General features: G+C 47.3%; 2 protein-coding genes across 2 annotated transcripts; one reads left to right on the forward strand and one right to left on the reverse strand.

The window, feature by feature from the left end:
• The first annotated feature begins 1,291 nt into the window (after positions 1-1,291).
• TMEM234 (transmembrane protein 234) lies at positions 1,292-27,589 on the forward strand. Its single transcript, XM_032981248.2, has 5 exons — positions 1,292-1,400; positions 11,551-11,702; positions 19,199-19,265; positions 19,555-19,647; positions 20,656-27,589. The coding sequence occupies exons 1-5, from the start codon at positions 1,388-1,390 to the stop codon at positions 20,787-20,789; spliced, it is 459 nt and encodes a 152-aa protein (XP_032837139.1). The 5' UTR covers positions 1,292-1,387; the 3' UTR covers positions 20,790-27,589.
• An 18,448-nt stretch (positions 27,590-46,037) lies between these two features.
• On the reverse strand, positions 46,038-56,997 carry NDUFA9 (NADH:ubiquinone oxidoreductase subunit A9). Its single transcript, XM_032981095.2, has 11 exons — positions 56,882-56,997; positions 55,132-55,344; positions 54,381-54,478; positions 53,264-53,355; positions 52,532-52,673; positions 51,360-51,462; positions 50,512-50,579; positions 50,177-50,253; positions 49,164-49,259; positions 48,519-48,585; positions 46,038-47,831 (listed from the first exon to the last, which is right to left on the reverse strand). The coding sequence occupies exons 1-11, from the start codon at positions 56,928-56,930 to the stop codon at positions 47,667-47,669; spliced, it is 1,170 nt and encodes a 389-aa protein (XP_032836986.1). The 5' UTR covers positions 56,931-56,997; the 3' UTR covers positions 46,038-47,666.
• Positions 56,998-60,047: the final 3,050 nt, after the last annotated feature.

The following is a 60,047-nucleotide window of genomic DNA, read 5'->3' on the forward strand; positions in this document are numbered from 1 at the left end:
AGTGATGATGCTGCTGCTGCTGCGTTGACAGCGGTGCACTGGCACAATTTACAACAAGCAAAAACTCAACACGTTTGTCCACAGCAGAGAACGAAGGGCCATTGTCCGAAACGTCGCCTATTTCATGTTTTTTTTCAGGCGGTTCTCTTTTATTGTTGCGCACCGTGGCACCCCAACGCGTTCCCGAGTAGAATGCCGATGTCGATGTCGGCCAGCCACGAGAGGGCTCCAGGAGAACGGAGTTCGTGTCATAAAGCCTCCTCCTCCTTCCTATTCCTCGGCCTCCTCCTCCTCCTCCGTTGAAGGGGCACAGAACCACCGCAGTGGTTTAACTGCATGGCCCCGTCGTTTTGGATGCGTGGCCACAATTGCACTACCGTGGCTGGGCTTTTTCAAGGCAATAATTGACGAAATATGGTGCATTGGTATAATCCACTTTATAATTTCTATTTATACTGGAGGAATCCGATGAGCTACAAAGCGCTTTATCATAGAGGTCGTAAATATAATTTTAATCACATTAAAACGTTGTATGATGTCCAGAAATCTTCTTGAGATCGGCTGTCATCATACACGGGGCACGGGGAGTGAACAAGGAGGACCTGAACGGTCCCCTCGTAGTGTCAACACACAGCAGGAGTTCAGAATCAACATTATCCATAATGCAGGTTTATTTTTTCGTGGTGTTAGATCGTGTAAATATAAAATGTGTCGTCAAACCCGCCACCACCGCCGCCGCCGACACAGCCAAAATTGGTGAGGTTTGTCGCGTCGACAGAAACGTGCCCCACACAATCTTCTCCGTGTTATAATCCAAGGTGGTAGCCATGAAGTCAATATTGGGGGGGACCAAATCTTCCAGGGGGTCTGGGGGTCCCCCCCCCCAGAAAAAAATCTAAATTTGAAAACGAATTTCCTGCCATTTCCTGTCTAAAATATACAAAAATTCACTAACGCATCGGATGGACTTTTTATTGATTTTTTACAATAATATCTAATAGTGTATTGTATTACATTGCTCTGTTTTTTTTCTTTTTTTACCTTTTCTTGTTTCATTGTATGTAATGGCAGAGATTAGGGATTAACAAAATACAACCACAATAATATAAACAGAAATCTATTTTATAGCAATATATTGGGGGGGGGGAACATTTTGAGCATATTTGAATATATATTATAATTACGGCCTTGTTATAATCCATCGGAGTGGCTGGAGCGCCTCTTCCCAACGTGAACAATGCACTTCTATATCTGGGCACACACACACACAGAGAGGCGTGGCCACGAGGCTGGCTGAGCGTCGTGTTGGGGGGGGGAGGGGGTTAAAGGCCGGAATGGCAGCAGGGTAAGCGCAGACCGGAATGAGACGTGCGTTGACTGATCACTCATGCCTGCGAAAGGTGAGGATTTGAACGTCGGCGGTGGGGTTGTTGTTGTTGCGGGGGGGAGGGGGGGGGGTGTTAAATCCCCCAGTCGAAAATGTTACGAGTCGTCGCCACGTGTACTGTAGAGTGTGTTGTGTGTGTGTGTGGTTAGCGCTACGAACCCGACGGTCACCCGGGTTCGATTCCCACCCCTTCGTGCGTTGTGCCGGCCTTCGTAGGTGCTCGCTAACAGCACTTGCCCCCGACACTCTGTTACAGGCTACACGGGGGATCTTTGTCTGTTGTGTATATGTAGGGGATCAGTGGCGCAGTGGTTAGCGCGCTGCGCTACGAACCCGCACGGCCACCGGCGATTGTCTGAACCGGTTCCGGGCGCTTCCCCCCTAGGTCGACTCGGCCTCAAATGAGTACCGGGTGCGGTGTGTAGTAAACGTCGCCACTGGGGAGACAAAGGCGGCGTGGCGTGGTGCTGGCCACCCACCCCCGTCTTGTGCCACAGTGCCGGTCTTAATAGGTGCTCGCTAACAGCACTTGCCCCAACAGACTGATAAGGCTATACGGGAGATCATCTTTGTGTATAACTATGTATATATCTATATGTGTATATGTATATATGTAGGGGAGCGGTATTCGCAGTGGTTAGCGCCGTCTCGTAGGCGACACCACGCGTGCGTCTTCTTTTGTTTGTCTGTGTGTGTCTGTGTGTGTGTCTATGTGTGTCTCTGTGTGTGTCTGTGTGTGTCTCTATGTGTGTGTCTGTGTGTCTCTATGTGTGTGTATGTGTCTGTGTGTCTCTATGTGTGTCTCTATGTGTATGTGTGTGTCTATGTGTATGTATGTGCACATAGCCTGGCACAAGCGTCGTGGTGACGTCACCGCCACTTAGTGGCGAATGGCGGTTGTTGTGTGTCTATGTGTGAAAGATCTGGGCACGGTCCCATCGGTGAGCTCCTCCGGCAGGCAAGGCTGCGTTGGCTGGGTTATGTAGCCCGCACGCCCAGCCACCGCATGCCGGAACAGCTTTTGTTCGGCCGGATCGAGGGGGCAAAGCGGGCGCGGCACGGGCTAGAGAAGAGATGGAGTGATGTGGTACAGGAGGACGTGGAGCTGAGTGGACTTGCCGATGACTGGTACCAGCGGTGTCAAGATCCGCCTCTGTGGAGGAGGCTCGTGAAGGACGCTACTGGGCAGTTGGAGGCAGTCGCCCTCCAACAACAGCGGAGGGCGGTGGAGCGACGCTCACAACAACGAGCGGAGCGCTGGGTGGCTAAAGCACAGCAGGTTGGCACCGTAGGGGGCACAGGTGCTGCATCAGCCAGTCATCTCAGTCAGTCGACCCGTGGCACCTGGGTCTGCCCCGTGACCTCCTGCCAGCGGGCGTTCGACACTCCACGTGGCCTCAAGGTGCACATGTCCTGGCACAAGCGTCGTGGTGACGTCACCACCACTTCGTGGCGAATGGCGGTTGTTGTCTGTATGGTCGCGGGTTGCTGAGGAGATGGAGTCTGCCTCAGTGGCCCGCGATCACAAATCTCTATTCAACTCCATCAAAAAAGTAACCTGCAGCGCCACACCTATTACCATCATTAGGGGAAAAAACGGTGATCCAATCTCTGACCCCCAGGAACAGGTTTGCAGATTTGCTGAGCATTTCTGTGAGGTCCTGGGGGAGGGGAAATCCCTCACGCAGGAAAACATCGTGGCACAAAGTGGGGATGACCCTGCTGAGGCTGCAGTGCCTCAAATATTGGAAGAAGTCACCCCTGTGAATGGCTGGCTGAGGTGCCATCTGTTGAGGAAGTACTGAAGGCGATCCGGAGTCTAAGACCAGGAAAGGCAGCGGGCAGAGATGATCTCCCAAGCGAAATGCTGAGGGAGGGTGGCGTTTGTGCACAGACTGCCCTATATGACATCATAACAACAGTCTGGACCACTGGACGGGTTCCGCAGGATTGGAAGGATGCCTTGGTGGTCCCCCTCTTTAAGAAGGGGGACCACACAGACTGTAACAACTACAGGGGCATCTCACTCCTCAGTGTGCCGGGAAAGGTCCTGGCAAGGATTATTCAACATCGCCTTGCCAGGCACGCTGAATAGAGGCTTGCGGAGCCCCAATGCAGTTTCAGAAAAGGGCGGTCCTGCACAGATGCCATATTTTCTGTCCATCTGCTACAGCAGAGGTGTAGGGAATTCCAACAAGACCTACATCTCTGCTTTATTGACCTGGTCATGGCCTATGATACCATGAGTAGGCCTGGGCTCTGGGTTGTTCTTCGTGCTTTTGGAGTCCCTGACCCTCTGCTCACGATCATTAAGGACCTTCATGATGGTGAGCGGGCCCGGGTACAACTACGTGGCCGGGAATCAGAGCCATTCCCTGTACACCTTGGGGTGCGACATGGGATGTCCTCTGGCTCCCACATTATTTAACATCTATTTTGACCATGTAGTTCGTGAAGCCTTCAATAGCGGTACCGGGGGAATCTCCATTTGGTACAGATATAATGGGAGGCTGATCGATCCCCGGGTGCGGTCAAGGGATGGCTCTCTATTGCTCAACCACGTTATGTATGCCGATGATTTGGTAATAGCTGCTCATTCAGAGGAGGAGTTGGAGACGCTGCTGTTGAGACTAGAGCATGCCACTAAGAGATGGGGCCTGACCATCAGCCCCACCAAAACTAAGCACCTGCCTGGGTATTTTGTACTATCGGACACTCCACCCCCACAACTCCCAATCGGTGATGGGGCAGTTGTGGAGAGAGTGGAGAGTTTCCCATACCTGGGCCTTGTGCTCATGACCAGCTCCAGTTTAACAGCAGAGGTCTCGCTTCGAATCAGTCGAGCGGCAATATCTTTTCATCGGTTGCGTAACGCTGTGTGGAAGCTACCTGGTCTGTCGCTCCGCACTAAGCTTCAGGTCTTCTCGGCCACGGTCATTCCCTCCCTTCTCTACGCTTGCGAAATGTGGACCCCCTTAATTGAACATCTTCGCCGGTTATAAATATTTAGGGTAGCCTGCCTACGATCCATCCTGGGTTTAACCAGGCTGGATTGTGTGAGGAGCTCACAAATCCTTGAAAGATCTGGGCAAGGTCCCATCGGTGAGCTCCTCCGGCAGGCAAGGCTGCGTTGGCTGGGTCATGTAGCCCGCATGCCCAGCCACCGCATGCCGAAACAGCTTTTGTTCGGCCGGATCGAGGGGGCTAAACGGGCGTGGCACGGGCTAGAGAAGAGATGGAGTGATGTGGTACAGGAGGACGTGGAGCTGAGTGGACTTGCCGATGACTGGTACCAGCGGTGTCAAGATCCGCCTCTGTGGAGGAGGCTCGTGAAGGATACTACTAGGCAGTTGGAGGCAGTCGCCCTCCAACAACAACGGAGGGCGGAAGAGCGACGCTCACAATAGCGAGCGGAGCGCCGTGTGGCTAAAGCACAGCAGGTTGGCACAGTAGGGGGCACAGGTGGTGCATCAGCCAGTCATCTCAGTCAGTCGACCCATGGCACCTGGGTCTGCCCCGTGACCTCCTGCCAGCGGGCGTTCGACACTTCACGTGGCCTCAAGGTGCACATGGCCTGGCACAAGCGTCGTGGTGATGTCACCGCCACTTAGTGGCGAATGGCGGTTGTTGTGTCTGTGTGTCTCTATGTGTGTGCCTGTGTATGTGTCTGTATGTCTGTGTGTGTGTCTTGTGTGTCTCTATGTGTGTGTCTGTGTGTCTCTGTGTGAGTATCTCTATGTGTGTGTCTCTCTGTGTGTGTGCATGTTTGTCTCTGTGTGCTCGCTAACAGCACTTGCCCCTACAGTCTGTTAAGGCTATACGGGGGATCTTTGTCTTTTTGTATGTGTATGTGTCTGTGTGTCTCTATGTATGTGTCTCTATGTATGTGTCTGTGTGTGGGGAGCGATAGTGTAGCAGTTAGCACGCTGCGCTATGAACCTAGCGACCCGGGTTCGATTCCCACTCACGGCCAACACCAGTGACGACTATCTGAACCGGTCCCGGGCCTCCCCTAGGTCGACTCAGCCTAAAATGAGTACCTAGTGCGGCGTGTAAAAACATCGTCTCTAGGGAGACAAATCTCGGCCGGGCGTGGTGCTGGCCACCCACCCCATCGTGTGACGTTCCAATCTTCAAAGGTGCTCGTGAACAGCACTTGCCCCAACGTCCTGTTAGGGCTATACCGGGAATATTTGTTTTTGTCTTGGTATATAGCCCGTCGTCAATCCACTGGTGGATGAGAGCCTTGCTCCCCCACAATGTGTGTGTGTGGGGCTCGGTAGGGTCTTTGTTGCCCATACTTCACCACGCTGGTCAGAGCGAGGTTGGGTGAAGGCGGGTTTGACAAAGACTCTGCTCGCACCAAAGTAGAGAACAACATTGGATTTGGCTGCACCACTGCATCTGCTGGGAATGTAGCCTCGCATTGTCCCATTACTACACCCATTCTATTCTTGAGTGCGTGGCAGGCAGACAGGATGTTCAGGAATAAAATTTCGACCAATGTCGAGGGTCTGCCAGCCACGACTAAAGAGGACTTCGGGAGAAGGGAGTTCGTGTCGTTTTGCTGCTCCTCCTCCGTTGAAGGAGCACGAGACTCATTCGGGTTTTTCTAATGACCCAGTTTCTAAATTGGAATATGAATAGTTTAAAGGGCCACGTGAATCGTAGCTATTTGGGTACAGTGACAAACAAACCCGTTACTACAAAAAAAAACCATTCAATTACTAAATCAAGTTATTTATATTAGAAGAAAAATAATATAAAAATATATATCCAAAGCTGTTTACTCTGAGCCGTTAGATAACACTGTTGTGCAATGATGATCGTTAATCGGAGCTCGACGTCCGAAGCTTACCGAGATCGAATAAGACCGGGCGCATTAACGGGTGATTTTGTCTTCGGCGACCGCTACGATTGCTGCATTTACATAAATTGTGTTCGAAAAATGTCACACCGTGGCCTTAAAAGGAAAAAAAATCTATCATATGCGACGTTTCGGGCAATGGCCCTTCTTGAGCACAAAAGAGCCCATCAGAAAAGACGCTGGATTAAAAGAGTTGTTGAAGACGACCAGTTTGACCACCAGGGGGCCTGATTTCGGTTTAATGACAAATGTTCTTGACGAGCCATTTTTTTAAATTGTCATATATATGAACGGTCAAATATAGATACGTTCATGTAGTCATACAATTTTGATTATTGCAGGCTTTGTTAAAGTGCAGTCTCCCAACTTGTATCTACTCTATTTCTTAGGTGCCTCAACTTTATACGGAGAACCACAGGATTGCCCAAAACATCAACAATTATATGTTTCCTTGTAAAAGGTTTCAGTTTGGTGTTCTAACATCCTAACACCTGTTTTGTTGCCAGAAAAAAGGGGAAACCTATTCTCGTATTTTGGTACTGCCAAAGGAGGTCCCATGATGTGGCTGCTCATACCCGAGCTCTCATTATTCTGATAGTGGCATTGTCTTTGTGCTGTGTACGCCTTTAGGCGTCCTCTGGTCTAACACCGTTTTGAGACTAGGCTCAAAAGAAAGCTGTCTCTGGTGTGGACCAATCAGTTTCAAAGACAATGCCACAAATATTATCAGAGTATGTTTTTTGTTTGCATTCTGACCACGAGTATTGTGGTTAATGCAGACATAATTCCTTGTAAAAGGTTTCAGTTTAGTGTTTTAACATCTTAACACTTGTTTTGTTGCCAGAAAAAAGGGGAAAACATTTTCATATTTTTGTACTGCCAAAGGAGGTCCCATGATATTATATATGTTATTCCCTTTTAAGGCGACAGTGTTATTGACGAATGTGTTGAGTTTTTATTTAACATGTCTGCCCCAATGCCAACGCAGCATCGCCAAATCGTTATCGAGATTAAGTGTGTTCTGTCAGATCTGTTTCACTCAGACCTCGCATAGCCTGTGCTATTCACGACTAGTGGTTGAAATATTTTCTAAGTACTGCAATTCATGGATTTTAAGTGTAACAGTAATTTCCTGAACCGTGCCCTCGATATGTGTTACGCATTTAATATTCCGCTTATTACTCAATGAAGCGCTCCCCCAATAACCCACCTTCCGATTCGTACGGTTGGCTATGTACAACGCAAAAGAAGTTTAACATACATACATGACCAGCGTGGTGAAGTATGTTCAAATAACGCGCACAGGGGTGGGGGAGGCCCCTCATCCTGCACTCTTATTGCATGTGGCAATACGTTCAGGAGCTAAATGCTCAATTGTCCAGGTCTACTCGCCACAAAAGGGCTCCTGACAGCTACATAAGGACTGTTTGTATTTTGTATAAACATTTTATGCCCCAGGCGTGGAAAGCCACCGTTGCTAAGTTGTTGCCAATGGATTGAATATCCCCTGCCATCGGAATGTGGGATTTCTACCACTGATACTGTGGCAGAGCACTGTAATAAAAAAAAAATCTGAAATATTGGCAGTTAATTCTTATTTTATGATTTGTATTTATCGAGCGTCTTTGCCCAAGGCGCTTAACATGGTTTACAAAACAGCATAATAAAATAATTATTTAGATGTCAGGGGTGTGCAACGGTTGAGGAATTGTTTACCGCGATAGAGGGTACTTGGGGGACATGAACGAGTAGGGGAGGGACGAGAAGAACTGGAGGGGCGAGGGGAGGGAAGAGAAAGAGAATGGGCAATAGAGAAGAGGTTAGGCTATAAGAGAGGAACAGAAAAAGGTTAAGCAGGGGAAGAGAGAGGCAACCTGTTGTGGGGGGAAGGTCATGGAGAGACTTGAAGGCTACCGTCAGGTTTGTTTTTTAAAGATAGTGGTCGTATTTATAGGTTCGTTGAGCTCATCCAACCAGATTCTATAAAATGAGTACCAACTCTGGGGAAGTCTGTTCCCGTCATGAAAATGTAGAATTTTCATGTCCAGCTCAGAGCTGCGGAGGGAAACTCATCGTGAAGTAAGGCAGGGATGTAGGCACAGGGATTACAGTCATGATCTGGTTACAAGTTATAATCCCAAGCAAGGTGAACTCCGGCATCATCATCATCATCTTTATAATTATTACGGTCATGATTGTAACAATGATGATTATGGTGGTCATGATGTAAATGATACGAATTTTTTTTATTTATTTCGATGACCATAATGATAATGGGCATTACAGGGATGATTCGTGTATGGCCCTTTGTCAATTGATCGCTGGATGAAGGCCTGCCCACACTTTGTTGTTCATAAGGAGTTGTCCGTACTTCAGAATTCTGGTCCACGCAAGTCGGTGAAGGGGGATGGAGAGCCCGGGCCGGTTGCGATATCGGCCACTACTTAGGTTAGCCGTGGCTGCCAATCAAAATTCATGTCGCCGGGTTCAGAGCACTGTACGTGAACCGCTCTATAAATGTGTTATTTACAAAGTACTTAATGTGTAATCTCGCATTTTTTATTACAGCACGTGATACTTTGTCAATTATGACACATTGTTTGCGTTGCTTTACGATTTTATTCGTTTGCGAATAAATGCACGCTGCAATAAACCATGAACCTTCCGTAATTCACAGCAGTGTTTTGCAACAGGTTTGCCCGTGCTAATTCGCAGACGTGCAGCGGTATTTTCTAAATCTAATTCTAAATCGTAGTTTAGGGCCATATTAAGTTTCATTGGAGCCCACGGTTATATTATTAGGGGGGGGCTCTCTCTACTCCTTCATTTGGCAGGTTTGCCACCACCCATGCCCGATGCTAACCACTCCCTAGTGTGTGTGTATAATTTTTTACCTTTGTTATTTCAGCTCTGGTTTTAAAAAATGTGACGTACGACTTGCAGAGCTGTTTTTGAACCGTACAGCTAAAAACTCTGGTCATCGGCCACGATCAATCTATTGCTAGATGAAGGCCTCCACCAAAACCTCTCTCGTGGTTCCAAAGTGCAACAACACCTGCACACAATTATTAATTGTCATTGCAATCTTACCGTTGAACATCCTCTCGGGCATGATGCTTCCGATGGCCGCCACTCCGTTGATTTTTTTCGACCACCAGACAATTTTCTTCACCTGCTCGTGTTTATTAAATCTGAACAGTGAAAACTTTGAGATTGTAAAAAAAAAAGGGCAGCTAAGACGACATCGACACTTTTAGCAAGTGAGACCTGAAATTAAATATTGTGCGCCGAGTTTGGTTCGGAGGCGCCAATTGAGCGTTTCATTGGTTACCTTTCCGCCGTACACCACGTGCTTTGGGTGCAATCACCACGTGCGGTGCAGCGTGGTGGCACCTCGTACGCCATATAGTTGGCGTAGGCGAGGAGAAGGGTACACGTGACGCAGGAGTAACTCGGAGATTTGAACCCTAAACCACACGTGCGCGTCAGGCCATGCCCAGACGGCAGTTTGCAAAAAGCCACGAACGACGTTCTTCTTGGGATCTATACAAGCTGGCTACGGTTAAGCACGCTCAATCATAGGCGACTGGCTGTACGTTAAATTAATATTTATATAACTACTTATTCATTTTATTTTGGTCTTTCGGTAAAGTCACGTAGATAGGTTCAAAGAAAATAACAAAAATAACAAAGAAAATAACAATTTTCTTTGAACCTATCTACGTGACTTTACCGAAAGACCAAAAGAATATGAATTCCTGCAGTCACGAAAGCTTTAAGTCAAGATTTACGTATTAATGTTTTCGTTGGACTTAAAAATAAATTTTAATTAACCCAACTAATTGGCTAATGGGAATAAATATATGTATGGTTACATTTGATATTGAGGTTGACGTGAATAATTGAATGCACAAAATAGCGGTGGCAATTATAGGAGTGAAACGCTTGCACGCTCCATTTCTATCAGCAAGGGGATTGGAGCGGTGTGATATTTTGTGTGGTTTTGTCATTCATTGCAGAGGTACAAACGCTGCCTGGAAGAGCGCTTCAGATATGTAAAGTGTTGCCATCACAATGAAGCCGCCCGTGTCACGGCTTCGTGAATTCGTCGTTCGGCCGTCTCGATCGGGCAGCCGCGTGATGGGGAAAGGGGACATGACCGCGGCAGCCGCGTGACGTCGTGACCGTCTCGCGAAGGCGTTTCTTAGCTGACCCGTTCTCCTTCGTTAGTCATGTACGATCGCGCGAGGAAATGGACGGGGTTAGGCAGACAACGCCACGCGCAGGGATTTGGAATGTGCTCATAATAGACTGCAGTGGAATGTGGACACTGTACACTGGTTGGCACAAGGGGAACTTCATCGCTCCGATTTTCTGATAATGATGATAATGACGACGTAATAGCACTGTGAACCTGGCGAGATTTGGTTGCTTTCCAGCAATGGCTAACATTGGGAGTGGTGTGTGGTTCTGTCCCGCATAGACAAGTTACTCGTCTCATAAATAATACATTGGAGCCACGTAGGGCAAGTAACTTAAGCCCCACTGAATAATGGATACGTCTGTGTGCGTCCGAGGGTTAATATTACCTGCTGTGACACGTGGATCTGAAACATGAACTGTGGCGAAGCAAATTGAACAAAAGCTGAAAATAGCACCAAGAAGCAGTGCGAGGACCAAACGCACGTTGGAGAGATCATGTGTACTTTACAAAAAGTGAATGTCGCAGTACACTTCCCGAGAATGGATAGTGACTGGTGGTTGAGACGAACGATCGATTGGCAGCCAAAGAAGGGCACACGCCCGAGACGGACCGTAGAGATAAAGTGACGAACATCGGCACACGTGCAGGAGTTGTGTGGATCATTGCATAGCGAGACCGTGAGAGTTGGCGACAGCTTGGGCAAGGTCTTCATTCAGCAGTCGATCAAAGTCAAGATGTCGGCATGGCCAAATCCATTGATGCCACCACAGCTCGCCAATGCTTTCTACCCTCCGACAGATTCAGCAGCTGCTGTGCGGTAGATACGCGACCTCTTAAGATCCGCCCTGATAGTATGATCCCACCATCTGGTCTTTGGTCTTCCTATTGGTCATCGGACTTGTGGAAATCATTCCAATGTCTGTTTCGGTACCGTCCTGCATCACAGGCAGACAGATCATAGCCATTGATTCGGACATCTGTGAAAACTACTGGGACACATCTGTGAAAAAGAGCTTCATAGCTCATGGAATTTCTCCAAAATAAATAAAAATTCCGATTCTGATGGGTGTGCATGCGTGTGTGCGGTGCTAGCGGGCGTGCTGTGGCTCACGGCCGTCGCGCTGCTGTGGGGCGGCACCAATCCGCTGCTGAAGCGCGGAGCCAAGGGCGTGGAGACGGTACGTGGTCGCGGACGCCTTCGCCAGCTCTTCGCCGAGCTCTGCTTCCTCGTCTCCAACCCCCGCGTGAGCACGGGGGGACACGGGCTGCTGACGCATCTGTCTGGCAAACGCGACACCGCCAGCACAAAGCAAATGGGCCACTGAAGGGCATTGCTGCCATGGGTGGGGCGGCGGGCAGCATTGTCACCTGATTAACTGCCACCGCTGTCTCCTCTGCACAGGAATAGTGTGAAATAATGTGAAGATAAAAAAAAATGCAAGAGAAAACGTCTCTAGATACTTCCAAGAAGTTTCATCGTAGCTAATTGAAGTTGTCCTGGACATTTGTGAAAAAGAGCTTTATAGCTAATCGGAATCCTCCAGTATAAATACAGATCTGATTCTGATCAAAAAGATTGCAAATTGTTTAAGACAAAGGTTAAAGACGTATGCCCTTTTAGGTACAGTCGTATACATATTCTATATGACACACACTTGGCCTGTTGAGATCTTTCACTCTCTTGCTTAAATGCTATTTTCCAATCCAGCACCTGGCGGTGATCCATGTTCAAACTTTTCCTATCCATTGGAACTCCTAAGCCTCACAACGTATACACTAAACTGGAACAATCTCGGGTTATCATTGTTCATTTTTCCTGACGACGATGACGATCACCTTCACGGATCTCACTTCTATCAATGGGTGATGAAAAAATAATAATAGGTTTTACCCTTTCCGGCAATAAAACAGGACAGCATACATTAATTTTTCGTCTCCCCCCTCCTCTTTTCAGAACATAGATGGACTAGTCCTTCTAAATAAACTGCCAAATCGCTGCGCGTGGTGCTGACGTTTTTTATAAATAAATACACCGTTTAAAAATAAATAAATTTATGCAAAGCGACACACCTGATGACGACCGTTTGTGTTATTGTCGAAACGTCGTGAGAACATTTTTATTGTTTTATATATATTTTATTATTTTATTGTTTCCCTTCAACGTGACTTTACCGAAAGAGCTAAGAATAATAAAACAGGTGTTAAGATGTTCAAACACCACATACCGATGGTGTGCATTGTTTATTTTTAGGTGCTTATTACGAACACTTACAGCAATGCAAGACTTCACTCTGACCCTGCCCTATGCGTAAATTCAATCAACCTGTGGGTCATAATTCTGGGACCCCCAAATGTTAAACAATTGGCTTTTTTTGTTTCCCCAGTTGTGAGCTTAGACTTCAATTACAGCAAATTTTTGCCAAATGTTTGCATTGCATGGCTTTCTGAAATGACATATTTGACGTGAGGTGGTCAAGCCACGTTCATCCCTCCGTTTAAAACCCACCACCAATAATTGTCGTGTACAAGTACCCACCTTGTAGGTGGCTACAATGTCGAGCAGATAACGCCCCCTGCAAAGGCCGCCCTAACATTCTGAAAAATAGCGCAAGCCGCACCTCGGTTGCGTTCTCAGAGCGTCCATTGTGTAAAAAAAAATGGTGACGGGCAAGCGCTTCAAACGAGTGAGTCGCACAGCTGTAAAGTTTTTTTTTTAGTACTCTCAGATTGCTCTGGTGTTTTATTAACAGTTTCCTTGAGTGATGGGCAGACCCCCCCCCCCCCACAATGAACCGCCAATGTGTCTGTGCCTCCGTGACGATTTCCCTTTGGCAGCTGCTGCAATGAGTATGCGAGCACGTGGCAGCCTTTCCAAAGGTCTCCTCAAATGGACCAAATCGGTTGGGCAAACATCTCCTTTAGTGGGGCCTGAGTTACCCGTGACCACTGCACTCAACACCGTGTCAAACGAGGACACATCCGTGAAAAAAGAGATTCGTAGCTCGTCAAATTCCTCCAGTATAAATATTCTGATTCATACAAACATCACGACGACTTGACACACTTCTCTTGAGAAGGCAATTTATTGAACACACGTTCACTTGACATCAGGTGGAGACCCCCACTGCAACAGCCCCGAGTCTCCCGCGCATCTCCATACAGTGAGGGAAAAAAAGTATTTGATCCCCTGCTGATTTTGTACGTTTGCCCACTGACAAAGAAATGATCAGTCTATAATTTTAATGGTAGGTTTATTTGAACAGTGAGAGACAGAATAACAACAAAAAAATCCAGAAAAACGAATGTCAAAAATGTTATGAATTGATTTGCATTTTAATGTAGGCGCAGCTTTCCTGAACCAAAAAATAAGCTGCGCCTTAACTTGTGGGAGCAAAAAGCCTGACGCGTGTTTGAGGTGTCTTAACTCAAACTGTTTATTTATTTCTTAGTTGCACAAAAACGTACTGTTAAAAGACTGTATCCACTCGCTCCCCCTGGCTATTCTCGTAGCTCCCCGTTTATACTGTAAAAACCGGAAGTGACGTCGTGGGTTCAACCAACGGAGCGTCTAACCACAGGGGGGTTTCTACACAGTTGGGATATTCCAAATCAAATATAACCAGTCCGTCAACAAATGTATGACGGATGTACATCAAATGTATATACAGAAATAATACACTCACTTTCTGTCTTATGGCTCTTACAATAAGTATTTTACACCCTCTCAATTAGAAAGATTTCTGGTTTCCAGGTGTCTTTTATACAGGTAACGAGCTGAGATTAGGCGGACACTCTTAAAGGGAGTGCTCCTAATCTCAGCTTGTTACCTGTATAAATGACACCTGTCCACAGGAGCAATCAATCAATCAGATTCCAAACTCTCCACTATGGCCAAGACCAAAGAGCTCTCCAAGGATGTCAGGGACAAGATTGTAGACCTACACAAGGCTGGAAATGGGCTACAAGACCATTGCCAAGCAGCTTGGTGAGAAGGTGACAACAGTTGATGTAATTATTCGCAAATGGAAGAAACACAAAAGAACTGTCAATCTCCCTCGGTCTGGGACTCCATGCAAGATCTCACCTCGTGGAGTTGCAATGATCATGAGAACGGTGAGGAATCAGCCCAGAACTACACGGGAGGATCTTGTTAATTATCTCAATGCAGCTGGGACCATAGTCACCAAGAAAACAATTGGTAACACACTACGCCGTGAAGGACTGAAATCCTGCAGCGCCGCAAGGTCCCCCTGCTCAAGAAAGCACATATACATGCCCGTCTGAAGTTTGCCAATGAACATCTGAATGATTCAGAGGACAACTGGGTGAAAGTGTTGTGGTCAGATGAGACCAAAATGGAGCTCTTTGGCATCAACTCAACTTGCCGTGTTTGGAGGAGGAGGAATGCTGCCTATGACCCCAAGAACACCATCCCCACCGTCAAACCTGGAGGTGGAAACATTATGCTTTGGGGGTGTTTTTCTGCTAAGGGGACAGGACAACTTCACCGCATCAAAGGGACGATGGACGGGGCCATGTACCATCAAATCTTGGGTGAGAACCTCCTTCCCTCAGCCAGGGCATTGCAAATGTGTCGTGGATGGGTATTCCAGCATGACAATGACCCAAAACACACGGCCAAGGCAACAAAGGAGTGGCTCACGAAGAAGCACATTAAGGTCCTGGAGTGGCCTAGCCAGTCTCCAGACCTTAATCCCATAGAAAATCTGTGGAGGAAGCTGAAGGTTCGAGTTGCCAAATGTCAGCCTCGAAACCTTAATGACTTGGAGAAGATCTGCAAAGAGAAGTGGGACAAAATCCCTCGTGAGATGTGTGCAAACCTGGTGGCCAACTACAAGAAACGTCTGACCTCTGTGAATTCCAACAAGGGTTTTGCCACCAAGTACGAAGTCATGTTTTGCAGAGAGGTCAAATACTTATTTCCCTCATTAAAATGCAAATAAATTTATAACATGCGTGTTTCTGGATTTTGTTGTTGTTATTCTGTCTCTCACTGTTCAAATAAATCTATCATTAAAATTATAGACTTATCATTTCTTTGTCAGTGGGCAAACGTACAAAATCAGCAGGGGATCAAATACTTTTTTCCCTCACTGTATACCAACACAGGCCACACCGCCCTTCCCGAACCTTTTCACTGACTCTGGACGTTCGACCCAACCCGCAGACTCCACCGTCCTCTTCTGTCACCTTCTGCTCTCACTTCTCGATCATTGCCGTCGCCACCAATTCCTTCGAACTCACAACTGATACCTCTGTCATTACCTTGGCTACAACATGCATGCATACGTACATGTCACTGTTTTGCACCCTTTTTTTTGATCGAACAATTATCGAGGCATCTCATTGCCGTGTGAACATTCAGCAAAATGCGTTCACGCTAGTTTCGTTCCAACAACTCATCCCGCTTCCACGCTATCTTGTGGGCAATACAAACCGTTTTTGGGAGCTCCTCTCTTCTCCTCTCATGCTGCGAAGGGTGCGATGGATTTGCTTGCGGTCTCTGCGATAGGCCAACTCGCGGTTGTGCATATTGCTCTTCGGATTATTTTTTAATCCAGGCAGCCACTTTGTGCTTCAACCGGATTTTCCAGTGGAGCGAGGCTAATGGTCTCGGCCGCAGGTCACCAATGAACTGTACAAACACACACAAAAAGGTAACATATACATTTTGTTCTGAGCTTAATTTTGTTCAATTTGCTCTGAGAATTACAAAAAAATATTTCTAGATTCACCCTGTCGTGGCGACGACAAACGTTGCCGTCAGTGGCAGAGCAGGTGGGAAAGTGCACCCCGTGCCGTCCCTCGAGCGTGGAGTATATATTTTTTTATATATCCATGTCCGTAGGCAATCATTTTCAAACACGGGGAGGGAGGGGTAAGAGGATAAGAGGGGAGAGGGTGGGGGGAGGAAATTGCGCTGCACTTCTTGAGTTCCGAATAAATTCTTCACATCGTGATGCTGATGCCGATAGCACAAACCACAAACAATGAGGGAGGGGGGAGACTAACAAAAAAAAATAGCGATGTAAAAATAAAGAACTCGTATCACTACCTGTGGTCGTGATTTGTATGCATTGTTTGTAATGCGCTCACGTGAACCCTGCAGCCAATCGAGTGGGCCACTACTTTCATGAAAATGGACATCTTTACATTTGGAATTTAAACACAGAACAATTCATCGACTTGTCGAGGTGGTGAATTGTTGTGCCCCATAATAAGCTTTTCGACCGTTTCAGGTCAACTCCCATAGTGGCGAGGATGACCTGTCGGGCGCAGACACAGAATCTGGGGTCGAACTCGCGAGATTATACACCTATAATAGAGGTTTTTTTGGGGGGGTTAGATCGAGAAAATATATCAATGCGGCGTTGAACTCGCCACCGCCCGACACAGCCAACTAGTAAGGGTTGTCACATAAACAAAACGTGGCCAATTCGTCACTAGTACAGCACTAACCGGTGTGTTGGAGAGCCAAGCCACAACATTTACAAACCGAGTACGACGTTTCGGTAGTAATTACAACTAGCTTCATCAGGCGACAGCCAGATTTGTGGAGAAGTCCACCTTTCTCGTTCCTTATATAGAGGCGTAGATGCGATGACAACGCTTGTGCGCTCTTCTTGTATTATGGATGATATCGGTCGCGAAAGCCTACGTGTTAAACTGAGGATTGTACACGCACGCTACGCATCTACCAAGCGAACGTGAGACGGATATCAACTTGTGGATGATGACCAATGAAGCGAATGGACGACATCATCCCAATATTACGGACAACGACAGACAGAGGCACATTCGGAGTGACGAAGTTAAACTGACCAAAACGATTTGGACCGAAGTTGAAAGTGCAGCTGCTGTACAGGGAAACTTGAGGGTAGTTTAGATGGGGGCGCAGCTAGGCAAAGTTTAAGCATGTGTGCAAACACATTTAATTTTTTAACAGACTGGTAGAGCAAATGTGCAAGCACCCAATACAGACAGTCCTCGACGTACGAACACCAGCACTTACGAACCAGCTTCCGTTAAAAATGTTTTTTTTTAAAACATTGATTTGAAACGCAAATTCGATATTGCAAACTGATCCGCGGAACTGTTTTGTTCAGCGCAGCGATCCTCCACGAGGTGCAATAAGTCGGCCTCGCGCGGGGAGTGAGTCTGTGCGCGCATCAAAGGCTGAAGAGTGTTAAACATTTCCCCACAAAGGGCCAGTAACCCATCTGCAGGCACACCTGTTAAAATAAGATGCCTCGTGTGTGTGGCCACGTGGCCTTTCCTGGTTAAATATTTTCAGTAAACAAAATAAATTTCGGTTGCTCAAAGCAAACGTCATAACTGCTGCTGCTGCTGCAGCCATGTTGACCGACATGCCCGAATGTGTTGAACTCATTCTAACAAAAAAACGGTTTAGTAAATATGTTGAAACATTTCCTTCCCCCCTCCCCCACCCGCCGCCACCTAGCCGGTGCTAAAACACAGAAGCAGATCCGTGGGCGCGGGCAGGTGGCAGTTAAAATGCCACTGAACGCGTTGAACTCCTGCGCGGGAATTGTGAGATCTGGAAAAAAATAGAAAAATTCTTGCTTGAAGGTGCCTTCAAATCCACGGAGTTGAATGGTCACATGACAGTAAGTGGTCAGCTGCGAAATTGTTGGGGGCTAAAGCCACACCTCACATAAACACGGTTGGCTTCGTACGCTGTGAAAGAAGTTGCATATGTGGCTGCCGAATTTGATTCGGCCATTCTTCTGCTCTCTTACATAACGCCATCGCGATGTGCCACCACAGTTTCTGCAAGATTTCGTCACCGTTATCATCATCATCAGCCATGACGTATCCATCGATAGATACGGGCGGGGGTGGCTACGCACGTGACCTATAATCCAGCACTGTGAAGGCAGCAGCCAAGGGTCGGTGGATCATCGCACCAGATGTTGTTAAACTCTCTTACTGTTGGCGTCGAGGTCGTGCCCTACCAAGGCTTGCTAGAAGGTAGTACAGCAATTGGACTCTAATAACCATCTGTGCGGTGATCGAGCGTTTCCCCCTCGCGCACGTGGGTTATATCCGTGTACTTTTGTTTCCTCCTGCTTATAAACTCATAATTTGGCTGAAACCCCCTTAAAATAAAAACCCAATACAAAATCCTCCTGAAAGTAAGTCCCGTGACTCCGTGTGGGTTTCCTGGATAAATAATTAAGTAAATTATACTATTATCATAGATGAAGGTTTCCCAAAAGCTTGTCACTGCCCCTCAGTCTTGCTGTGCTGCAGTCCACGAAGGATGCCAGGACAATTGCATCCTTCCTGTCAAATATTCCCAACGTACTTACTTTTAAGTGCAATTCTAGCGTCAACGCGATGCGATAATGGAGGAAAATTTGACTGCAAGAACACAGCTTTTCCATTGCTCGATTTTACTGGATCTAATTTGATTCTGCTGCCGCCATCGAGTATTTTACTTGGTACATTCACAATCGTTTGCTTTGACGAGCACACTTTACATTTATAATGTTTTTATCTGGGTTCTACAGTTAATTATGTTTGCACCTCCTTTTGTGGGTCTCCACTTCTTTCAAATGTCTGGTTCAGAGCCCCCCTAACATCTGGCGCAGATATGAGAGCTTGATAGATCTATATCGATGAATGTGATGTTGGAGGCGATGATGGTATAGATGCTGACCTAATGGTGGATGTTGTGTATTGGATCTCTCAACAGTACATGGTCCCGTTTGTCCTGAACCAGAGTGGCTCCTTGCTGTATTACTTCACCCTCGGCTCAGCTGGTGAGTAGCGCCTGGACATCGCTTTAGCCGGGGCGGAGCAAGTTGTGATTTAAAGGAAGGCCGGACCTGAAGAGAAAAAAATATAAATATCATATTTTTTACAATTTTTTTAACATAACTGATGCTACCATGCGGATTACAAGTCACGCTCACCTGCTTACACAATTCGAAACTCAAAACGGTAAGGCACGTAGGCGTATTAACATGTACGAATTTTGGAACACGGTTTGCCGTACATTAATTAGCGGCTGCCCGTGGTTGCTTTGCCTTGATCGGCCCCTCCCCGCAGACTTGTCCGTGGCCGTGCCCTTGACCAACTCGCTGACGTTCATCTTCACGCTCATTACGGGCAAGCTCCTGGGAGAAAACATCGGAGGGACGCGTGAGTGCACTCCACTGCACATTGCCCGACGGGGCGTCACTGAATTCACACGACCTCCAACAGAGGCGGTGGAGGCGGTGGAGGGAACCCAGTAATAACAACTTGGGTGATGCCACATTTGTCGTATTTTTAAAATATATAAAGGGTTTTAACGTCGGTTAATTTTGAGTTTGTCTCATAAGTGATATCCACGAATCGCACAATTAATTACAATCACAATGCGTTGCGCGTTTCACGGAATGCGTTGCACCATCCCCCCCGCCCCCCCCCATCTGCCTATGGGAGACGTAAAAAGAATTGACGAATTTTTTTTACTCAAATCCACAAAAAACGCACGCACCACGGTTGTTTTCGGGTGAGATTAAAATAAAAGGTTGCAACCAAAAGCAGCCGCTCTTTTGCGAATGCGACCCGATTTACCAGACTGCTCGCCCACTCCGGTGAACGAGAGCACATCGTCGCTCCAAAGCTCTCCGCTCGCTCCACTGGCTTCCAATCCCATCTCGGATCACTTCAACGTGGCACTCGTGGTCTTCAAGGTCCTCCTCGGACTGGCCCCCTGACCTACCTCTCCCCTCTCCTCTCACTCTGATCCACTCCACACGCACTCCAAAATCTCCCCACTCATCTCACTCTGCTCCTGTCCGTGCACTCTCCACTACAACCAATCAAGGCACCTGTTGAAGCCGTACGTCGGTGGACCTTTTACTCGGTGAGAGGTCGCTCGTTCTCCTCTTGCTACCCAAATTGTCTGAAACTCCCCACATCCCCGGCCATTCACGCTGTGAATTCTCCTTTTGTTTCAAGTCCAAGCTCAAGACCTTCCTAATTTTTACTATGGCCCTATGACCAACTGCCTGCCTGCCTCATTTCTAAAAACAAATATACACACACTGCTGGGACGCCGTCACATTCGGACGCTATATAATTCCAAATTGATTTGCATTGGTGGTGTGGCGTGATGTGCCGTGGCGTGTGGATTCCTCCCCCCCCCCACCTCGCCCACAGGGGCTCTGTTGGGGATGCTTCTGATGGGGGTCGGGCTCACGCTGTGCGTCGCGAGCAACGCGTGGCGCGAGGAGACGACCGTGCGCGCCTCCGACGACGACGACGCCGCCGCCGCCGCCGCCGACCCCGAGTGAGGTCGTCGGCTCCGAGAGGAGGCTGGCGCCTTCCCGAACGCCGCTCTTCCGTCCGGTCGACGCCGCTCGCACATTGGTGGCGACGCTCGGAGGGGGGTGGGGGGAAACGTCGTCTGAAGAGTTTGTGTGGAAGTAGCAATGATGCAAAACGATCGCTCGCGATTGGTTGGCGACGTGGTGGGGGAGGTGGGGGGGGGTAACCCGCACATTCCAAGGGGCCGGATCCAGCCCACGACTTAATTTCTGTACGGCCCCAGTGGCCACACGACTGTTAAGTCAAACGAAATATTAAAATGCTCAGTCACTTGTCCCCGCACAAGAGGCCTCTTGCGGCAGAGTGGCTGAGGGGGTGTGTGTGTGTTCGTTCACGCGTTGTTGGTCTCCAAAGTTATTTGAGGGTCCTATTTGACTCGCAGAAGGAAAAAGGTTACCCCATCACTTGACATGGGTGATCAATGGCCGTGTGTAGTCCGAATGGGGACTGTTAAACAGTGTTGTTGACCATGTGCAACTGAAAAAGAAAGGTATGTTGATTTAGTTAATCGGTGTAAATATGCTGTATAATATACAACTTGTTGTTACACTTGGATTTATGATGTGTTTTCGTAGCTGTGCCACAACACTAATGAATGTCCATGTTAACCTGTTGACATAGCAGTGCATCGCCCTGTGCCAGGAGAGAATGGCTCTGAATGATGCCTTCAGAATTACTTTTTAGATCACTACAGCGCAAATCGTATTCACCGTGGGTGGCACACTCTTACGCCCTACAAAGAGCTATCATTGTGCGATGAAGAATACTTTTTTAATTCAGAAAGTTGGGAGATTTCAGGTCTGTCGAAACGTGGACTCAAACCCAGGTCCTATGCGGTGTGGTGCAGGGCTCTGCGTCATTGATATGGCCACTGCGAACCTTTATCCGGGTGGCCGTCCAACCACCTGGATGAGGTTAGCCGGATGGGTTCCGTCTTCGCAGCGAACAAGCTTCCTGAACAAGGCAACCTTCTTCATGGGTGCCGAGGCACGTGATGCCCGTTCGATACGGGTTCGAGTCGTAACCGCCGCGTGTTGGTGTTTGGCACGGGTTACCGTTCGCGCTCGCATTACAGGTCACGTCACGATAACGTTGCGAAATTGGTACGAACGGGGAGCGGTGGATGGAGAGGGGGGGGGGGACCGTTTTACAAAAGGAAACGTACGATTGCACAAGAGGGTAATTACTGAAAGAGCCGCCGTTAGCTGCAGTTGTACTTTTAACAAGCTCGGCACGATTTATTTTGGTTGTTTGTTGCAATGCTGCTAACTGTACACGGCCTGTGCGTCGTTCACCTGTTGACCTCTTTTTTCGGAAGTACCCCCCCCCCACCACCACCACCGCCACCCCTCCAAATAACGCCTTTGGGGGCTGCATGGCCAGAAATAGGTGCGGCGCGTGACAAAAAAAGCAACCAGCGAGGCTCACGTGTGTGCCGTGTTTACCGAAACCGGAGCGATTGTGCAATTATGAGCCCCATCCCCCTTTCGTGCGAGGGCGTTCGTTCCGCTCTTTAAGTTGTGATCGTGACGCATGGATAACGAGTTGCATAGTTTCACGGATCGTTGTGGTTCAAGAATGAAAACCGCATGATAATTCTTGCCCGTTTCAACGGGCAACCCAGCAGCATTCGTTTTAATGGGACCCAGCTTCCACCCTGACTTATGGAACTCGGAATGTAAAAACGTGGCCCAAGGTTACGCCTGCTCCATCGCAATGCTGCCCGGAAAATTGTTTTGTCCAGAAGGACCCTGCGTCTCTTGGATCTAGATTGAATGAGATTTGTTTGGCAGGAATCTATCACCGTGTTTTATTTGGTTTAAGTAGGAGTGTGCGTTTTTTTTTCTTTCTTAAAAAAAAAGTGTTACGAAATGTATCTTTTGTGAAGTGACTCGGACGCCCTTGCAAACCTGGTGCTTGAAAACAAACACTTAACTGTAGGTCACTGCAACCATTCCACGCCTCATTCTCATAACTTCGACTACAATGCTTGTGCATGTGTGTTTATGTGTGGGTATCTGTGTTTGTGCGTGCACACAAGGCGTTTGAGGCAGGTTAAGTAACCGGGGCCTGTTTGATATATTTGAAAGGGGGGGATGGGGCAAAAAAAAAGTGCCAATATTCAGCAGAAGAATGGCATCGTCTTACAAAAACAGCGCACGGCGTTTAGCCGGCTCTCCGATACGTGTGCCCCCTCGTCTTGTTCTCTCAGCGTGGTGGTGTCCGACGTTTCGCTTCGCGTTGCTGGGAGCTGCTTCGGCAACGTTTCAGCCCCCGAAGTGCTGGGGGAGCGACGTTCAGTTCCCGGAGAAGCTCGCCGGCACGTGGAGCCAAATGCACCCCTCCCCCCTAGCCCGGACGTCTTGCCGGGATGACCAGGAAACGCATCGGAGAGCTGTACCGCACGGAGACCTATGCAGTAGCGATGCAATACTCAAAATTGGCAGCGACAAAAAATACACCGAAATAGTTTTCTTGCACATCGGTGGCATTTTAACCTTCAGAGCGTTATCGACCGCGAGAACCTACACGCTCGTAGACGTTTGTCTTTTATCTGCCAAAAATGAGCAATAAGCGGTCCTTTCCGCCAATTTGTGAACCTTTGCCCGTCGTTGATTTGGCGAAGGAAATATTTAATTTCGCCCGTGTGGGTTCCTCGGCTCAGAAACGTTGGTCGAGGGGCAACACTCAAGTTTGCTGGGGTGGTCGGTCTTTGCAAGGCTTATGTCGATGTAGAGCAACAGCAATAGTTTCACATCGAGGCAGTAGCGTAGCTCGTATGGGGGCAGGGGGTACTGTGACTCCCCTTGTGGCCAAAGCTATGAGTTGGGGGAGGGGGGGCCCTTGACATCGGTGCAAAAGAACAACACGCTTATTTAAAACGCGGTTTAAATGTATTTTATTGAATAATAACAATGCTTTAATTTACGTTCCACGTTTTATTTTAATTAAATGAGAGCGGTAACGTTAGGCGACTGTGTGAGACGAATCAAAATATTGGGCCCCCTCCCCCCAGCTGGCAATGTCCTTACTACGCCATTACGATGTTTGAGCCAAGTGATTGTCAGGAGTAGGGGAGTTGGTTGCATCGCTGCGACGATGCCTCCCCTTTGGTATTTGTGAACCGAGCGTCGAGTAGTCGTTTATTCGCTCGGTGGTTGCGTTCTGTGTGACCGCGGTCGCGCGGCGGAAAGCTCAGAACGTTCCATTTGTGCGTCAAGTGTCCGCATCTTGCCGGTTGGTAAAGGAGTCCCAGCAATGTGCGGTGGGTAAATGTTGAGAAACTCACGACGACGATTTTTTTTGGAACTCTCTATATGGTTGGTCCGAAACGTGGCCGCGTGCGCATTATACACGCCACACGGCGGCGATGTCGCGTGGCATGCAAGGCGTCATTGGCGGACCGAGCCAGAGGTCAAGATGACACCCTTTTTCGTCTCGTGATCGCCTTTGGCATGTATTATTATTCTTCTTACAGTGGAGGAAACCGTTCCAGAGTTTCCTGATTCGCGGACATTCGTCAGCTTCAAAAGAATCATCCAAATCCACCTCCCATCTCAAAGCCCCCCCGGTCTTGTCTATGCCAGGGTACTAGGTGACGGAGACCGCTTGTTACGCCGTAGTTTGGATGGCTTGAGAGAGCGAAATCCTTGATGAAGTTGACGATACTGGACGGCGACCTCGGGGTTCTTATGATCCGGGGCAAATGACACGGGTGTTTTCGTCATAGCAGCGTGTTTCGCCTTCTCTGAAGGAGCTAGGCCTCGATACGCTACGAGTAGCTTTTGGTCAATGTTCCAACGAATGCTTGTTTTGAACCGAGACCAACACAATTTCTACAAAGCTTTTCGCTCAGAGATATAGACATGTGTATATATATGTATATGTCGTATTCCCCAGATTATAAGATGCTCCGGAGTGTAAAGCGCACCCAAAAATGTGTGCTGTGTCAAAGTAAGAAAGATAAAGTAAAAAAACTGATAAAAACGCGAATGCCTACCAGATGATAATACGCAAGCCTAACTTCTGCTTGAGGATGCAGGGAATGTAAGTGCATTTTATAATACGTGAGACTACGATACATCTCGCATTTTCAAAATATGCACATACACTGAGGGTGGTAGGTGTGCATCCCTGCAATTACTTGCTCGCTCTACCGCTGGCTGACGAGAGGGAACTCAAGCGAGGCCCTCCAGGTAGCTGGTGGGGGACGTGCTTCTCAACGTTTTGTTGGCTACTTGTGTTGTACCCCGTTATTGAATGTTAGTTTTCAACCGAGTCCACCCCCCCCCCTTGCTAGCCCTAACATGGTTCTGAGAAATAAAATGTATGAATAATGAACATCAATATTTTAACCGATTGTCCCATTTTTGTGAGATAATCCTAATCAGCTGGTACCCGCAAGCAATTATAACGACAAAAATCAGTTAACCAGTAGGCTTTCGCGACCAATATCATTCAAGAGAGTTTTTTTTTTGGGGGGGGGGGTTAGATCACGTAAATATATAAATGTGGCGGCTTTTAACGACACACATTTACGTGATCTAACCCCCGAAAAAAACCTCTTAAGAGCAAAAACCAACGGACGCTCTGCATGTGCGTGCCCGTGATGTGTTCGCGCTTGCTGGCGACTCTTGGAAGCCCGCGTTGTTTGCGATCAATGAGTTTTCTAAAAGTCGTTTTACATCGTTCGAGGTTACCCATATGGATTTGAAATGTATCGGAGTTACTTCATATGGGCACATTCGTAGCATTATTACACTGTGTAGCGATACTTTTTTTTGTTCCTGGGTAGTAAGTGCTATTTCCTAATTGCTTATGCCTCAAAAGTACAGAAAATGTCTTCCCACAAACTTTGCTTTTGTGACCAGGACAGTGATATTTTTAAATGTACCTATTGTGAATGAGAAATACGTGGTGTGCATTTGTGTAATTCCTTCACGTAAAGTCCCGGACACAAAAGAAAAGTTTGTGGGGAATAATAATAATAATAGCCATTTTCTATACTTTTTAGGCATAAGCAATAAAAAAAATAACACTTAGTACCCAGGGACAAAAATTGTGTTGCATCGTGAATTATTCACCGACGACTCTCGCACATGGTGTTATTTCGCACGTTTTTTAAAAATTATTAAAATAAATCACCTCGCGTACACCGGCTGGGACATTGCCACGTACCGCCCTCCCGATTGAGAACCACTGGCCCTGTGGGGACGTCTTCGGGCCTTTTTCTTGCGCGATGAAGTGCAGCGAGAAGACGTTTCGAACGCAACGTCTGCGTTACCGTGGTGCCACGTTACACTGAAATTCTCGGCCACGGCATCGTCGGGATTTATTTCCACGCCTGCGGCGATGGCTCAAATGGCCCGTCGCAAATGTTCTGGAAACGAATCCGAGGCTGGACGGTTCTCGCTCTCCGAATAGCGAATTGCTGGTAAAACGGTGTTTTTTTGAAGTGCAAAGTGTTATCGGGTGCACAAAACTCGCTTTGTAAAAAGAGCCTTTGGTCTGGCTTGTGAGCTCTCCTCACCGGTTTATACGAGTACAGAAGAAAAAAGAACTCAATCGAGAGCCGATTCGCTTAAATGTTTAACAGCATTGCCCCAACCCGACCACGGATTAACATCAGTGGCGAGCGATTACTTATTAAAATAATTTTTTCAATTTTATTTTACCAGGTAAGGCCCACTGAGCTATGCGGCAACTCTTTCAGAAGCGACCTGGCCACACAATGATTGGTCAACGAAGTGGCTTATCGCGTGGACATAATTTTTCGCAGCCATATACTCTTGAACGCGCGTTTCTAAATCTGAACCGGTCCTGCCCTCACCTCCTAGCTTCAAAACCCATTTCTTTCGAACCGCTTTTTTGTCTTCGTTTGTCGTCGTTCACACCCGATGACCACGTTTTGGCCACGTAAGGTGCGAAAGAAGTTTAACGTGCAGTACGACCACATACATACCTCGTTCAACAACCAGCATGAAGTATGGTTCAGTTGCCCCCGTGACCGACAATTGTGTGAGGAGGTCCTCCAACCCGCTGTGGGTTGAGCTAGCGTGGAATTTACGTTTCATTAACATTTTTATTGTAATTTTATCAGAATTTTCATTCATATTTTAAAAGGCCGGCAAGTCTCGAGGTCTTCTTGTTTTGTTTTCACCTCAGGAAGGTGCCCGCGTTTGGAATGTTTTACCGAATTCCTGCGTCGCCTGAGAGAGTGCAGTAGAGTACCTGGGGAAATCGACGGAGATATTTGAGTGATTTGGTTACATTTCCTATACTTTGCACTCCTAATCGTGTTTTTGTATTGCTTGTTATTGTAACATTCTGACCAGCTCCTACTGTACATTTGTGAAAAAGAGCTTTATAGCTTGTCGGGTTCCTCCAGTAATAAATAAAGATGCCGAGTACACAGAGAAATTCCACACGCATATCGTACACAGGAATGGATGTCCTAGTGACTGGTACTGTCAAAGGTTTTAACACTGCACGACTTCACCGGTGTTTTTTTTTCAACTTTTAAGCCAAGATGGAATTGCGGAGTTAACTTATATAGATTGTTAACTGTATCGAGGAAAAAATATTATTAAAGTTGTAACAAAATTTTTTAACACTCCGTGTGATGAAACAAACGTTGAGACGTTTAAGAAGTGTAAACTAAAAATGTGTAACTTGCAATATTTCAGAACTGTTTTTTCTCTCAATGTGTGATAATGTTTGTTTGGTTGTTATGTTTTCCGTATCATTAAAGACACCGTGGTCCGTTCCGTGACTTCCCGCCTCTCGATCACTGCGCCTTATTCCAGTATATCGATAGGACCTTTTTGGCAGTATCAAAAATGATGAGAAATAAGAATAGGTTTCACCTTTTACGGCAATAAAACAGTTGTGTTAAGAGGCTCAAACACCAACATAGATACCTTTTGCGAGGCATCAAGTCTGCATTCACTGCTTGTGGCAAAACAAACGTCGTCTGATAATTATATTTGCGTTGTCCTTGAAACTGATTGGCCGACACGAGAAACGACTTTCGTGGTGGCCTTGTCTCACCAGTGTTCTTCCAATCTCATCATGGGGACCTCCCTTGCCAGTATCAAAATATAAGAATAGGCGTTACCCTTTCTGGCAATGAAACGGTTGTGTTAAGATGTTAAAACACCAAACTTAAACCTTTTGCAAGGAATCATGTCTATATTAACCACATATAATTGTGGTGAACATGCAAACAAACAAAAAACATGCTCTGGTAGTATATGATGATGCATTCTTTGAAGCTGATTGGTCCACACCAGAGACAGCTTTCTTTTGAGCCTCGTCTCAAACGGTGTTAGACCAGAGGACGCCAAAAGGCGAACAGCACAAAGACAATGCCACTATCAGAGTAATGAGAGCTCGGGGTGAGCATCTACATCATGGGACCTCCCTTGCTAGTGTCAAAATATAAGCAGAGGTGTTACCGTTTTGGCAATGAAACAGTTGTGTTAAGATGTTAAAACACCAAACGGAACCATTTTGCAAGGAATCATGTCTGCATTAACCACATATAATTGTGGTGAACATGCAAACAAAGGGTAGAACCTATTCTTATATTATATTATTCCAATCTGTCCACGATGCCCCTCCAGTGCACTTGGCACTGTCTTTAAAGAAGGCCCTCGTCATTAGGGGGAGGGGGGGTGAACATTCTTCACGTGTCACCAACGCGTCCACCATTTGTTGACCCCTTTCTCTTCATGCCCGCGTCGTTTCTGTATTCATGCAAACATCATCTTCCTCTTGTGTGTACTGCGTGAACGTCGAACTTTTTTCGCACCGTACCCACGTAGCAAACCGCGCACATCGGAGGTGCGCGGGAAGGACGACAAACGAATAAACACGAAAGAAAGCAGTTCTGAAGAAATGGGATTTCAACAAGAACTCACTTCACGAAAGACAGAGCAATTTACCATTCCCTAATACCCAAGTCACTTTACTGTAGCATGGTGCAACATGCCTGTTTACGTTAATATTATAATAATTCTATAATATTGTTAACTTTTGTTCTACAAGCATTCTTTTGCCTGCACTTCTGACGCTTTCCGTCCCGTTAATTGCTGCTCCTCCATACGGATCGCTTTGATGAAGTTCTATGCCGATGTACCACGGATCTGCCTCTTCATCTCTCTCGTACCCAAGACCTCACCTCGCACAACCCAATCGATGTCTTCTTTCTCGTGCATGACGATCTCGAGCAAGGTTCGTTTCTCTCTTATCATCCTGAACACCTCTTCAATCCGTCTCTATCTCTCCAGCTCATCTTTTCCATTCTCCAAAGCGACATTGAAACACTTTTCCATCTCCGAACATTCTCCACACAATTCTCAGCGTTCATACTTCCGATGCTATGGGCAGGAATTCCACACAACTCCCCCTCTGCCCCACCCCCCTCTCTCCCTCTCTTTAATGCCTCGACACAGAGACGTTGTCTTTCTGTGTGCCTATGTGTGTGTCTCTCTCTGTCTCTGTGTGAGTCGATCTCTGCGTGTGTCTGTGTGTCTCCGTGTCTGTGTTTAGTCTCTCTCTCTCAAATTTAGCAATCTTTGGAAGAACGTAATCAACCAGGTGGGGTGTTGACTGTTTTGTTGGCCGACTCTCTGTGTTGTATTGCATTATATTTCTAAGTTTACTAGGTTTGTTTTCTCATTCATTTGTACCTGATGATGGTTGCTTGTGTTGCAATCGAAACGTCGTATTCTAGTATTTAAGTAGATTTCTTTCTACCGTGACTTTACCGAAAGAACCAAAGAGTAATTCCTGCAGTCACGAAAGCTTCGAATCTAGTTTATAGCCAAACAACGTTGCTCGTACCCTCATCCAGCAGTGCATTCTTAAATGCATCGAATCGCGTGCTGTAAAAAAAGCCACGCTTACATTTATCGTCTTAACACTTCTCCTGTGGAGGGAGCTGGTAGGGACGTTGGGTTGCTCGGTCAATGGCCAGAGTCAACGGCGGCACCACGTGGTGTATTCCGCAAATATGCCCGACTGAGGGCGGGCACAAGCCGGCGTGAGTAGGTTAAACGTTGAGTTTTATAAGGGCACCACGGGGTGACCAGCCCCTCCCCACCCAGCCCCACCCCTCCCACCCCCCACCCAGCCCCTCCCCACCCAGCCCCTCCCCACCCTCCCCACCCAGCCCCACCCACCCTCCCCTCCCCACCCAGCCCTACCCTCCCAACCCAGCCTCTCCCCACCCTCCCCACCCAGCCCCTCCCTCTCCACCCAGCCCCTACCCACCCTCCCCTCTCCACCCAGCCCCACCCCTCCCATTTTTGGAAGCACGACGGACGGACGGACACAAGAATCCCCTGTGGGCTGGTGTAACCAGGAGGTTCCTACCAGTATAAACATGCGTTTAAGTTTTACTCTTTCTTTTTTTTCGGTAAAGTCACGTATAAATAAGAAATAATAAAATAACATAATAGCGTACGACGTTTCGGTTGCAACACAAGCAGCCATCGTCAGGTACAGAAGAGCTAAATTTACGAGAGAGAGGAAACACATAACCCCAGATGTATATACAGACACCCAAGTAGGGGGGGACTAACACAGATACAACAGGGTACAACAGAGAGAAGCATACCAAACAAACAGGGTTTAGCAAAATTACATGGTTTCCAAATTTTGCTAAACCCTGTTTGTTTGGTATGCTTCTTTCTCTGTGTCCCCTGTTGTATCTGTGTTAGTTCCCCCCTACTTGGGTGTCTGTATATACATCTGGGGTTACGTGTTTCCTCTCTCTCTCGTAAATTTAGCTCTTCTGTAGCTGATGATGGCTGCTTGTGTTGCAACCGAAACGTCGTACGCTATTGTGTTATTTTATTATTTCTTATTTATACGTGATTTTACCGAATGAACCAAAGAGTAATTCCTGCAGTCACGAAAGCTTCGAATCAAGTCTATGCGTTTTGGTTATTTGGCTGTTGCTGTAAATGTTCCGCGTGATAAACCACTTCGTTGAGCTATCATTTGTGGGCAGGTCGCTTCTGAAAAAGAACTATATAGCTCAGTGGGCTTTCACCTGGTGATCTAAAAAAAAAACGATAGTTTAGTTTTAGTTGATTCATTCCGAGTTATTTGCTTACGTTACCGATACTCTGCACCCATCTCGTCGTTTGGTGTTGTTTGTCGTCGCTTTATGACCCGCCTCTACGGGGACGTCTGTGAGAAAGATCCTCGTGGCTCACCGGATTTAAGCGCGATAAATGAGGTTTCTGATTCTAATTCGGCGAATTCCATTGTCAAGTCCCGCCAGCCACCAGTGGCCGCAACTAACATCGCGGGCAAGCGGGGTGACTGTCTGCTGTAAGTTATTGCGACTATTAAATCTGCTCGCGGGCAAACATAGGAAGGTCGCTGGTGTTTAAAGTCGGGTGACAATGTTCGCGTGACATTACAATTCATAGCGAATATGCATTACACTCTTCCACATCGCATTCGTAACGAGGGCGTGTGCCCGCAGAGGGATCGACGAGAGTCGCACCGACAATTCCCCCTCTCACCCCCCCAATAATCTCACGCGACTCGTTCCTCGGGGGAGCTCAAGAGTCAAACCACACCCCATCGCCACCAATTCTAAAACTCTTACAGTCGATACTGTTTGGTTCTTTCGGTAAAGTCACGGAGGTATTAAAGTCACGTATTACCCACGTGACTTTACCGAAAGAACCCAAAGCGCATGGAATCCTGCAGTCACGAAAGCTTCAAATCAGTATCTTACAGTCGAGTCGACCCTGCGCGATTGGCACGCTTGGCAACGTACGGTGCGCGAAAGATGTCCAACGTCGTTACGCGCCGCGAGCGAACCAAGTCGATGGAATTCTTAACAAAGCACTCTTCACATTGGCGACGGCAAAGCGATGGGCGCGTCACGAGCTTGCCTCCTCGTGACTAGCGTCCGTCGTTCGTACGGCCGACGTCGATGACAGACGGAGGACGACCACGGTGTCACATTCTCAGGGTGGTCGAGCCACACCACCGCGTCGGGAGCCGGCGGGGTCGTGCATCGATCGCTGTGATGTCTCCCGCGTATTTGTGGATCGGGGCATCGCGTGGTTGCACCGTTGCGCGGTCCTCTTCTGGATGACTACAGTCGCGTACTGGAGAGCTGTTTTTATTTATTGATGTATTTTGCATCTGTGCATCAGGTGTCCGCATCTGCCATGGTTTGTGCAGTGGATGCGGTTTAGTGTGCAACGTGAGCTTCGTGGATTATCAAAACCAGGGGTCTGCACACACACGCACAGGGCGTTAGATCGCTCGGAGCAGATCGTGTCTTTAGCTCATTATGTTGGGCGTTTAACATTTAATACTTCATGTTGTGTCGTGTCCTTCCCCACCACCTACCCCCACCGCCCGTGTGCCCTTCCACCCACCCCTTAAACGAGAGCCCCCTCTGTAAATGTAAACAATGTGACGCTCCAACAAGGCTGAATTGCACCCCACAGATAAAAGAAAGCACAACACATTCGTCAGACTGTGCGTGTGGCCTGAAAATAAAATATATTTAGGCGACGTTTTGTGGAAATGGCCCCTCTTCATAGCGCATTGATAGAGAGGCTAGAGAGAGAGAGAGAGTTGGTGGATACGGGTTGGAGAGAGTGTTACTGTTCGATTGTTGCGTGCGGGCAGTCAGGATTCTCAGGAGCGAAATGCCAACCAATGTCGAGGTCTTCCAGCCACGACGAGAGGGCTTCAGGCGAAGAGAGTTCGCGTTGTTTTGCTGCCCCCCCCCCTCTCAGTTGAAGGAGCGCTCGACTCCTTTGGTTTTCTGATGAGGATTACGTAACAAAAATTCTGATAACCAGTTTTAAATGAGCGTATGAAGTTACACTAATAGCAGCTATTGGGTAACAGACAACCCCTGTAAAACAATAAAAAAGGTGTTACTTAATCAATGTTTTTTTTATAAGTAAACATGTTCCTAACTACAATATATTTAAGCAATAATGGGATGGACTTTGAGCCTGCCACATGCATCAATGCATGGACAAATTATCCAGCAAGGTTAAAATTAAACATTTGGCTTTTATATTCTTGGTCCTTTCGGTAAAGTCACGTAGAAGGGAAACAACGAAATAAAAAAAACAATACAATTCTCACGACGTTTCGACTGCAACACAAGCAATCATCATCAGGTGTGAAAACCACAGCAAGAAAAATTTGAAAAAAGTGGCGGTTATTTTTGTTAACGTTAGCACCACGCTAACATCTCCTAGCCACCGTGGTGCAGCCTCGTTAGATTTGCGGCGGCGGCTCGGCGGGGAGTTGATTAATACACAGCACTGGAAAGCGAGTAAAATGTGTTTGTCTTTCACATCGTTGGGCATCCATAACCCCCCATACCGCAAGTTAAATACAAATAATACGCCGTGTATTAAACTCACCGTGGGAGATAGTCCATACGGTACTTGAAGTCTTGGCCCACTGTACAGGGCATCTTGTGACTCCTATTTAATTATCTAAAACGTAGCATTTTTGAAGTAAGGTTAATTTAAACCAGACATGAATATACGGAGGTGAACAGAAATGTTAGGGGGCAATTAATTGTGGGGGGGGGGGGGTGTCACAAGACATCTCGACCACCCTGTAGACTTCGCCGCCACTTTCGGAAGCTGCTTCGTTACGAGTCGCGCGTTTGAAGTTTAAACTCCACCAGGTTCACATTTTTTGGTGGTGGTGCTGCTGCACACTTAACAACAACAATCAACACTCTCGTCAACAACAGCACCGTGGCCTTTAAGAGAAAACACAAATCTGTGACGTTTCGGGCAGTGGGCCTTCTATCATGGCACATGTGGCGAGTGTGCTATCGCGTCGCCGTTCGGGTGAACTCCAAACGCCACCGAGTCGTCGACAGAGCGGCGTGTGCTGGAGCGGAATCAACATCAGCGAAGCTCCCCCCGCCCCACCTCTCTCTTGTCTCTCTCTTGTCTCTCTCGCTCAGACACGTCGCCTTACCAACCAGAAGGCATCGTCAAACCAGTCGGGCGACCATCATCGGCCTCTGATAAAACCAGAATTGCATTTCTGCAAAGCAATAACGTTTGCTGCTGCTGCTGCTGCCGCCCTTGAAGCTGATAGGGATATAGTTATTATTTTCTTTAGACGGACCAAATTACGGAACGCGAAAAATGTTATGGAAACTGCCCGTGGTCGTCGATGAAGCTCCGTGCCCCCTAACTCGTCTACACAACACAGTCACAGCAAATTGACTAATCGCCATCTGTTTCCATTTGTACGGAGAGAGAGCGTTGCGTGGGGGAAGGGGGTTCTTCGGGTGCTTCCAATTGCCTCCAACTCGTAGAATAAACACTGTCAGCTTAAGAGCAGCAACGGAAACGTTTTTTTAATTTACGTTCCGGAAAATGCCAATTGTGGTTGATCAGAGGCCGAACACGGCCATCGAAGGGAGTTGACGATGGCGGCTGGTTTGTTAATTCAGCGTGCTTGAGAGGGAAGGGAAGGGAGCTTCGTCGATGTTGATTCAGCTCCAAGTTCGAGCGCACGTCGCTCTGTACAACACTCAGTGGCAAGGGGAACAACCCTTTGTATTTCACCCGAACAACGACGGTGAGTATGCTATAACACACTCGTCAGTGCGCCTTGGAGAAGGCCCACTGCCTGAAACGTCGCCCGATTGTTTATTATTTTCCTTTTAAAGCGCGCAGTGTAGTTGACGTCGACGAGCGTGTTGATTGTTGTTGTTGTTAATTGTACATGTGCGCCACTGCCAACGCAGCAGTAGCAGAAGTCGCAGCAATCACCAAAATAACGCGATCAGCGCTCAGCGTGAGTGACCAAAGTGGGTGAACGGGAGAGCTCCTCGTAGAAGGCGGCACACCGCGGGCGCACAGATGTTGGGTCACAACGTCTGAAGACATTAAAAGAAAATAAATTCGCTTTTTGGCAAAATGTGATACGGTAGAGTGTTTTCGTAACTCATTAATTAATCATTGCTGCTGTTCTTCATCCGCACCTCCGATTAGCACGGCTGGCTGCATTATCGACGCGAAAAAGTTCAACAGAGTACACAACAACCATCTTCACGGCTCGCACGCGCACAATGCCCCAGCAGAGTGGTACAGCAGGCCAAGCGTGGTGGTGGTGGTGCCGTTCCTTGCTGCTACTCGTGCGGTCCTTCCCGCTTGCGTGAGCGCTCGCTTGGTTCTGCCACGCGGCGACACAGTTGAGAGGGTGCAGGGGGGGGGTTGGTATTTTTCGACATACCGGTGGCAGAGATAGAGAGCGAGAGGTGGCGTGGGTGGCTGGGTTGATGCAGGAGGGTTGCAAAAGGCGACCTGGAGCTGCAATGGGTTATTCACGTTGTACAAACAAACTCACAATGTATCCAGTACATTAATCAAGAGAGGTAGGCAGGGGATCGACAGATTGTGGGGGGGGGGTGGGGGGGGGGAGTTGTTCTCCAGGTAGACAAATAAACATTGCAAGAACGTACACCAGTCGAGCGCAGTTTCACTACACGTGCAGAACAAAGCGGACGTCCATAATAAAAACGCCTTTACGCAATACTCAAACATTGCACCAGCTCCTGACAATGACATTCTTGCTCCATCAACTCACTCACCAAATTCACTCACCCACCCATCCACTCGTTCAACTCGCCGACTCAGCCAAACGCTCATACTCAGCCACGCGCTTTGTGTCTCGTTCGTTCCTTACCCCTGCACCTCCCGATTAACGCGGTTGGCTACGCACGGTGCGAAAGAAGTTCAACATACGTATCCACCCACTCACCATCGACCACATCAGAACATCACCAGGCCGACGCGCGCGTCTCCTTCATGAATGTAAAATTAAAGACACGAGCCACAGGAGTTCGATTGTAGCCACGCAAATCCGAACTATGGACCATGCCGTAAACCCATAAAGCCACGTAGAGATACACAGAGACTCATAGAGATACACAGAGACTCATAGAGATACAGAGACTCATAGAGATACAGAGACTCATAGAGATACAGAGACTCATATAGATACAGAGACTCATAGAGATACACAGAGACTCATAGAGATACAGACACTCATAGAGATACACAGAGACTCATAGAGATACAGAGACTCATAGAGATACAGAGACTCATAGAGATACATACAGACTCAGAGATACAGAGACTCATAGAGATACATAGAGACTCATAGAGATATAGAGACTGATATAGATACAGAGACTCATAGAGATACAGACACTCATAGAGATACAGAGACTCATAGAGATAAAGAGAGTCATAGAGATACATACAGACTCAGAGATACAGAGACTCATAGAGATACATAGAGACTCATAGAGATATAGAGACTGATATAGATACAGAGACTCATAGAGATACAGAGACTCATATAGATACAGAGACTCATAGAGATACACAGAGAGTCATAGAGATACAGAGACTCATAGAGATACACAGAGAGTCATAGAGACACACAGAGACTCATAGAGATACAGAGACTCATAGAGATACACAGAGAGTCATAGAGACACACAGAGACTCATAGAGATACAGAGACTCATAGAGATATAGAGACTGATATAGATACAGAGACTCATAGAGATACAGACACTCCTAGAGATACAGAGACTCATAGAGATAAAGAGAGTCATAGAGATACACAGAGACTCAGAGAGATAGAGACTGATATAGATACAGAGACTCATAGAGATACACAGAGAGTCATAGAGATACACAGAGACTCATAGAGATACAGAGACTCATAGAGATACAGACACTCATAGAGATACACAGAGACTCATAGAGATACAGAGACTCATAGAGATACAGACACTCATAGAGATACACAGAGACTCATAGAGATACAGAGACTCATATAGATACAGAGACTCATAGAGATACAGAGACTCATAGAGATACAGAGACTCATAGAGATACACAGAGAGTCATAGAGATACAGAGACTCATAGAGATACACAGAGTCATAGAGACACACAGACTCATAGAGATACAGAGACTCATAGAGATACACAGAGAGTCATAGAGATACACAGAGACTCATAGAGATACAGACACTCATAGAGATATTCATAGAGAGATGTATTCAAGACATGTCACAGTCGTGTGTTTTTTTGTAATGTGGCCATTCAACCCAAACTGCGAACCATGTATGTAGTACACCTATGGAGTCTGCGCTCCTTCAGTGGAGAAGGAATATCGAAAGGACACTAACTCTCTGCTGAAGTCCTCTCGTGAAAAGCAATACCTTGACATTGGCATTTAGCTCCTCCGATTATTAGGGTTGGGCTACGTACGGTGCGAAAGAAGTTCAGCACACAGTAAATGCACAGCTCCTGAACAGATTTCCATCATACGCAATAACAGCGTAGTACGTGTGGCAGTGTGCAATCGTACAAAAACATTTTAGTTTTTTTTTATTTCTGTCATGATCGGACTGGAACTGAACGGCGTTTGAACAACCGCATTTCAGCAGTGGTTCCATCGACTCGAAACGTGCGCATGCTAACCTTGTACCCTCAGACATAACACGCAGCAATTTAACACACACATTTCACTGGTCTGTTAGTGTTTTTAGATTCGTTTTATTATTTTTAAAACATTTTTTTGCGAGTGTCGACAATTTTACAGACGTAATTTTTGTACTTTCCAGTTCAGTAGCGTTAAAAGAAAACATTAGTTGACCGTTGCTTTTATGTACAGCATGTTACATATAGAGTGTCCAGTATCATTCACAGCATCGATCATTGGAGCAAGATTAAATCGGCCCCATCATCATTGCCCATTTTATGGTCAGTAAAGTGAATACCACCCGGCTAAGATTGTACAACTTGGCATAGAGAAAGCTACTGGTGACTGTAGCATTTAATGTAGTTAGAGTGGCCGTGCCACATAAATCTTTTTACGTTTAACCAACTCATATGACACGTGCAACCCAATGCAGATATTATTATTATTTAAAAAAATGAAAGACTTAAAAAAACAGGAACGATGGGTCTTTCGGTAAAGTCACGCAGATACGTTCAAATAAAATAACAAAAAACTACGACGTTTCGATCGCAACACAAGCGGTCGAAACGTCGTAGTTTTTGTTGTTATTTGTTTAACCTATCGACGTGACTTCACCGAAAGACCCAAGAATATAGAAAGGAGCGATGTTTCAGGCACGCCGCTGTAGCGCCCTCTAGCGGCGAGGTCACGGACGTTATTCCCAACATTTGGCAGCTCGCATTAACGCAGCGATGTCAAGGGAACGACATCAAAACACAGACTGAGTTTGAGTTCTATATTTGTGGGGGGGGAGGGGGGCAGGGGTTCGCTTTGTCCTTCACATTCGGAATCGCGGGCGCATAAAATTACTTGTTCCTTCGTTTCTCAGTTCGCTTGTCCTGGTGAGGGTCGCGGCAGCTGGATGTTGAATAGTGGCTGTCCAGACGTCCCTTATATCCTGGCGACAGACTCTAGCACGACTACACTATACACTACTATATACTACACTACACTATACACTACTATAAACTACTATACATTACTATACACTTCACTATACACTACTACATACTACACTACCATGCACTATACACTACTATACATTACTATACACTACACTATACACTACTACATACTACACTACCATGCACTATACACTACTATACATTACTATACACTACGCTATACACTACTACATACTACACTACCATGCACTATACACTACTATACATTACTATACACTACACTACTATACATTACTATACACTACACTATACACTACTACGTACTGCACTACCATGCACTATACACTACTATACACTACACTATACACTACTACATACTACACTACCATGCACTAGACACTACTATACATTACTATACACTACACTATACACTACTACATACTACACTACCATGCACTATACACTACTATACATTACTATACACTACACGACTATATATTGCTATACACTACACTATACACTACTACATACTACACTACCATGCACTATACGCTACTATACATTACTATACACTACACTACTATACATTACTATACACTAAACTGCTATACATTATAGGAATAGGTTTTACCCTTTTAACTGGCACAACAACTGACATCTTTATTCAAGGTATCATGTTTGCAATAACCACAAGCAGTCAAAATGCAAACAAAAAGACAACTCTGATAATAATATGCAGTGTCCTTGAATTTGATTGGTCCACACCCGAGACGGCTTTTCTTAGAGCCTAGTCTCCACTGGTGTTGGACCAGAAGACGCCAAACGGCGTACAACTAAAAAACAGCGCACTATCAGAGTATTGAGGGCTCGGGGTGAGCATTTACATTATGAGACCTCCTTTGCCAGTAACAAGATATAGTAATAGGTTTTACCCTTTTAACTGGCACAAAAACTGACACCTTTATTCAAGGCATCATGTTTGCAATAACCACAACACAAGCAGTCAAAATGCAAACAAGTTTTTGTGCCAGTTAAAAGGGTAAAACCTATTCCTATATCTTGTTTCTGGCAAAGGAGGTCTCATAATGTAAATTCTCACCCCGAACCCTCAATACTCTGATAGTGCGCTGTTTTTGAGTTGTACGCCTTTTGGCGTCTTCTGGTCCAACACCAGTGGAGGCTAGGCTCTAAGAAAAGCCGTCTCGGGTGTGGACCAATCAATTTCAAGGACAGTGCATATTATTATCAGAGTTGTCATTTTTGTTTGCATTTTGACTGCTTGTGTTGTGGTTATTGCAAACATGATGCCTTGAATAAAGGTGTCAGTTTTTGTGCCAGTTAAAAGGGTAAAACCTATTCCTATATCTTGTTTCTGGCAAAGGAGGTCTCATAATACTATACATTACTATACACTACACTATACACTACTACATACTACACTACCATGCACTATACACTACACTACTATACGCCAATATACATTACTATACACTACACTACTATACACAACTGTACATTACTATACACTAAACTTCTATAAATTACGCTACGAACCTGGTTCTAAGCGCAGTGCGCTCACCGCTATTGGAACGCAAGTTGAAGCCAAATACACAGACACAGACCACTCTCACCTTTATTCTGCAGCCTGATTCGCCCTCATCTGCCGATTACAGCCCCGAGCCAGGGGTGAAAATTCCCCATTGAGTGAGTGGGCGAACGCACCTCCGATTCGCACGGCTGGCTACGTACGGCGCGAAACAAGTTCAACGTGCACACACACACACAGGGCGACGTCTGTTGACTTACCCGAGTGGCACTCGGATTGGCACTGTTTCTTCAAAAGCCAAGTATCCTCATCGTAATTCAAGCGATATGTTAAAGTGGGTTATGATGCCACCCCACCCCCCTGCATAGAAGACAAACGACTCGTATCTTGGTAGCTGCACACCGAGGTCGGTTTACCGCGCGGGTTTGAAGCTTCGTTATTGAGAAGATAAAACAATAATAACATTACCACAAAGAGACACGGCCATGAAAAGCATCCGAGAATAATTACAGATCTTGGGCAGCCCACTGCTGGCTTGAAGGCTCTCCCCCCCATATCGTGTCTGTCGTGTGGCTTGTTTGACCATACTTCACCGCGTTGGTCAGTGCGGGGTTGGTGAATGTAGGGGGATCTCCAGTGCCGGTTCAGAAACAGCTATAGGGCTCAGTGGGTCTTACCTGGTAAAAGAAAAAGGTTTAAATAGTCTTAGCTCTTTCGGTAAAGTCACGTTGAAGGGAAACAATACAATAATAAAATATATATAAAACAATAAAAATTCTCACGTTTCGACCATAACACAAACGGTCGTCATCAGGTGTGTCGGTCTGCATCAATTTATTTATTAATAAACGGCGTATTTATTTATTTATAAAAAAACGTTAGCGCCACGCGCAGCGATTTGGCAGTTTATTTAGAAGGGCGAGTCCATCTATGTTCTGAAAAGAGGAGGGGGGAGACGAAAAATGTATGCATGCTGTCTGAAAGCCACTGTAAGCGTGAACAATCAATTAAGACCTGAAATGGTTTATCAAATCTTTCCAATGATTGCTAAGCCAGAATCCATCTTCTCGGTTGAAATTGTCTCTGTGCTTATATATGTGGATAGCCTCATGAACGAACCTCTCATGGTAGCCAAATGGCTTACAAAGAACCTCTGTCTTGGAAAAGTCAATGTCATGTGAGCCTACTCAATTATAACAATGATCTGCCACGGCCGAGGTGTTGGTCCTACCGTGTTTAAGGTCTGCTTTGTGTTCACGAATGCGGTCCGAGACATGGCGTTTGGTTTCTCCAATGTAACTACTACCACAGAGGCAACTTAGTTTGTAGACACCAGGGTACTGTATGTCCGGAATCACATCTTTTACAGACGGAACCAGATCACGGATTTTATGTAATGTGTTGAAACGGACCTGGATCTTGTGTTTATTCAAGATTTTGGAGATCTTTTTTGTGATCCCCGCAATGTAGGGTAAAGTGATGGTTTTGAAAGGCTCCTCAAGAGGGTCCTTCTTCATGGTTTGAGTGATAGCTTTGCGGATTGTATAGTCGGAGTAACCATTAGCCTTATAGAGCTTGGTGTACGTGCCTGAGTTCACTGCCTGTGTTCCTGGTCGAATATGCATTGGGCTCTATGGTACAGAGTCTTGATGAGAGAATTCTTCTGTGATGGATGGTGGTGGGAATCCGGTTTCAGATAAGCATCCGTATGGGTAGCTTTCCTGGAGACAGAGTGGCTCATTGAACCATCAGGTCTCTTTTTTATTAGGACATCCAAAAAAGATAGCTTGCTATCTTTTTCGACTTCCATGGTAAATCTGATGGCTGGGTGTATGGACACACTTGATGACGACCGTTTGTGTTATGGTCGAAACGTCGTGAGAATTTTTATTGTTTTATATATATTTTATTATTGTGTTTCCCTTCAACGTGACTTTACCGAAAGAGCTAAGAATATGAATTACTGCAGTCACGAAAGCTTTAAATAAAAAAAGGTTTAAGTTAACTGTATGTACGTTGAACCTATTTCGTACGGTACGTATCCAGCCGTACTGACCAGACTGGTGTGATTGACGAATGCACCACGTGCGCTACTCACTGTGCCAAGCCGCTGCATGTGAATTGCCCACCAGCGAGCACGTGTGGATTCCGATCGGCGAATTTTACGTCGTGAAGCGATTAAGCGGGGCCCCGTCCGAATGCTGGCCACCACCACTACGGCGACCACCACCACGACCACCACCATCACCACCACCATCACCACCACGACCACCACCATCACCACCACGACCACCACCATGACCACCACCACGACCACCTCCCGCGCTCAAAAACCATCAAAAAACAACGCCCTCACACCCAAATAAATTGAAAGCCGCGGCTTTTCATTTAGTTTTCCTTTCAGGAAATCCAACATCCATCCTGAAAGGTCGTTGATAAATGCACGGACGAAAAGAGCGCTGTATATTTATATTTCTTCCACTGCCACGTATGCCTCCTGAAGGCGAGTGGCACGCAATTTGCTCAATATTATTTTCTTTGTATACATAGCGGTAATAGAGAGTGGCGTAGATTGCGTAAGGTCGTGGGCAGCCGATGTCCAGGGGTTTTGTTGTTGTTTGCCGAGGTCCGTTAATCACAACTCGCGGTTGGAGGCGAGGATTTGTGTGCCTGGCTATCGTGGAGTGACCAGTTTACTGTTGTTCACTTATACGACCACGTGAATCCTCGAGAATGCGCCCGATACAGTCGGGTCTCAGAGGCTAAGCATGATTGAACCTGGTGAGTGCTTGGGTTTGGTGCAGCAAGCAAAGTTCTCCACGGGTTCTGGGTTTTGTGTAGGTAGCAAAGTTACCCACGGGTTCTGGGTTTGGTGTAGGTAGCAAAGTTACCCACGGGTTCTGGGTTTTGTGTAGCTAGTAATAGTTATCCACGGGTTCTGGGTTTGGTGTAGGTAGCAAAGTTCTCCACGGGTTCTGGGTTTTGTGTAGGTAGTAAGTTATCCACGGGTTCTGGGTTTGCTGTAGGTAGCAAAGTTACCCACGGGTTCTGGGTTTGGTGTAGCTAGTAATAGTTATCCACGGGTTCTGGGTTTAGTGTAACAGTGTTGTGCACAGCTCTCTCTGGTGTGTTTTAACGAGTTGTATTCGCGCGCTGTTCGCCACGGTGTTAAACCTTTGGCACCACTTTCTGAAGGAGCTCCCGACACGCAGCGCGGAAATTCTCGACGAAGCTCCCAGCACGAGGCGCAAACACGTGGAGACATCGTGCCGAACGACACGCGCACGACAGCCTTGACGACGCGGTCGGACGACAGATGTACATCACAACCGCAGAATCCGACGCTGTGGATATTTAGACATGACGAGTCTGTCGCCAGGGAAAGGGAGGTCGAGACCGCCCGACTCAACACGCTGCCGCCGCCGCGATCGTCACAGGGACAAGCGGACTGAGAAACGAACGAACGCTGAGAAGACGTTGAGAGGGCAAGCGAGAGAGGGGGAAGCGCTCGATCCCCCGTGTGGCGCGGCCTCGTCCTCCCCATTTCCAGGGCGTGACGCTAGGGACACTGCGACTGTGACATTGCAGGGAGAGCGGCACGGCGAGCCACTGCATTGGATTGTTCCCTGATCCACGGGCGATGGTGGAGAGCACACAGCGGTTAGGGGTCAGTGAGGTGAAGGCACGGGAGACGTTCTCTTTAATCTACGCCCCGACAACCCCTCCCCTTCATGGGTATCGGGGCGCCACGGTGGCTCGGAGATGTTAACTACCTCGCCTGGTATACAGGAGGTCGAGGACTCAATCTCGACTCTGAAGCCTGCTGCTTATTTGGAGTTTGCGCCTCTCCGTGATCGCATAGAGTTTTCTCCGGGTCCTCCGGATTTTCCCTCCACCTGTAGAAACATCCGTTGAGAGTATTTGGCTACGATACATTTACACATAATTAACTTAGTTGAGCTATCATCACAGACATGGTGTCTATACATATACACCATGTCTGTGTGTAGACACCATGTCTGTGTGTATAGACACCATGTCTGTGTGCATAGACACCATGTCTGTGTGCAAAGACACCATGTCTGTGTGTATAGACACCATGTCTGTGTGTAAAGACACCATGTCTGTGTGTAAAGACACCATGTCTGTGTGTAAAGACACCATGTCTGTGTGTAAAGACACCATGTCTGTGTGTAAAGACACCATGTCTGTGTGTAAAGACACCATGTCTGTGTGCATAGACACCCATGTCTGTGTGCATAGACACCATATCTGTGTGCATAGACACCATGTCTGTGTGTATAGACACCATGTCTGTGTGTAGACACCATGTATGTGTGCAAAGGCACCATGTCTGTGTGTAGACACCATGTCTGTGTGTAGACACCATGTCTGTGTGTATAGACACCATGTCTGTGTGTAAAGACACCATGTCTGTGTGCATAGACACCATGTCTGTGTGTAAAGACACCATGTCTGTGTGTAGACACCATGTCTGTGTGCAAAGACACCATGTCTGTGTGTAAAGACACCATATCTGTGTGCAAAGACACCATGTCTGTGTGTAAAGACACCATGTCTGTGTGTAAAGACACCATGTCTGTGTGTATAGACACCATGTCTGTGTGTATAGACACCATGTCTGTGTGTATAGACACCATGTCTGTGTGTATAGACACCATGTCTGTGTGCATAGACACCATGTCTGTGTGCATAGACACCATGTCTGTGTGTATAGACACCATGTCTGTATGTATAGACACCCATGTCTGTGTGCATAGACACCATATCTGTGTGTATACACACCATGTCTGTCTTGGGTCCTCCTATGCGGGGAGATTCGTTTTTTTTTAATCTTCCAAAGATATGCTATTTGGGATGTTCTCGAAATTTGTAATAATACACCCCCCCAAAAAATGTGACAATTGGGCATCGAATCGGAATTTTGGATTAACCGAGGGGAAGGAAATAACATCACTTATATTTCAATTCAGCACGTTCGTGCCACCTATTCACGCGGCATTTTAGGTGATTATCACTTTTGTTAGCGCAAAGACACACCAGGTTATTATGCAATGTCAATTTTTTAAAAATGTACAAAATTGTCCTTAAAAATGTTATTAAACACAAAACTCATGAAACCATTTGCAATGGAAAAACAAAAGTCCTAAATATCCCATCTGATCAGAAAAATCTAATGAAGCAATTGATAATTTAACTCGCCTGCCTAAGTCTCAACCTCATGACCGCATCGTGCGATGGTAACTGCAGGCGTCTCGAATCCTGGTCGAAGGTCAACTCAAGCCCTCCGGGATCAACGAGTACCAATTTGTCACAAGACACGCGACAAGACACTTGTCCCCACAGTAGGAATGTGTAATTTCCAGCAAGGGCTGTAAACAGGAAAGCACGGTCCCACGCGCTCGTTTGGGAGCAAAACCGCTTGACATGCCCCTTCACTCCTGCAGCACGAGTCGAAGCAAGCAATCAATGAGGCGTGCGGCCAGCGGTCACGCAAACAGCACGTAGGCGTTGAGAAACGTGACAGGGTGCCTCGGTGGCTTCATAACAGTGCCAGCAAACGGAGTCACCGTTGATGAATCATCGGTTCCAAACCGGAAGCCGTTGCCGGGTGACTCGGGGAGGTCAATGCCGGCGCAGGGCACGGAGCAGGCACCCGCTGAGATTCTGGGTACGAACCGCGAGTTTCAAGACACCCGTGGCTGAACAGGGTTCTTTTGCGTAATAACCAGCGCAACGGCTCAAGTAACGACGGGCCGACGATTTGTGCCATCGTTGGTGCCGGAAACGTTGGCAAGCTTTTCAGACGAAGGGAAACATTTGCGAACCTGTGAATCTGGCCCGCTGTGCTTAGGCTTTGCAGCCGGACCGATCTCAACAGTTCTCAAGATGGTCAGGCGGCTCGCAGATAAAATTGGAACACAATGAACACAAACTCGGGTAAAAGTGCGATTGTACTACAATCTACACAGAAAACTAGATTCATAAAGGATATAAATGTGACCGCATCTCAAGACGCTGTACAGAAAACCCTGGGCATATTTATTTTCGAGATAAGAGAGCTGGGGAGTCATTGGCAGAGGACAAGTGAAAGGTCTTTGGCTTGGACTTGAACAGGGAATTGAGAGCACGGTTGCTTGTGTTGCAATCAAAACGTCGTGAGAATTTCATAGTTTATTTTTATTATTTGATTATTTCCCTTCTACGTGACTTTACCGAAAGAACCAAGAATATGAATCTCTGCAGTCACGAAAGCTTTAAATCGAAACTTTTAGGAAAGTTGTACACTAGAAGGGCAGCGGGGAATGAATGAGCGACCTGCCACCCGAGCAAAACTGTTTTCCCACCGAACCGCATCTAGCAACACACTCCATGAAGAAGACAGCAGCACACTCGAAATCAAACACATTTTTTTGGAATAAACATCTTTATGCATGTTTTTTTTTAAATTTACAAGGCCGTTTCATAAAACAGCTAATTATTGTGTACGCAACGGAGAGCGGGCGAGCTCTCAATTCACACGAGGGTGGCATCTTGCCCGGCAACAGCACCATGGTACACAGGCGGGCGGGGGGGGGGGGGGGTCTCGGATCAGGGCACATGCACAGCACAATGTCCAAGCCTGTAGCCACGACCGTGCCATGCATTTTTACCCAGAACAAGCCGAGATAGCTGTCTGAGAAAAGAGGCAAAAGCGTCCATTGCACAGACTCCCATCTCCATGTCCCATGTACACTGGGCTAATGCCAGACATTACGCAAAGGGGTCGCCGCATCGGCTCGGCGCTGCGAGTCACCTCGCTAACTTTGTTCATGCCTGGCCGTGTGTGGGCACCAAGTGACCTGCAATCACTTTTACAGATATCTACCAAAGCGATCTCCACTCACGTCAACGAATCACTTTCACACGTGAATTATGTAGCTCCCACGTAGCTAATGCACTTAAGACAAACAACACGAGCTCCCAATGAGTATGTTGGTATATACTTCGTGTCAATCATCTATCCACTGCTGTCCGCACCTAAAAATGCCAACACTGCATTGGCCACGCAAACGGACGCACCGATTCAACGCCCGGGAAACTTGCATCGAATAACAGACGCGGGAATCGATAAGATGGTATGCATTTGGTTCACATCACCCCTGCAATTCCCTAGAGGCACTGCATTCACTACCATGTCAAAGAAAACACACTATCTTGAATCATGGAATTTCCACAAATAACAAGGTTGGCTCCACTCCTTTGCACATACCTTGCAAAACTGACTTTCACAAAAGTGCATGGAGATCCCTTTAAAACATCTCTATGAAAGGGAATTCAGGTCAACCCAGTGACTGGTGCAGTTCCACAAATTGGCCAACCTTAAGGGTCAATTTTGTGGGGTGTAATTAATGTCATAACTCGAGGGTTTAACGGACACAAAACCGAATGAACACTCACCATCACAGAGTGGATGAAAACTTTAGTTGCCTGTGCACGTCAAACACATTAGTATTTATTTTTTTTATAAGCGTTTCTTCCTCATCCATGAAAGACGAACAAATAATATGTACGCGAATTAAGAGTCTTAATCGGTGGACATACTATTCCCAAATGAGAAGCTGCTTTTACGACGACACCCCAACGATTCCTCACACATCTTTAAAGTGTCCGAAACGTACGTCCACAATCGTGGAACTGCCCCGTGACTAATGGCGTCTAAGCGGTGTTTTTTTTTTATCCGAATGGCTCCCCACAGCATCCCCGGAACCGACGCGAACCAAGCGTGGGGGGGCGTGGGGGGGGCGGACGTTCTCATACGGCCTTGGCCGGCTTGATTTCGTCCAGGTCCAGCTCGAGCCAGCGGAAGCGCCGGTGCTTCCGCAGCACCTCGATGGCCTTCTCCTCCACGGAGGTGGGCACCACCCCCAAGTCCTGCAGCGCCAGCAGCTCCGGGTGCAACTTGTCAGTCGTGTGAAGCTGAGCCACGGTGCGGACACAAGCAGGAACATACACAACAACAGCCGCAAATTCATTCGCCACCAAGTGCTGGCGAGATCGCCGAGGCTCTTATGCCACAGGATAGATGCCCTTTTGAGGATGCCGTGAGGTGTTGTAGAAAGCTTCTGCGTAGATTTTCGCAGTTGTGCTGTACAGCTCTCTTGGGAGGACGTGAAACACGCACGGGCGTCCGTGTACACAGGCACACGTACGCACTCCTCTAATTCGCACGTGCGAAAACATATGAAGACAAATGCTTTGCTTCAATGACTAGTAGTAGCTATGGTGGCACGGCACTTGCATGGGGCCAGGCGAGGTGAACATTTTAAACATGAGCACACAGGAGACATGCTGAAAATAAAAGCGCAATATTTTGTACTCCTTTCGTTTTTTCTAGTTTTTTGTTGTAACTTTCTGACCTGCCCCTACCGGACATCTGTGAAGAGAGCTTCATAGCTCATCGGATTTCTCTAGGATAAAAAAAAAATATTCCGATTCTTAGCAGGCTATCAATAATTATTACCAGCAGAGGGAAAAACTGTTGCTATTCACTCACACCACCTATGCAGAAGGAAGCAATGTGGCGAGAAGCCACCGACGCCGAAGTGAACGCCTCCCGAGTGCCAAGCGCTCGCAAGTCACAGGAGGGGAATGCGACAAACTCACCCTGTCCACCTTATCCCGGGTTGTCCATGGCTCGAACGGCATCAGCTCGAAGCAGCGGGCGATGAGGCTGGGGGAACAGCGCACGCTCAACTCGGTGGCGACTCTCGCCAGCGCAACGAGGGAACACACCCCGTGTGGCGTGGATCAACACCGCGAAGGGACGAGCGGTGGCGGAACCGCATCGACGCCACGGCGCATGGTGACGCTCAAGATTCATCGCGCGTGCATTATGCACCAGCTCTGACGCTGCACGGTTCAAGTCGTGCCAAGGCTTGGCGATTTAGCTTTTATGCAAATCGTATGAAAATGTTCGCTTCAAAAGCTGAAGGAACACACGGGACCGACAACACACGCAAAAAGTGCAGCGAAGAAAATCGATTCTTCAATTGCAACCCCTTGAATGGTGACAAATCGTTCAGTTGTGGGGGCTGTGTGAATTGTTGCATAGCTAATTGTTCAACATAGCAACACTTGTGTGGTGTAAGGTACTTCTTGTTCATGACAAGCTCCAGCATGAGCAGTGTGTTTTCTAGCCCGACGCAGTCATGCCTTAGATGTTGTATAACGAGGGACTGACTTTGCTCGGCAATACCTTAGGCGAAGGATATCATACAGCCCAGAGGCAGGAAGCAGGCAATCACTCACTGGTAAAGCGGCCGAGGCATGCTGTAGGGCACGAACGGCCGGTACGCCACGGCAAAGATGTACTTCACTAGCTCCAGCAGCTCGTAGCGGCCAGGCCTAGGGGTGGGCAGGACACGCGAGACAATTTAAGGGGGACGAACAGAGCGCATCAAGTTGTTGCGCTACATTCATGGGCAGCGGATTACACTGGCTTAAATTGTTATCGAATCGCAGTGGCCTCCTGCCTGATTACGACAGGGCAAGAAAGGTGCGATACAATAGCTGATCAAAAGATCCATGGCTCACATTCAGTAAGAGTGGTGCTACATCACTAATGTGTCAAAGCCACAGACTTTCAACCACATTTTATTTTCCCAGTGCTGATGTTTTAAACAGCAAACCAGATACTCAAATATTTAAGGCGGAGTTGGTTTTGAAGAGGCCTAGAACTGGCTCTGATTTCACTGGCCACTAAAATTGAAGCTGTGGCTGTGAATCGGGCTGACAGCGCAGGTCGTTAACCACTATGCCACCACCCCACCTACAGACACACGGACATGCCGTCTCGTACAAGCATTCCCAGCAGACTTAGCGGACAGTCACGACTCATTCGAACATTCACCACAGACCCTACTGAAACACACAGCCAATATCTCCTACAGACACAATAACCTCTCACACATTCCCCAAAAAAACCTGCTGACAAACCCACAGCCAATATCTCCTAGACACAACTGTGCTTCACAAATTTTTGAAAACTCATTTCTTAAGAACCATTTTTTGTCCAGTTTGTCGTCCTTTCCCCGCACCTCCGATTAGCACAGTGGGCATACATACGGTGCGAAAGAAGTTCAACGTACATATAAATACACATTCACCACAGACCCTGGAGACACACAGCCAATGTCTCCTACAGACACAATCATGCCTCACACACATTCGCCACAGCCCCTGCCGGACACAGTCACACCTGACACATTCACCGCGGACCCCGGCAGCGTGTGAGCACGGGCGAGCCGCTACTTGCACCTCACCCGCCGAGTGCGTAAGTCTTGCCTAGGACGTTTTCGCTGTGCGCTGCGTTCACGATAGCTTGGGCCACGTCCGATACCTGGAGACGCAACGTGCGAATACAAAACGGTTCTCACGGCTGGTGGCCACAACGTCCTTGCACTCCAGTCCGAAGTTATTCTTATCTTACATTTCACACGGTGAATTGCGGAGTGAGAAGCGGCTAATAACCAAATATTTAATACATGTCGTTTATTTTATTCGGAAGTGCAGCAAGTCCGCAATACGATAATCTGCCCAAGGTTAAATGAGAGTTAAGTGGATTACAAAGCAGGGTGGTGCTGTAGAGTGTACGTACGTAGACTGGCTGCTTGACAGTCATCTTCCCCTTTGCAATGAGAGGCAGTCCTCCAAACAAGAGCATATCTGTACAAAGACAAATGTGTTGACTTTATAAGTGGTGCGGCTCTCTTTTCATGGTGCAAGTGGTGGTGGTGTGATGCAACCCCGGCCCTCGCGTTTCCATGATTACCAACTATCAGGTGTGTAATCTTGATTTGAAGCTTTCGTGACTGCAGAAATCCATACTCTTTGGTTCTTTCGGTAAAGTCACGTAGGTAGAAAAAATTATAGATCACGACGTGATCTATCAATCGTCTTCAGGTGGGAGAGAGAAAAAGGCTGCTTGTTTCTCTCTCACACCTGAAGACGATTGCTTGTGTGACGATCGAAACGTCGTGATCTATTATTTTTTATACCTACGTGACTTTACCGAAAGAACCAAAGAGTATCAGGCGTGTGCGGTATGCGATGGCTTCGTCTATATGTAAATGGAATAGGCCAGTCATCGTGAAAAAGCGGATTGTAGCAAGGCACATGAGTGGCACCAACTCTAATCGCTGGAACGGACGCGCGTTAACGGCACGTACACTCAGTATGGGCAATAAGTGGCGACAGCAGCCCTGGATGCAGACTCTGTCCGAATGGGGCATTGAGTTCACAGGCGGAACAGAAAATGAAACCCACGGAATTGATCAGTGGCAGCCTGCAATGCTGTGTGGGCTGCGTTGCGCCGTTGCCTGGAATCGACGGTGTGTAATGAACCAACCGGTGCATGATCATATCGTATGTGTGGGGCCATGCGCCGATATTCCCACCCTCTGGACACGGGCTTGACTGACACGGAGCTGCGTTGGGTTCGCTCACTTGCGAAGTGATTGAAGTACTTGTCCTCTCTGCCGAACATGTCCGAGGGCTTCAGGATGGTGGCGTCGGGGAAAGCTTCGCGCACGGCCTTCTCGCCCAGATACTGCACATGCGGCAAACGCGCCCGACGTCAACGGTGAGAAACGACCGCTGCTCGTCAACACAAAACAGAGACGCCGCCGCCACGGCTGCCGCCGCCCTCGAGGCCCCAGCAAGCACAATCCCCTCTTCTCTACGAGAAAACACAAGAAGAGACAAAGATCCCCCGTATGGTCATACACACCGTTATAGCAGGTGCTGTTGGCGAGTACCTATTAAAGCCGGTAGGGCACACAGCGAGATAGTGGTGTGCGGCGAGCACCACTGCTTGGCCATATTTGTCTCCCGAGTGCTGATTTTGTTAACGCCGAAACTGGTACTGATTAATGGCGAGTGAACAAAAGTGAAGGCTCGGACATAGGCAATCCGTACGACTATAAAGGAAGACACCGCTCTTTCACTCGACTCTCGAGCCCCAAACGAGCAGGGTCGGGCAGCACTCAAAGGACATCAAAAAAACAATAAATCAAAGAACAATACGGTCTGAAAATATTCATTTGTTCAAAAAAATCTATTACCATTCTGCTAACTTTAAGAAGCTTTAGGTTACCCTGTGCACGACAGTCTTAATACGGGCTGTAATGGCTTGTAATTAAAATTAAGGGTAGGACAAAAAAAATCGGTTTGATTGACATGCTGACATGTGACGATCAATCTTTAGTAGGAGGCAAATACGGAACCGAATGTGGATTAGGTGACCTGATGAAGTTATTTCAGTAAGAGTTCTGCGATGTCATCTCCTGGGGCAGGGCTTCAAGTTCCCAGTGTAAACTTCCTTGCCACACGACGTGATGGTGACATCACAATTGTAATATCATTCGTAAAACACAATATAGTGTATCGCAACAAACACTGAGGTAAAGGGCTTGACAATGACTTTATTTTTTCCCAAATTAACGAAGATTCAAACACATAGCCAAGGTGTGTATCTACAAGAGGTTTGTTGCTCAAGACCCTCCATTCCTACCCTGCCTATAAATATTACCAGTTTCTGTATGACAGCATCTTCATATACAGCTGAATTTAGATGCCGAAAAAAAACTGTGGTGCATTACACTGGTGGGCTGTCTCACCTTTGTGCGCAGATACTTGGAGGCGCTGCGGATGTCGGCGTTGAGGTGAGACACATGGATCAACTTAGGAACGCCGGCCTCCTTGGCGGCCAGAGCGATGTCTCGTGCCGCCACGACATTCACATCCTCAAACGAGTTGTTCCTGCCAACAGGTTCAACAGCGGCTGCTCTTCACTTCGAACACTGGGATTACGCTACAGGTATTACAATTAACCCTTTCCCGTTGCGAGATGACTACAGGCTGCAGGGTGGGTCCCATTCACCGCTGAATCTCGGAACGCACAAGCGGTTCAGCGTTGTGTTTTAGAGAGACAATCGCGCTGTTGTTTTTAAGACATTGTTCTCACCGCAGAGAACTGTAGCGACAGGACTGCACTCTACGACTGCTGGCACCAAACCGTGCCATGAACCCTCCCGCATGGCCTCCTGGGAGCCTTGGTACCGATAAAGTTATTTTATGTTTTCTTTCGGCCCAGTTTCGATGACATCATCGAAACAGAATCAGAAAAAACTGATGTCATCTCCTTGGGCTGCACGTCAAATGTACGTCATCAGAACAAGAAAGGGTTAAAGTGTGGCTTTATTATCATCATCATCAGCAACACGGCTGGATGAAGGCCTTACACGGATGATTCAATGCATGCATGGTGAGTGTAGGAAAATGATTTATTCAGCCAATCAATGCACTGTTGCATCCCTAATGAAGTGCACCACCCTCTCCCACACCTTTACCTGGTCTCCCAGCTCTGCCCACAGATGTTGATGACCACATTGGAGTGCTGCACGGCCTTTCGGATCGACTCCTGGTCTTTCATCGACCAATCCTGGAACAACCAAAAGCAAAATTACTTCTATAAGATTTTTGTATTCACGTTTGAGTTTTGGTATTTTATAATAAATTATATTTAATTAGAAATGGCAACTGTTCTCATTGTCTTCCCCTACTATACTTTGTAAAAAAAAAGTGGTTCCTTTAAAAGAGTACATTTGTAAATTTTCTTAAATAAAAGTCAATCGTTCTGTTCTCCACTACTCTGAAGTTGGGGCCACTACCTGAAATATTATTTTGTTTAATTGTGATAAGTGTTTCTGATGAACAAGACAAAAATTTGTTGATTATCCGATTAAGCATTCCAGAGCTGATAAGTCAAACGTAATAATAATGGTGATGATAAACCAAAGGCAAAGTGGTAGCAGGTCAACTATTGATCGGTGGCTGACATAGAACACTGCCACCTAGTGGCATCACACTGCACACGACTCTGTCTACGGGGTGAAAATTTATTGGAATTCGTGCTCTTTGTCAATCAACTAATGGGTAAAGGCCTCCCTAAATTAGTTATGGGGATTGTGGTCCATACTTCACCAGAGTGGTCAGGGTACGTTGGAGGATGCAGTAAGGGTTTAGATATTACTCACAACTGATGTCAGCTGTTGTCAGATATCAAACTCAGAAAGTTGTGTTCATAACACAGTGTGAACCACTATGAAAACGCATCTCCCTTAATTTGATACAATATATTTGTAAAATAAAGTCGGCAAAATAGTGGCTTCAAGACACTGGCATTGCGGTACTGAGCTCAGATATCGCCCTCCACTTATATCATCCGTGGCACTGCGTTTGAAAGGCAGTGATAGCACCACTACACCACCACTGCCCTCTGTAAATACAAGGCTGCCAATGAACTAACGACAGTCTGTAACCTCTGGGGGTCAGTGTGCTGGTTTAAAACATGTAAGGGTACCGAGGGCATTTAAAGTATATATTCTGGTGTCAATGCTCAGGAGACTGCCTGGAATGGTATTCCAAGCTACGGTGTAAGAAGTGCCAGCAGCAGCTAAACCTTACCAGGAAAATCAACTGCCCCAGATCGCCCATTGGCTTAAGGTGCATCACGTCGTAGGCGTCACAGCGATAGGGGATAATGATCTGTGCTCCCTCGCGACCTGATGAGGCAAAAAGGAAAAAAAAAGTTTACAATGGACTACACCCTCGGACCTCAGATATAAAACACCACCTTGAAATGAAAGCCTGTCAATGGATCTATCTATCATCCCGCAGACACATACAATTTCTGACACTGAATACACATGCCTGTCTCTCCCTCTCCTGCTCCTTCACCTCAAGCCTGCCATCCAGCTGAGCCTCGTAATTGCTAATTGCGAGGCAAATCCTCGAATCGTATTGGATTAGACTGGAAACACAGCTCCATACATAACTGTCCAATTTGTTCCGTTTTACCTTTGATGGGCTCTATGCCTCAATCCAATTGAGATGCTGAGGAAATTTCAGACTGCTAATGACAACAATCTCCTTTGCTACATAAAAAAGGCCTCTTTACTTAAGTTAAAGGCCTGGTGTGGACCAACTTATTTTCAAGGAATTTATCATTTGAGTAGCATCTTATCATTTGAGTCTTGTCATTTGAGTCGCATATAACGCCCACTCAGCGGGCTGACTGACCAATGTAACAATCTCCTTGCAGTAATCAAAATGTATCGGCGCCTTAAAATGACCAGTGTGTCTCCAAAAAGTTATCAGGTTGTTTGACACCGAAGCCGTTTGTTGGTTTAGGTCGTGGCTGCTATCACCGGCTCACCGAGCTTGTTGACGACGTAGCGCCCAAGGAAACCCGTCGCTCCAAACACGGTGGCGACAACGCCGCTGAAGGAGGAGCGGCCTCCGCGCCCGCGCGGCATCACAGCCTGGTGGGTGGCACGGGACGGGGGCGATGTCCGCGGGCCGGAGAAGGGAGGCCCCCCGAGAAGCGCCGCCCCAGGACCCGCGGACACGGGGGGCCAAGCCCCGACGCCTGCAAGAGACACCCGTCCCACCCATGATGGCAACTACAGTGGTGGTGGTGGTGTCATCACCATCAACAGGGACGGCTGCTCGGATCAGTCGGAACAGTGACAAGAACAACAATGCGCAGGTAGGCGGGCGAATAGCATAGCGTGCTCATACCGCACCACCCGAGTTATGCAATATTTAATTTAAAAGAAACGTTGTACAAAGCAATGTCCTTAAAGATATTCGCATTGAAATATTGAGACAATGTAAACTCAAGTCTTCCACTGCCGACTTGGAAATATAATTGATAACGGCGAGTTTTGTGAAAATTGTAATAAAAAGTCAAATATTTCACTGGTATTGGTGGCTGTCAAACCAGAGGTCTGGGTGTCTCATCATTGGAATGTGGAATTTGCACCACCGATCAATGCGGACGAACATCTCTCAACGCTCCCAATGTGCACTGAGATCCTGACGTGGTCGTATTGTTATTTAGTACTTGGCCAACTTTTGTGCCACTTAATGTGTCGATTCACTGCGAGATTAAGGCCGCCGCCCGACGTCGTGTCGCTCATGGTGTTTGTTTTCCCAAATTTTCCCACGCTGATGAGTGTGGGTTGGTGAACCTCGGGGATCCAGGTACTGTACCGGTTCATACCAATACCCGCTATTCGCCACTAAGTGACGGTGACGTCACCACGGCGCCTGTGCCAGGCCAGGTGCACTTTGAGGCCACGTGAAGTGTCGAAGGTTCGCTCTATGGAGGAGGCTCGTGAAGGACGCTCCTGGGCATTTTGAGACAGTCGCCCTCCAGCAACAACGGAGGGCAGAGGTGCGACGCCCACAACAACAAGCGAAGCGCCGGGCGGATAAAATACAGCAAGTTGGCACAGTCGGTGGTACAGCTAGGTGCATCTGCCAGTCATCTCAGTCAGCCAGCCCCATGGCACCTGCTGGGTCTGTCCCGATACCTCCTGTCAGCGAGCATTCAACCGGTTTATATGTCACTCACACACTGACATTCGCCGTGCACGGGAATCAAACTCGGCTCACCGGGTTCAGAGTGCAGTGCGCTAACCAATTCGCCACCGCTTCACCTCCACAGCGAGGCAGTAGTTTGGTATAACGACGTTTACAACAAGACAGACAGCGGCACTCTGTGGACTTTCCCACAACTCGACACCAATGTTATCTTCCCGCGGAGGGTTGAAAACGTCACTAGTTGCAAAACAAGACACACGTATAACGATGCAACGGCACTAACCCTACCGTTATTGCGTCGCGATAATAAGGCCGTAACAACAAGGCAACAATTTGCATGACTGTACTGTATACCGCTTGCAATGAATATCACCCGTCAAGACGACCTAGGCTTCGGCCTAAACAAGGCCCCAGGTCAGGGCGCGACTGAACTCCGCAACTCAGCGGTGAGGCGACGCAGGCCGCGCGCGACCCCTCGGCCTCAACCTCACGCAGCTCAACTTTACAACCTGGAGCCCGGAAAGGCCGAACAACAGCAACAAAGGCGAGGGTGGGAGCGCCGCCGAGGTGACTCTTACTTGACATTGCCCGCACGGAGCGCCCGGGAACTCGCATCACGGCGGCCATGTTGGTGCTCTCCCAGCATGCACCGCGCGGCGGGGAAGGGAGGGAGGAGGGCGGGGGGAGGAGGGGGTTGGAGGAAGGGGGTGGAGAGGAGGGAGGGGAGAGAGGGGTGAGGGGAGGGGTGAGGAGGGAGGGGGTTGGAGGAAGGAGGGGTGAGGGAGGGGAGGAGGGGGTGAGGAGGGAGGGAGGGGAGGAGGGGGTTGGAGGAAGGAGGGGTGAGGAGGGAGGGGGTGAGGAGGGAGGGAGGGGAGGAGGGGGTAGGAGGAGGGAGGGGTGGAGGAGGAGGTAGGAGAGGGTGAGTGGGAGGGAGGGGGTGGATGGGAGGGAGTTGGGAGGAGGAAGGAGACGAGGAGGGAGGGGAATGGAGGGGGAGCGGGTGGCGGGGGGGAGGAGAGCGGGGGACAAAAGAGGGAGGGGGAGGGCGGAGGGAGGGAGGTTCAGGGTGGGGGGGGGTTAAAGAGATAAGGGCGCAGCCGTGCAGTCGCTTGCTGACGCCACTGCTGGTGGAAGGTTCCTCTGCGGCTCGACGGGGACGCGCTGCAGCGTCATCGTCTCGAGCAGTGGTTCTTAAACCTTTACTGCAGCCCTGCGACCCCATTTGGTTCTCAGTCGTTACTAAACAAAAATTTATAATCTTAATAAATACACGGGCGTGATGAAACCAAGCAGCCGGTAGTCCTTACGTGTCCGTGCTTAATTAGTGTTTAGATGATTGTACCGTCTCGCACGCCACACGAAGGGCATCGCGTGCACCCCACGTGCAGAGGCACTGCTCGAGATCCAGGGGTCGGCAACGTGCGCTTAGCCGGAGGCGCATGGGGCCCTTTGAGGACTCGTTCTGTGACGTTATTTATTCATGGAAGACCGTTTCGTAGGTATAAAATACAATAAATCACGACGTTTCGGGCGCAAACACAAGCGTCCGTCATCAGGTGGGAACTGCGATGGTCTGCTGCTGAGGCAGACTGTTTTAAAAGGTTTGAAATGGGTGTAGCCCAAGGGTCGTAAAGAAGTGGCCGGGGCTAAGTGATGTTAATGTGAGAAATTAGCATGATGTCAATGTGAGAAATTAGCATGCGACTGTAAGATAGGAGGAGAGAGGCCTCCTCGGCGAGGGAGTGCAACCCAACAGGTGCAATCCAAAGGACATGTGAGCATGGGAGTGCAATCCAAAGGACATGTGAGCATGAGAGTGCAATCCAAAGGACATGTGAGCATGAGAGATCTAAGAGGCGTTATTTTGGTTGCCGACCCCTGATCTAAACACTCGAGTGTTGTATTCGGCCTACTCTTCCACGCTCGAGAGGGGTGGGAGGGTGACCCCTGACTTCAGCCAGCACCCCCCACTGAAAGCGAGAGCAAAAACGAAAGGATAAATAACTTATATTCTTAGTTTTTTCGGTAAAGTCACGTTGAAGGGAAACAGCAAAATAATAATATATATAAAACAATAAAAAATTCTCACGACGTTTCGACCATAACTGAAACGGTCGTCTTCAGGTGTGTTGGTTTGCATAAATTTATTTTTAAACGGCGCATTTATTTATTTATTTATAAAAACGTTAGCGCCACGCGCAACGATTTGGCAGTTTATTTAGGACTAGTCCATCTATATTCTGAAAAGAGGAGGGGGGAGACGATTTTTTTTTATAATGTATGCTGTCTGAAAGCCACTGTAAGCGTGAACAATCAATTAAGACCTGAAATGGTTTATCAAATCTTTCCAATGATTGCTAAGATAGAATCCATCTTCTCGGTTGAAATTGTCTCTGTGCTTGTATATACCATTTCAGGTCTTAATTGATTGTTCACGCTTACAGTGGCTTTCAGACAGCATACATTATAAAAAAGTTCGTCTCCCCCCTCCTCTTTTCAGAATATAGATGGACTAGTCCTAAATAAACTGCCAAATCGTTGCGCGTGGCGCTAACGTTTTTATAAATAAATGCGCCGTTTAAAAATACATTTATGCAAACCAACACACCTGAAGACGACCGTTTGAGTTATGGTCGAAACGTCGTGAGAATTTTGTTATTGTTTTATGTATATTTTATTATTTTGTTGTTTCCCTTCAACGTGACTTTACCGAAAAAACTAAGAATATGAATTACTGCAGTCACGAAAGATTTAAATCAAAAGATAAATAACTTATTGGTGACCAGACTCTTTCTTCCTGCGGTGTCGCGCTTTGCCGCCGTTCCTCGCCGCATCTCTGCGTTCACGTATTCCATTGGACGTGTTGAACTTCTTTCGCACCGTACGTGACCAACCATGCGAATCGGAGGTTCACTTGTTACTGTTTCTCAGTGTCTGTTTCCTCCCGTATCCCACCCCTCTTGCAGCATTTGCACGGGGCTGAGTTATCTCAGCGTTTAGACAGCGGTAGTCGAGAGGTCGTTAAGCAACTCAATGATGCAACGGCACCTCGCCTTCGCGTTCTTCCTTCTGCTAGACCCCGTAGCTGTCTCGTTAATTTTCCCTCCTCCATCCGACATGAGTTTGCCACCCATGTGACGCTCTTAATGGTGACATCTAGAGCGCTTTCCAATCACATTCTATTCCCAAACTCTTGCACTATCCTCCGTCTTGCACGCGTCTCACAACCTCGTCTTCATGATTCACGTTCTGTTCTCAGCCGCCAAGTTGCTTACTCACTCCTTCATGGCAACCAACTCTGCCTGATTAGAGTGTTAGTCAAAATTGCCGACCAACATCTATCAACTGCGAGATGGCGGTCTCCTGGTGACGTCTTAACGAGTTATATGTGAACGACCCCTGACCACCTCCTTCACCGACCTGCACTGACCATCGTGGTGGATTATGTCATAAAACAACGCCATTTGCAAAAAGGCATGGAGAGTCTTTGATCCACCAGCAGAATGACAAAAATGTTGAATTTAAAATTAAACTATCAGCCCGCACATCCTTTGGACGTGACTCCTGCCTTCAGCCAGCAAAACTTTTTTCAAATATAGTATAATGTTGACCTCATAACTACATTATTAGACCACATCATGAATGCAATGTGGCATATTCTGTGAAAAGCGTAATAATTATACAGCCTTATTCTAAAACGAAGTACACAGATGGGAAATCGGTCACGTATGACGTTTTTGGACA

This window comes from Petromyzon marinus, chromosome 3 (genome assembly GCF_048934315.1).
Source record: "Petromyzon marinus isolate PM22_M1 ecotype Great Lakes invasive population chromosome 3, UKy_Petmar_22M1.pri1.0, whole genome shotgun sequence".
In the NCBI taxonomy this organism is placed as follows: Eukaryota; Metazoa; Chordata; class Hyperoartia; order Petromyzontiformes; family Petromyzontidae; genus Petromyzon; species Petromyzon marinus.

Excerpts from the sequence above, each read along its gene's own strand:
- NDUFA9 (XM_032981095.2), bottom strand. The coding sequence starts at position 56,930 with ATGGCCGCCGTGATGCGAGTTCCCGGGCGCTCCGTGCGGGCAATGTCA. Across the intron at positions 55,345-56,881 it reads CTCCGTGCGGGCAATGTCAA|GCGTCGGGGCTTGGCCCCCC; the intron begins GTAAGAGTCACC and ends TGTCTCTTGCAG. Across the intron at positions 49,260-50,176 it reads AAGACTTACGCACTCGGCGG|GCCTGGCCGCTACGAGCTGC; the intron begins GTGAGGTGCAAG and ends GCCCACCCCTAG.
- TMEM234 (XM_032981248.2), top strand. Across the intron at positions 11,703-19,198 it reads TCCTCGTCTCCAACCCCCGC|TACATGGTCCCGTTTGTCCT; the intron begins GTGAGCACGGGG and ends ATCTCTCAACAG. Across the intron at positions 19,648-20,655 it reads AGAAAACATCGGAGGGACGC|GGGCTCTGTTGGGGATGCTT; the intron begins GTGAGTGCACTC and ends CCTCGCCCACAG.